At 38.2% G+C, this 72,089-nt stretch overlaps 4 protein-coding genes and 1 long non-coding RNA gene across 5 annotated transcripts in view; all 5 read left to right on the top strand.

Moving 5' to 3' along the window:
• vstm2b (V-set and transmembrane domain containing 2B) overlaps window positions 1-6,749 on the top strand; it is a 13,630-nt gene extending 6,881 nt beyond the window's left edge. Inside the window, exon 5 of the mRNA XM_043243325.1 lies at window positions 6,552-6,749. Within this exon, the coding sequence (XP_043099260.1) occupies window positions 6,552-6,640 (89 nt within the window). The 3' untranslated portion in view covers window positions 6,641-6,749. The remainder of the gene's footprint in view (window positions 1-6,551) is intronic.
• A 24,892-nt stretch (window positions 6,750-31,641) lies between these two features.
• ciao2b (cytosolic iron-sulfur assembly component 2B) lies at window positions 31,642-34,023 on the top strand. The gene is given in 6 exon segments (XM_043245953.1): window positions 31,642-31,887; window positions 32,011-32,046; window positions 32,049-32,089; window positions 32,488-32,613; window positions 32,687-32,732; window positions 33,622-34,023. Coding segments are annotated over 6 exon segments (477 nt in total). The 5' UTR covers window positions 31,642-31,760; the 3' UTR covers window positions 33,723-34,023.
• Window positions 34,024-36,073: 2,050 nt separating this feature from the next.
• Window positions 36,074-38,052, top strand: rrad (Ras-related associated with diabetes). Its single transcript, XM_043245952.1, is given in 6 exon segments — window positions 36,074-36,285; window positions 36,389-36,741; window positions 36,831-36,904; window positions 37,155-37,359; window positions 37,552-37,735; window positions 37,737-38,052. Coding segments are annotated over 6 exon segments (1,104 nt in total). The 5' UTR covers window positions 36,074-36,088; the 3' UTR covers window positions 37,828-38,052.
• Window positions 38,053-38,646: 594 nt separating this feature from the next.
• On the top strand, window positions 38,647-39,723 carry LOC122349787. Its single transcript, XR_006251498.1, has 3 exons — window positions 38,647-38,810; window positions 39,538-39,595; window positions 39,689-39,723. It is a non-coding gene; the product is annotated as an uncharacterized LOC122349787 (long non-coding RNA).
• A 5-nt stretch (window positions 39,724-39,728) lies between these two features.
• cdh16 (cadherin 16, KSP-cadherin) lies at window positions 39,729-64,193 on the top strand (the record flags this gene model as incomplete). Its single annotated transcript, XM_043243191.1, is given in 31 exon segments — window positions 39,729-39,785; window positions 42,847-42,910; window positions 42,913-42,964; window positions 43,343-43,465; window positions 43,467-43,486; window positions 44,453-44,508; window positions 44,510-44,548; window positions 44,550-44,612; window positions 45,969-46,082; window positions 46,084-46,161; window positions 49,643-49,677; window positions 49,679-49,729; window positions 49,731-49,764; window positions 50,782-50,847; window positions 50,850-50,934; window positions 51,027-51,172; window positions 51,174-51,249; window positions 53,007-53,068; window positions 54,566-54,597; window positions 54,599-54,755; window positions 57,157-57,181; window positions 57,184-57,399; window positions 58,141-58,236; window positions 58,239-58,265; window positions 60,334-60,445; window positions 60,447-60,506; window positions 60,508-60,555; window positions 62,809-62,849; window positions 62,852-62,926; window positions 63,818-63,920; window positions 64,027-64,193. Coding segments are annotated over 31 exon segments (2,331 nt in total), but the record flags the coding sequence as incomplete, so codon positions are not given.
• Window positions 64,194-72,089: the final 7,896 nt, after the last annotated feature.

The raw sequence follows: 72,089 nt of genomic DNA, 5'->3' as shown, positions 1-72,089 counted from the left end.
AATTTTAAGATTTACCTCTGCATATGGCTGTTTGCTTCAGAAAGGGGAGCAGGAGAGGGCGAAAAAGGGGAAATGTTTTAAATAAGCAGTAATTTATTCACCCTCGCGTTGCTTGAAAGCAGCAGAACTTACTTTTCTTTTGTGAAACAAACCAAACATTTTTTTGGAACGAGACTAAAAAGAGGGAAAGAAATACAACGGGAATCAAAGCACAAACTGGCTTATGCAATCTCTACCCACAATGCATCATGCCACCTCTGTTGACCTTGGCACCCTTGATAAGTTTATATCACTCCAGCCGCACATCTGTTTTAATCTAGCCTCTGTTTGTGCGTCTGTGTGTTTTCTCAGAACTCGGCGGTCCCCTCTTCATCTAATGCGCTCGAACGTCAATCTGGTTATTTTGCGCGCATTATAATTATGCCGAGCACACGTGTCACACTTTATTCAGTTTTGCTTACCTTTCAAGCACATTTTTGCCTCCCACACATTTTGCAAACTTAAAACACCTGTTATCAAATTGCGTTCCCCCTTGAGAGCGAGCACAGGGGGCTGCGGTGGTGGGCTGATTGCATGCTTGAAGGCAAAAGCCTAGTGTTTAGTGCCGCTGGACAGCTTTCACACTTAACTGATGAGCCTCATCCAGCTGCAGACCCCCCCCACCCGCAGACATTTTTTAACTGGATGTGTTTGTGCATTGTCACTGTGTGGGAAGCACTTCAGCGCTCTTAGGCGAGTGTTAATTGTTTCATCTCTGCTTCTGTCATGTTGGGACACTGTGCTTAGTTGTGTACCTGCTGACTCCACTAGGGAAATCAAGGGGAACGTTGTCTCAATCTAGCTTTTGTTTGGCTACATGACTCACATAGACAGCGAGAGAGCGAAAGGGAGAGAAAGATGAAGGTAAGCCTGAACATAAAACATTAGAGCATGAATAATAGATATGTGATAGCTGGCGAAAATCAGCGTAGAAATAGGTTTAAAAATGGGGGGCGGCAGAAAAAATGGACAATCCGGATAAAAATACGATTTATGCTTCATGACTATTTCAGCTATTTCAGTCGAGGCAGTGTGTCCACAGTTTGAACTTAAACTTGACAGAAATGCGGTTTGTTCATTTATTCATTTCATTATTCACTAGGGACGTCAAATTGAGGGAACAATTAACACCGAAAATGGCAGTGTTTCAAATATAGCAGCCAACCTTGTTGAATAAGAGTGTTTTCACTAACTCTGCCCAACAACTCAGACAATCCCTTAAGTGTGTTACTTCTATTCATGGGTGTATTTGCACATAGCCTAAACAAGATGCCATTTGCTGTAGTTTCTACAACTAATTAATGCTGTAAATACCAGCATCTTACCTTGTTTTACACTTACACCATGCACTAGGTGTAAGACTTGGGTAACACTTTATTTTAAGGTTTCTTGTTACACACGTTAGATGTACTCACTATTATAATAGCAGTAAATTATGCATAATTACATGCAAGAAACCCTAAGCCAAATGCTAATCTTAACCCTAACAATTTAGTAAGTAGTAAGCACTGCGTAGTTCTTGATAGTTCTGGAACTAGTCAGCAGGGTAGTTCCTAGAGGACCAGTTTCTCCACCAGGCCATTTACCTGGTTGTGTTCGCACTGGCAGCAGGAAAAAGAGGAAAAAGTTGGGATAAAAGATTAATGTTTTTATGACAACTCATCAAAGCTGAGAAAAGAACACAACACTGCAGACAACAGGTAAAATATGTTTACATGGCTTTTTAAAAATGCCTGGTAGTTGGTGTTTCGCACGTGTTTGGTCAACCATCACACACTTACATCACTGATTGTTCCTAAAACTATTTTAAACCCCACTCTAATATAGGAGCTATTTTAGTTCCTCCAAACGAAGTTCCTGGAAATAAAACTGTTCCTAGTTCTTATGGTGCGTACAAAATTGGGTAGTTCCACATTTACGAAAGGCCCTAATATCACTCAGTGCTTAAATGCGTACTTGCGCTGTAACAAGGGTGCCTTAAAATAAAGTGTAACCGCCACCGTATTTCTGGATGTGCCACCTTTTTCTACCTAGTACGGAGATTTGTATTACATGATCCAAACACAAGTGATCAACCGAGATGCATTACTGTTTCCATCTGGTCTCCTATAAGCAGTTTAGTCTTCATCGAGACACTCGCCTCTTGTTCCAGCACACTCTGTAATGCTTTCGTTGGAGCTTTGAGTGCTGCAAACATTATTGAATGAACAAACCAGTGTTACATGACTTGTTTTGGCTCACTTGTTTTGGTTGGCTTTGTCACAAAATGTCCCAGCACACTTGTGTTAAGCTGTGGTGAAACTAATGAAATTTCATGGCGAAAAAAAGATCCACTGTCTGTTGCCAATTGTGTAGTGATCTGTAAAGCATAGCTCACACAGAACGTGTTGCATAATTTGCAAAGTGGAATATTTTGCTCTCACACAAAATTTGCAATTGTGTGGATTCCTGTTGATTGGATTTTGGCTACAAAAAAAGCAATACAGCAGTAAACGTGACCGCACTTTTAGGCAATTACCAATGCATCGCTGTGATCTGAGACACATCAGGATGGATTAGCATTTCCACTATAAATGCAATGTGCTTTCAATGATCTGATCGCAAAAGACCCTCTTTTAGAGCCATTTCCTACCTCTATTTAGTGTTGACCACCTGTTATCAGATCATGGCAAATGCTGGAGTTGCCTTGCTTGTTTGTTGCCTTTTCGTACTTCATCTGGTTAAAAGTAAATCATTTAAATAGCTGCTGCCAAAACATGAATCATAAAAAAACATATTGTTTGGATGTCTTTTCGTAAATGTGAAATAGCAAAAATAGGTTAATTATCAGTATGTATACTGAGTGTGTTGGCTTAGTGTGATCAATAATCCCCCTTTTTCAGTCATTCAGGCTTAAATCTTCTTGTTTGCTGAAGCTCTGCTCTTGTCTGGAGGGAATGAGTGTCACCCTCCTTTTCTTTTAAGCTATCTCTATTTTTCATGTTTATAGGCTTACTGTATGTGAAGATATCATAATTGCACAGCCAGTTTGGACCACGGTTTTGATATTATAACTCATTATAGATCCATCAGCATCTTAAGCTCTCGAAATGAAAAATCATTTGCAGGTGTCATTGATTTAGTATATCAGCCTCTGCATTCACAGGCATGCTGGGGCAGCCAAACGTATGCCTGTAGCTTATAAAGCACGGTTTCCACAATCCATAGTCAATCGGATTTTGAGGTGTGCAGAGTGTGCCGCTGAAACTCCATTATCCCTCAGAGGGAGAGGAACACGGCCTCAGCTCAGCAGATATGATCACACAGGAACCCTCTAATCCTTCATCTTTGGAGTCCATTGCTTCTGATCTCCCAGTGGGCCCTCAAGGGCCATTACAGCTCCACGTAAGAACACCTGCTGAGATCAGAAGGGAGTGAAAACAATTGATAAAAGCAAAATGTAACGTGACTTACTTGAAAAAAAATCCGTAATGCAGCAAGAACACTGCAGTTATTACACTGATATCATTACTGATATAAAATTATTCAGAAGTGGGCTGCACGTGGTTCAGGATGGTTTGCCATCATTAAGATTACCATGTACCCTGCATTGCATCAGGAGACGCTAATGGAGAATGTCAGGTCATTTGTGCTTGGCCCGAGGGCTGGACGCAAGTGAATATCACTGGATTCTGCTTCTTACAGTGACTAGTCCACATGAAAATGTAATCTCAAGGTTGTGGCGAGACCTGAGGCAGGATGCTTCATGTAGCATATAGTTAAAAGAGTGAGAAAACGGGCAATGGGAACAAATGACCCAGAAATGAATGTTAGAGACTAAACGTTCTGCATGCAGTCAGTCTACTGAGGATGTGCCTGAATTCGCATATTACTTAAATATCCTTAAAATTAAATTTAGCAGAACTAAATGATTCAGATGAGCATGCCCTTACTGGACCAGCACGGATTATTAAACAAACAACTCGGGTTTTTGCAGGGATGCGATTTACCTTTCCTATTATAATACGTCCGTCTACACACTGTATGAGAACCGTAATCCCTGAAAGGTTATAAAATATTATTAAAAATGGCACTGACCCTGATCACTGGGGTGTGTTCATTAAATATGTTATTAAGCGAACAGACGGATTAACGTCCTTTTCTAGAGGGTTAAATGAGGAAGAGGAGGAGATTACCGATGGCATGTGAGTAATGAGCTGGACACAGAAGCCCTCTGCGTCGATGTTGACTGTAATTATTTCCACAGCAGTCAGGGTCATGACTTTGCCATTTTAGCTGATTTGCACGTCTGTTCGTGTATTCACTTACCCTTGTTTAGTATAATCTTGTGTGTATCTATCGTGTCCCTTGGTAAGAGATTTTCTTTGCGTGCAGAGCGACATTTTGAAGGACGATTTATGGAAGATCCTACGGTTTCATGCCCACTATAGCTTCAGTTTTAAACTCTTTCCCCACCACCGATGTCATTTATTACACAAAGCTTCTCCGCTATTAACAAGTTGTTCAAGCAGTGCATGTTTCTGCTGTTAGATCTGTGTAAAATGAGGACAGAATATGCATACACTTAAGTAGGCTAACATGATATGATTCTGTAAACTCAGTAGGTGTCGATGGTAGCTTTTCAAAACTCTGAATCAACTGCACTGAACGATTCACTGCTTCGAAGTGGTCGAAGATTCACGTTGGTGAAGTTTGTTGCATAGAATGATGGAAATGCAACAAAAAATGAGCCCAAAAATCTAAAAAAAAAAAAAAAAACTAATTGAAATTTGAAAGTGCAGTTTAAAAACATCATCTAATACTATTAAATGTGAAGTGTCTATAATTTGTCTTGTTTTATTAAATTGTAGGGCTTGTTTTGTTTTATGGAGAGCTTGGTTAACCAGGTCAGTTAAAAACATATAACTCCATTCCATTTTGTTATATAAATCTGTCAGTAAAATATCTAAAAGTTCATAGAGCCGATCCCAGATTGGTTCAAAATAATATTGACATTGTTTCATAGGTTCACTGAGACCACTGGAATTTAGAAATGCTTTGAAAATGTTATGATGGAACAAAGCATTGCCTTCTGAAAACTGTGAGTGGCATGTTGATACATGTTCCAAATTATTGGTTCGAAACAAGTTCAAAGGTTTTGAAGCTTCACAAAGCAGTGTTTCAAAAGTGCCCTTCTCCAGCTGATGTACTCTCTGATAATTCACGATTTGATAATAGCTCTGGAATTTTTTTTTTTCCCTTTTGCTTTTCCAAAATTCACTTTTTTAATGGAAATTATAGCCCTGTTCTTTCTTTCGACGTATTCGCCGTTTTCAAAAATCCCGTAAACTTAAAAATAGCACTCTGATGGTGAGAGAGCTAAAATTATGTCTCAGATAGAAATGCTAAAAGAATAAAGAGAGGGGAGATGAATGTTTCTTTGTGTCAAATCAAGCCCTGCTGTAATGTTTGACTTTAGAGAAAGAGCATGAAATTGAACCGCACCGTTTTCCGACCGCCCTGCGCCAACTCAACCAACCATGCACGGGTACAACACCGTCCTCTTCCCTCTGCAATAATGGTGATAGAATAGAGGAGGCCAAAATAAACGTGGCTTCTTAAGACATATGGACACGCTCCGGGAGCCCACTGTAAGACATGCTCCTAGAGCTGGTGTTACGCCGTGCTAGCTAGCTGTTCCTGTCACGAGGCGGCCTGGCACGCCATGCTAATCTGCTCGGGGATGACAGGAGAGAAAGAGTAAAGGAGCGTTGTGAGAAATGGCCATGGGAAAATCTGAACTGCAGAAAACAGACGGCCGTTTCACACTCTAAAAGTCAGCGGCGCTGCAGCCCCGTTAAGCAGTGAATCATTACCAGTGTGTTTACGTCTTGCATACATGTCTATATCGGAGGGATGTGTGATTTAAATGTATCCTTCTGGCATTTCCTTGTGTTTGTTGTGTGTTCGTGTAAGTGCGTTCTTGTCACAATCTGTTTCTGTATTCTGCTGTGCCGCTGTTGGCTAGCGCTCAAAAGGCCCGTGGGCTGCTGTTTTGCTGTCAGTCACAGAGAGGAAATGTCATGTGGGTTCCACACAAGGACATGTAGCTTACATTGTGGCCCCTATAGTGCTCTTCTCTGCATGTGTGCCATTTTTTTTCGCTTCTCCAGCTGAGTTGACTGTGTTTTGCACTTGTAAAGTGAGATTGTCAACTTGCATGGAGGAATGAGGCGATAAGAGCGAAATTGCTGAGCAGTCGTTAAGAAAGAGCCATGTGAAGGGCTTTAATAATATGAAATATGGCCCACATGCTGAATCAGATTTGGATGCAATAAATGTCCTCAGACTAAAAGCAATGAAAATGCTCTGTTTTTCAAATGAATGCTAATATTCTTGGTAAATGAATGTTTGAAAAAAAACTAAAACTGATGATATTGAATGTATTTTAGCATGCACTTTCTCTCTCTCTCTCTCTCTCTCTCTCTCTCTCTCTCTCTCTCTCTCTCTTTCTCTGTCGCTGTCATCTGCAGGTTCCGGAACCATGGCAATCACTGAGCCACTCCTTTACATCACCCTGCTGATCCTGCATAAGCTCCTCCCCTTCCTGTTTGCCTACTAAGAGACCACAGCCAAACAACTGATGATTTCACTTTATGTACCAAACGAACAAAGGGAAAATATAACTACATATATATATATATATATATATATATATATATATATATATATATATATATATATATACATACATATATATATATATATATATATATATATATATATATATATATATATATATATATACATATAAATATATCTATCATTATGGCACATCACAGTGAGGGATGGGAAAATGACTTTGGAGAAAATTTAAATATCAGAATAAAGAGAAGGCCATTTCGTTTTTTGGGACTTGTGTAGAAGATCTGTCCAGATTTGGATGTAAAATGGATTCTATAAGAAGCATGATAAAAAAAAAAAAAAAATAAAATTTAAAGGAGTCTATGTGAATTAGAGCTTCACAACTGTGTCATACACACAAGTGACATCCATCAACGCTGCATTCAGTTTCCATATACTAGTGTTTGCCTTGCTAAATGCATGGCTCTCTTAATTTATAATTATTGTTTATTATTTTTATTTTAATAATTATTTCTGTTCTGTTTTCTAGTTTTGTTTTTTCACTACGGGTTTAATTTTAACATTGTTCTTATTGGAGTATCTGATGCTGACTCATAAACAACTTGGTCTTTTGAGTTTGCGTTGTTGTTGTTTTCTTTTTTTTCCTTCTTTTTTTGCATGAAGTGTTCAGCTGTCTCATTTTCATTTCATTAATGTGAAAGAAGGCGCTCTCTCATGTCAGTTCTTTCTACAAGACTGTGTGTAATACTGTGTATTCAGTTCCCTTCACTTCTGATTCTGAGTTCTCGAGCATTTTTGTCTCATAATGTATAAAAATGCAACCTTATATATTTTGATCAAATAAGGCACATGTTACCATAGTTGTTGTTAGTCACCTCTAATAATGTTTATTTTTATTAAAGGTATGGTGGTCAGATAAGACATTCATTTATAAAATTTAAAAAAAAAAAAAGACATTGGTATGTTGCCAACACAGTTGAAATAAAAGTTGTTTCTTTTTAAAAAAACAGTTGCTTAGATTTTTACATCTCAAAGGCACTTTATTTTTTAATTTTTTACATTTTTTTTCAAGTGCACTAACACCAGGCAGCTGCGTGACGGCGGTGTCTCGGCTAAACACTCCAGCGTCCCACGGGTGTCATGAACTGTAATGTATTCTTCACAATAGGATAGGCCCAATTCCAGCTGAAAAACACATTACTCTCGCTAGCATCACCAACTGAGCACAGCTGGCGTACAACTCACGGTTCATTTCATTAGTCAAATGCACGTCACCCTGTCAAATAACTCTTAACTCTCTGCTGCGGTCTTCGCTGAACCCTGCTCCACTCTCTTCCGCTCTACCTAAACACATCTCCTGATGAATGGCAGAGGCATTGTTCCTTTCTAAAACACTGCATTCTATTGTCTTAATGGAAGCCTGCGAGGCATCGCATAACAAACCAGCCTCTCACTGACTCAGACATTCATTGCGTTTATCGCCTGCAAGTAACTGACTTTCGCTCACTTTGAATTTAACGTGCACAATGAAAAGTCATCTTCCTTTCAATGGAATAAATAACCATTTATACAAACATAAATCGATCCGACGGGTAAAAAAAAAAAACGAGCATCCGGCGAGCGAGTCGACCACAATATTAGCATTTTTCTTTTTTAAAACTAAATGAGCCAGGTGGCTTTTATTCTTCGCGGTGAAGGTCTCTCCTCCAATCAAATTAATAAGTGTTTGACATATACATTTGTATGTGTTACACAACACCAGACGAGGCCCTGAGTGCTTTTCCCTCTGCTGTAAATCATCCCTCATTCAAGTAAACTAACACAGCTCTCTCTTATTTCCTGTCCTTGTTCCTTCTCAAGAAAATATCAGAGATGGGCTGTAAGATCCCATTGAGGGTGGTAGATTCAGTGCACTCTCATGTCAGACACAACAACTCACAATAACAAAGCACATAAAAAATCTTAATGCTAAAGCAAATTGTTGCTTGTATGTTTAGTTGCTCTTTTATACCTCAGGAGAACGTTTCAGGAAAAATATAGCTATACACTGAACATTCACAGCATTAAAACCGCCTGCCTAAAAGGCCTGTTCACGCCAAGAACGATAACTAGAAAGATAACGATATTAGCATTCACATCAGCAACTGATAGTACATATTTATTCTAAGCGCAAGCTCGATATAGCAGGATGGATTCTGATTCATATGGAAAAAATCGTTCTGAAAGTGATTTCAACAATATAATTTCTCACCGTCTTAATCGTTATAATTGTGATACGGACTCTATTCTTAAATAACGAGAAAGATTTTTCTAACTATGTCATTATCTTAATAATTATCATCCTTGGTGAGAACAGGGATTAATAGCATTATTCGTCTGAAAAAGGTCACTGCCATCATTGAAGACTAATGCCATGGAGGAGCAGGGGGCTATTGATGACCCCCACCAATCCCGTCAACAATATATATATCACATTATTTTGTCACCGCACACAAGTCTTTGCCACCACCTTTTGAGATGTTTGAGATGCTTTTCCTTGATTTTGAGAATCAAGATATTTCATATATTTTTTTGGAATACATCAAATAAAAAATATAAATAATAATAATAATGAACCCCAACTGAGCAAAAACAATAGACATCAACCCAAAATTGCAATGCAAACTGTAATGGACCCTGTTGGTCTCTACTGGTAATTGGTTGCTTTCCATTGCTTCCCAAAAACAATAAGTCCTAATGGAATATGTCTCCAAACACATTAGAGGAAAGCATTTTTAATAGTTAAAAGATAAGGGTTTGTAATGTCTGTATGGTATTTTTAGTGGAAAAACTTTATATTTTCTGTGATGGTTTTATTCATTTATTTATTTTTTTAGTGGCCAAGAATGTGGCCAGTCTGCCAGTGCCTCCTAATTATGGCCTAGAACCACTCCTGTGGAGGGGTGTATGTGGTCTGCAACAATTTTTAGGCAGGTGGTAAATACAGCATGTATCAAAGTAACATTTACACCAATGCTAGGTCCCAAGGTTTCCCAGCAGAACAAAGGCCAAGAGCATAACGCTGCCATCACTGGCCTGCGTTTTTTCCCATAGTGCACCCTGCTGCCATGTCTTTTCCTGGTAAACAACCCACACAAACTTGGCTATTCACCTGATCTAAACATGATTGATCAGAACAGGCAAGCTTCTTCATTTTTGACACCCGTGTGCCTACTATAACTGCTGCTGTGCAGCCCCTTGTGCAGTAAACTGCAATGCACAGTGTTCTGACAGCTTTCTGTCCATGTAGCTCTTCTGGATGATCGGACCAGATGGGCTAGCCTTCACTCCACACGTACATTAGTAAGCTTTGGGCATTCATGACCCTGACATTGTCCTTGCATGTACCAGGAATAAAAATACTTCATCGCAGATATTTTTCACTCGCCCAATTTTTGTTTGTTTGTTTTTTAATAATTTGACTTTATATAATAGAAACATTTTGAATTTTCACAGCTATTTATTTAATTATTTATTCACATATGAGATTACAGGATGGTTATCATTAAGATAAATATCTGGAAAGCAGGGGTCTCATTTACCAAAAATGGTGCAGAAACCCTTCTAAATTTGATCCTATGTTTGAACCGCTGATGGCAGGTCATTATTCTGACTATGTGTTTTACACTCTTCCGAATCTTGACAAACCTAAAATCATAAGAGACAAACAAAATGCTGGTATGCCTGGGATTTTGAACATTGTAGATCAAAAAGAAACAGTATGATAAATTGCAAAGAAGATTTTTCTTACATACATGATATATCCACCATTAAAGCATGTTTAATCCAGAGTGGCAAAAGGTCATACATTTGTGGTATAAAAAACCTTGAGCTGATTGCATGCAGTGAAAAGTGATCGAATAATATAAGATTCTTGCTGTTCTGAGAACATTACGTGTGGCTGATGGACAGATGGTGAGATGATAATCTTAGGAGTGGACTAGCCAAGGCAGAAATTTATGTTCCCACACAAGAAATGCTAAGACAATAGATAAAGACTTCAGAGCAAGGTTTACAATGTGTTGAGTTCATAAGCCCTTTCTGTTCATTAATCAGCTGCACAGGACATTAGTCACTCCTTCCTAAGGACACAAAGGAAAGTGTCTGGACTGGTACAGGACACCGGGATCATGACTGTTTCATTTGTTTGTATTTTTCACAGGTGACAGTCAGCACACGTTGAGATGATGCATTATGCGCCAGTGACTTTTGCCCTCAGACTCTCACTTACACTGACGATGATAAATTTCTGATGCAATCTGTACCAGTCTAATAAAGCACAACTCAGAGATAACCAAGTAGCATGCAGAGAGGTGTTACCAGTGAAGTAAGAATAAGCTTAATGCCAAACATCGTGACAATATCAGACACCATCACTAATTAACACAAGCCCTGACCACAGCCATTCAATACTAAAAGATTTCAGAGGACTCATTTCACCTACCTATACCAACTTTTTTGTAAAACTCCAAAAAACATACCTATACTTATTATTGGTGATTGAGATTTATTGTTAATCAAAGAACCAGCTTTACTGACGAGATGCTCATAACTAGAGCGTGCAATGCCCTAATTTTCACACAGATTATGATGATATGATATTACTGATGATATACCTTTTCAGTAACCCACCTGGTACAGCAGCATTCAATGTAAAAAAAAAAAAATCAAGTTGTTTCAACTTAAAATAATGTGTTACCCCTCTGACCTAAGTTTAGTCAACTTGATATTTTAAGTTATTGAATGTTAATTTAGGTGACAACTGGAATATTTAGCTGACTGAAGTCAGCAAGGTAACACATTATTTTGAGTTGAAACAACATTTTTATTTCTTTTTTTTTCACAGCATTGCACTCATAATGCAGAGTGCAGCAAGCTAAAATGCAAAACCACAAGTGACAGGGCATAAATCTCACTGGCCCTCGCATACGAAATCTGAATATGCATAAACTAACAAACTAATAGTTTAATGTAACCATGATATGGTTAATTCACACAGCAGCACTGAATGGGATCTCATGGGGAATTATAGAAGTGTCTGCACAACTGGTATCTACATTGCAGCTGTAATGCACAAACACCGTGGGATGATGCATTGCAGTTAACCATCAGATAATACCAAGAAAACGTTTCTGAATAAAATAAGATAATGCAGCACTGTCAGCTGATTTCTGAAGAAAATAAACATGTGCATCTTCGTGTAACCAGTTATCAGTCATGCCGAAAGCGTGAAGTGAGAATTGATATTGTGAGAAGTGCAAATGTCAAATAATGATCTAAATCAAACTCATATAGACTGGTGTGAACAAACAAATCTAATAACTGCATTGTGTGTTTGTGTGTGCCCACAAAAAGCATTTTTATCTAAGATCTCTTAGTGAGTAGCATGCTGCACTTACAAAAAATGCAAGGACCCTGTGTGAAGAGGAATTCTGGGAAACCAATTTGCACTTGCCGTTACACACATTGCTGGCATCAGGCAGAAGAGATTAACTGGCTTCTCCAGCAAGAATACAGAGCTTGATGCATGGAGGGGCGGGTGTATCACATTTCACGTATCTTTTTAACAGTAAATTTGGATTGAACATTTCATTTCTAAGAGACTAAAACATAGTTGAAATAACGATCGCCGTCTTCATTTTGATATATTTTTTCCATCAGTCCTTGTCCACCATGTATCATACTTGCAGCTGGTTCTGTTTAGCATTGGTCTGACCTTGCCGGTTAGACAATGGCTGAAAAGAACAATGTCTTATAAGACAAAGCCATACGCTTGAGCTTCAATGCCTTTGTTGCTGCGTACTGTCTTTAAATGCAAGCCGGCACACTAACAGGACTCTACGCCCTCGGGCTAATTTTTTCAGTGCTTTAAAAATGTTCGGCCATATGCGAACCCTGCATTTATCATGCTAGAGAGTCTTGATTAAAAGCCATATGCTTCACGAGTCCACATTAAGTGGTTATCAGCAAACGAAAGCAACGGGCTTCCTGACCTGACTCATTATTCCTGGGTGTATGTAATCAGCGAGGATAAATTTCTGGCGCAGCTGGAAAAGGTGTTCGAATAAAGAGCGTTTTGGTTCCTCTCCCTGACACGGGTATCACTCTCTGACTGCTGTTTGGAATGCACAGAGGAGAAACGGTCCCTCTAAAGCTTATTTATAGTCCAGCACTTTAGCAAGCACATTGATCTTTTTTAAAGCATTTCCTCTGTGGTCTGCACTGGCTGTGTTCTTTGAATTTTAAGCTGTGGATGGATGTGAGACGTCTGGCGATGTTCGCGTGATCCTTCCTCGAGAAAAGAGGAGGATCTAACTCAGCCTATAAGTGCTTCAGGTCAATGAGAGTGTATTGTCCGAGGCCGCACGCCATGCCATAAACAGAAAAAAAAATAAATCCAAATGCTTTTGTTCGGTTTGTTCAGTTTTCAGCGTGTGCAGTGGTGTGGGGACAAGAAAAGCGTATCTGTGACGACTTTAGCCCTGAATTGACCTGCGGAGAGAAGATCAAATGGTGTTTGAGAGCTTGATTAAATGTTAAAAAGTGAGAAAGTAGATGTGTCGACTGCAGAGCCTCGGTATAATCCAGTTATGCTTAAATCCTGTGAGAGATTCTGGGTAAGACTCAAAACAATTACCCCCGCCAACAGCCTGTGTCAACTCTGATACTGTTATTGTCTAAGCGGCCAAATCTGAGCGACGCTCACCTCCACGCAGATATTTTCCCTGACAAGGCGTGCAGACAAATGTAAACTCATTAATGAATCCACTTGCCAGCTGTACACTCAGGCACAACAAAACTTCAAAGTATTGCCTGCCAAAATAAGAAGCAATTTAAAAGAAAAATGCACATTTGAAGGGTAAATCAATTTAGATTCAGGCAATGTTTGTTCAGAACATTTTTTTTTATTTCTTTGCTTTTGTTGAAAGCATCACTAAACACCATTTAAGATTATTAAAATTCATGCTACATATGCTATAGCTGACTTACGATTGATTCTGTCTCTAAAATGTAGAGCAATTAAACTGCAGCACTATATATATATATATATATATATATATATATATATATATATATATATATATATATATATATATATATATTTTACATATATGTGTATGTGTGTGTGTTACTTTTATGTATTATGTTTCCCCTATAAATTCTTTTCATTTTTGTTCAACCAGGACAGATGGAGGTGTAGGCGTGAGGCCATGTCAGTCTGCAAATCTGTATTTCTATATCTCAGCTTCACAGCATCACTTCAGTATTGTACTTTTTGGATTTATTTTGTGTTTTACTAAAATCTACTGCAGAAAATCACTGCACTCCAATCAAAATAAGCGTTTAAAGAGAGATTCAGAGCCTAAAGCACATTAATGATTTAGAGCCCAGGCCTCTGTAAAGGATGGGAAACAGTGCAAATAGAAGTCTAGTAGAACAGAGAGCCAGTGAACCTGCACAAAGTTTACACATAAATAATTGATGTCAAATTACAGGGAAATTATGACAGCAGCATACTGCTTTCTCAAGTTACAACGGCTGCTGAAATAGTTTTTGTAAAACTGGGTGTTTTTTTGGCAGTTTTTTTTGCATGTATTTTAGTTGGTAGGCTTATGAATAAATCAAAAGTAAAACTAATGCAAAATATGAACATGCAAGTACTAGAGAAAACTGCCACATAACTCTTGTATGTTTGTATATTATAATTAGGGCCTTTCGCACCCATTTTTACTTTTTTGCGTTTTCATACTGCAAAATCTAGGAAGGATTTTACTTCCAGGAACTATATTTGGAGGAACTAAATGATCTCCTACTTCAGTCTACTTTAGTCTAAAATAGTTCTAGGAATTATCGATATAAGTGTAAGCTAACTGACTAAACGCGTACTAAACACTCTCACTGTAAACATTGTATTAACTTATTTCTTTTATAAACTACATTTACCCGAAGATTTTGTCTACGCCGTTTTCTGCTTCTATCAGCTCACGTCACTTCTTGGTACTCTAGGTGCAAATGCAATCCTTTAAATAGTACTGGGAAATAGTTTGCGCAAAATCATCCCACTACTTATTTGTGTTTTGGCAGTCCATTCCCTGAAGGCTCATACGTGATAGTAGAGAACAGGGTCCAGGGTCCAGTTTATGGTGGGAACTCTATCTGACCAAAACAGTTGATAAAGGTTTGAAACATTTTGATTGGACCTTGGAGGACTAACATAAGCAAACGTTCAATCAGACAAAGATGCTAGGACAGCCAGATAGAGAGCAAGAAAGAGACCTCTGGTACCAAGCCTGGAAAGGACAAGGCTTCTCATTGGTTGAAATGCCTTGCCCTTCACAAAGTTAGAGACTGATTCCTAAGGTTTTGCCCTGTGACTACCATAAAAATACCTTAGGACCTCCAGATGCAGCAGCAGTGAGAGATCAAAAACATATACAGATCACAGAGATCTATCCAAATCTGTTCATAGCTGTTTTCAATTGCAACAAGGTTGCTCAGGCAAGTAAACCTTCACTTCAAGGTACCTTCTACACCTACTCCAGCATCTGCATTCCAGATTTTAGGACCCTTTGGTGAACGGCTTTCTAATTCAGTCTTGCAATTCTCCTCTTATTTTCAGTGAGCTTGATCACCAGATCATACAGAAACATACAGAAATGTCAGAGATTCTTTTTACTGTCATCTGTCTTAGCTTTAATCAGTAAGTGTGACCTATCCACCAAAAAAAGGCGACAATTTCGCAAAAAAAAAAACAGTTGGTGTGAATTCCCAATAAGTGTGACATCGAAGATATGAGATTTGATACAAATTTGATTCTAAGTCCTCTATATTATCTAAATAATTAAAACTTTAATCTACTACATGCCTTTGTCATCTGACTGATAATTTATAATTTCTTTAGCGAGTAAAATAAATTTTTGTTGTATTCTAAAAATGCCCTTCTTCAGGTCATGTTTAGTTTTTATATGAAATCTTTTTAAAGAAGCATTGTAAACATCAGAATAAGTTTTATATTGTTAGTCATATTTGAATATTACTGAAAAAAAGTTGTTGCTACGAGTGGGAAACTCATAACTTTCTTTAAGCTATGAGTTTCCAAGTTTGAAGGGTGTCAGATGCAAAAATATGATTTTAAATTATTAAATGATATTTGATATGTTTTATATTGTTAGTTATACTTGAACATTACTGGACTGTAGGAACTTGGAGGTTGACTTGATTATCTGTGCATCTTTTGTTTTGTTTTCCGTTTTTTAAGAAAAATCATTTTTAAAAGTATCAAATATGATATTACAAGCATTTGAGGATACTTTACGTGTAGGTCTCTCAGTCATCATTGTTATGCATTTCATTAAGCTTTGCCTCTTCCAAAACATTGATTTAAAAACCAAAAAATTACATATAACCTTATTATCATGTTATTATATCACATATTATCGAGAGATACAGAGTGGAAACCCTGATGTGCTATATATATATATATATATGCAAGCTTTAAAAAGATCAATAAACTGTTCCTTTATTATTTTATTTATTTTAATTTTATTCATATTACCACACCCAAGCACTAGTCTACTATTAAGACTGTGTCTGAATACCAGTTATGAAATGTGGTATTGAATACTGAATATGACAGTAATTTATTTTAATGATAACTTTATTAGATTTTTTTTTTATGTACCAAGGATTTTATTTGTTCTATTACCATATTGTAATTTTGTGTTTTTGTGTTTCAGTCTGAAACAGAGCGAGGTGCAGTAAAGCCTTTGTGTTAATGGAAACCCGCAGCTTGAGAGATTTGTCATTTTACAGGGAGGCAAAACATTTTTACCCAAGAAAAAATAAAGCTGTTCAGAGTTGGCTTTAATAATTTGACCTCAGGGGGAACTGACTTGCTGAAAAAGAGTAGTTCAAGTCCTCACTCCCCCACTGTGATTCCTCTGTTTACTATTCACTATTCAGCACAGACTGTTCCCTGTCAAAAAAAAAAACAAGCGCCGTGAAGCTGTCTGCCACTTCTGCATGAAATGTTCAAGTGTAAGGTAAGGTGGAACGGTTACGCTTTACAAAAAAGGTTCATTAGTTAACATGAACTTCTACAGCGTTTATTAACCTCAGTTCATGTTAATTTCAGCATTTACTAATGCATTATTAAAATCACAAGCTGTGTTTGTCAACAGTTCACTGTGAGCTTACATTACCTTACAATGAATGATTGTATCTTTATTAACTAACGTTAACTAAGATGAATAAATACTGTAATAAATGTATTGTTCATTGTTTGTTTGTGTTAGTTAATACGTAACCTAATGTTATTACACGGCTTTGTGGAATACTCGATTCTGATTGGTCAGTCGGCACATTCCAAGGTTTGTTACGGTGCGTTCGAGTCATGTCGGATACATCGTATTTACGATTGAAGTATATATTTTTGGAATGTACAATAAAACTATATCTGTTTCACATACAAAACATTATATTATTGTATAATTATAATAGAATATATAATTTAAAATCACCTTATAAAAACTGAAAAAAATTAGTTTGAACTTGCCGCTTCCTAGCAACGGCTTCTTCACTGAAGCTTTTTCAAATATTTCAACTCAGATCGAGAATTTATGTACAATTATTTACTTTTGTGGCAAGAAGCCGTGTAATAAACGGGATAATGTACATCCAGCAGGTTGTTAGCACAGAATAAAGCCTAACAGGCTTATCAGCAGAACGACGCAAATCCCTTAACAAATGGCACCTTATTGTAAAGTGGTACTGGTGGTATTGAAAAAATGTAGAAGATGCTGCAGCGAAACTGAGAAGCTGCGTTCCCTCCGTCACATGGGCAACATCATTAGGTGATTATGTTGACCATCTGTATCGGTGTCAGCAGTCATGGAACCAGCTTCAGGGGAACTGCAGGACACAGCAGTTAGAGAAGCGTTTGTGCTAGTATGGCACATTCTCATCCAAAACACTGGAATGAAACAAATCCCATTCCCACGATAACGTCTCAAAGCTCCCTGTCAAAGGTCCTCCATTCCGCCAGAGAAGGACATGCACGTCTAACAACGGGGATCTTTTTTATCCAGACCGTTCTCTTTTTAGCTCTGCCCGTTTCAGCACTTTGTTTGCGCAAGATTGCTACATTCATAACGCATCTTCCATCTCGTGAGAGATGACAGCTGCGCATCTGTTTCCACCTCCTTCACTTTCAAAAAATGGATCAGTCGACAGTCTCAGAACGCCAGCTGCGCTTTGTAAAACATGGACCGAAAGCGAACAGCTTCCTGACTTGGACTCGTGATTGAATTAGTTATCGTTCTACTTGTGGTATTGTCAAATGGTTAGCAGATGTTTGAGAACAGCTGGAGTGTAGACTGTTGATCAGTCCGTGAGCATGTGAGTCATTTGTTTATGACTTAAACTGGTAATCTGCGTGCTAACTGAGCTCAGCTCTGTATCTGACATGATGGGTTGCTGAAGAGCCGAATGGAAGCCGGTTACTTTAAACATCACACCATCAAATATGAATATGTTACTCTAAAGAAAACTTTTCAAAGCATTTTTTTTTTCTGTGGCTTGCCCTAATCATTATATAACAACATCATAAAAGCTTCATGCAGGCAATATGACTTTATGAGCGTAGTTGTCAAGCTGTCAGAGGTATTTGGTCTTGTTTTAGAATCTTAAAAGAGAATATATTGCACACGCCATTGACAGGGCCATTTGATCTTCCTGTGGCAGGTTAATGCTGATTTGATGCTTTAGAATTTAGTGCCGATCCATCCGGCCTCTACTGCTCCCTTCTTTCCTCCACCCTGTCTGTTTTTTTAGCAACTGTCTCCATAGTCGCAAATTGTCAGGGGAGCTGTACACCACCCACCTAAGCATTTAATGAGATATTATATTAAGAGGGTATTAATTTGTTTCCATTTTCATATGCTTATTAAAATCCCAGGCTGGCCGCAGGCGCTTAAAAACGGCCCTTTTAATTTCATTTAGACACAGTATACATGTTTTCTGTCTCCATTAAACAGAATTAGGGCTTAGTCTTTAAATGATGAACTGTCATGCACGATTTGTGTGTGTGTGTGCGGGTCCAGTTTGGCTAAAACTGTAGCGATCAAATGTCAATTACATTGTGGAAAGCATCCAACCGGCCCGTGGGAAAACAGCTTAATATAAAGATGTGCCAGAAACAGATTTTTAGGAAAGGACATAAATAACAGAAAAGGAAAACTGTTAAATTAATTAGAGTGATTTTTTTTTTTTATCTAACATGAATTTACAATACTGTGGTTAAGTTAATGTGATTGTAAATTTAGTGCACAAAACTGCAAATTTATGATTGTAAATTTAATGCACAAATGACAAATATATGGTTCTTTCTTAAAATTTAGAATTGAATGGGAAGTTTGATTTCAAATCCTACAAAATATGTCATTTAAATTGTTATAACACAACACCATTAAGTTTATTATTATGAGTATTATCATTATTATGAGCATACTTCGCATTACCACCACATGCATTCATAAAAATCTTCAAGTATTACGTGTTAAATTAAGGGTTAAATCAGTTATAAAACAATGTATTAAGTTTCCATTATAGTTGTTATTAACAGTTTATCAATTGAAAGAAATCTCATGTTATTTAATTATAGCATTCCTATTCATATTTCAAATTCTCATCATTTGTTTGTACTTGCTATATCTATTAAGTGATACAGCAGTCGATGGAGATTTGACAGTGTCTCACTCCTCTGCTAGCGACTTATCCATGACAACTGTGCACGATTAAAAAATGTCCACGTTTATTAATATCAGTTTTGAAATCAATGGACCGCTGCAGTTCCTCTGTTCTTCAGCAGTGCATGAATGCATCTCTGAACAGTCAGAACAGAAATATTTCTTTCTCGAGAGGGCAAACATAATCACTTGCAAAGAAAAAGTAGAGACTGTTGTGCTTTTGCAGCTTTTCACATTATTTCAAATGTCATGCAGTTCTGCTTTAATAAAATAGGGAATAACAATTCAAAGGAACAGACAATGCAAGAGAATAGAGTCACTTATAAAAATAGCCTGTTCGTTTCTCCTTATTGTATTTTCTTGCGCACTTTTGCTTCTATTTAAATACAAATTTTCTTTGCAACGCATACATACTTGATACAGATCGCGACTTTGCTTCTCTGTGATTGAACATACAATGTAAAACTGCATAGAAGCTTGTGTAAGGATTACGTTTTGAGAACATAAAATCATTAGCTTAACGAAAACAGCACGATCCAAAAAAAATGTTACCGTCATTACAGAAATGTGTGTGCGCGCCCAATGTATTAAGTCTTCTGTAAAATAAATATAACATTGGATGACTTTGAAATATTAATAAAACAGGCTCTGAATAAAAGTGTGCCTGTCGGAATCGTAACTTTTCCTCGCCAATTACTCCAGCATCCTGAACAGTGCCTTCCAGTAGCAATAAACAAATGTCATTCATCATAAAAGGGTGGATCAAAGATTCACGCGCGATAAAACAGAATATGTTAGTATAAACAAAGGCACAGCTTAAGCAAGTTTATTCTATCTGTCGCGCAACAAGCTACATTAAAGCTGTCGTCTCTGCAGCGGCAAACCAGCGTGCCATTTAGTAGTCACAGCGATTTTCTCTTCCGTCCGGCCATCGTAAACTTATCAAACGCCATTTCTTCTGCCTACCCTTCACAAGCTGGCTCGTGCCACTTGCTGCTCTATTTAATTGGGAAAATCACCCCAGAGCGCTGGTCCTCTGACAGCCAATCAAAGCTCGTCTTTCGCTAATGCGCTAATAGATGCTGAAGTCGTGCTAAGCTACGGATGTTTCTTCAGCAGACTGTGCATGAGGGATGGAGTGGGCTCTGTCTGCTGCATGCACAGTGCACTAATGATAGAACTGCTTTAATTTAAGACCGCTGTCTCCGGCTGCTCTGGGTAAGTGATATTTCAGTGGGTTATTTCTCTTCATTAGGGCACAGTGTGTACGGCTGCACAGGCACGAAGAGCGCGAGGTGCACAGCCTTTGATGGCATCTTATCTGGTCTCTGTGCTGTGACGGGGATTGGGGCGGCATTAGTGCGACTGTAGCTATCATAGCATTGCACATTCCCAAGTCCATAATTGGTCTGTCAGTCCTGCAAGGAAAAGCCCTCCAAGGACTTTATAGCAGTCATTGATTTTACGATGGCAGAAATTTCCAGTCGTTAAAAAAAGCCTTTTCTTTCCCAAGTCTTATTGCATCAGGCACGAGAGCTTAATTCTCGCTTCAGATGATCCGTCTGGCTGGCAGTGAAGTGTTGCATATAATAACATATACATTTTCACAAAACCTACATAAGGTTTTCACCAACATGCGCGAGTAAGCAATAAAGAGTATAACATCGTAACTTATATTTTACAGCTATGGACAACTCTAATATGAAACATTGAATTAGAGTGCAGCAGAGCCACAGGCAACTTTCAACAAATATGCAAAATGCAAACAGGAAAACGTCCCCGATGGCCATGTTCCGTTGCAAAGGTTCAGGAGGTCTTGTGCCAGTCATTTCGAGTGAAATTGCCGTCTACTTTAAATCATATCCTGGCCCCAGGACTGCTCAGTGAGAGGAAATGAGGAAAATGGCCTTACCTCAACCCCAGATCAACAAAGACAATGGCTTCCGCCAAATGGATGGTAAATTCTCGCCTTCATTACAATCTGAGCCCTGAGATGTATATCTCTGTGTGCAATTTCACAGAAAAGCAATGATTTTAAAATTAAGGGACTGCTTTCGGTCTTATTACACCACTTCAACCGTCAAAGTAGTGCATTTGTTTTTGGAGTTAGTTGCGTAGTTGCAATTATGAATGAACCCAGACTTGTTACGATTCGGTTGGGTATGTAATCAGACACAAACTTGAACTCGATTAATATCTGAAACTGGTTGAGGACTCAACAGGGTAGACTCGCTGTTTTCGCTCGGAACACGTCACAATGTTTCGCAGACGTGAAACAAGTTGTGAACTACTTAAAAAACACATATTCTATCCGCTTTGACATTGTTCTGTGGTAGGTACGTGAACAAAAGTGCTTCATAATTAAAGATCCCCTCCGGTTGTTACATATCCTTTCTGCTGAATATGTTCATGCATTGTGATTTTAAACATGATCTGTGTGAAATAAGTCTAGTGCAATATAATATAAAAGATCAAAACATATTATCTTAGATCATTTATAATTCACTTTTTTTCCCGTGTATCATTTTTCCCATTGAAGTAAACCACCCAGCATGTGGAGAGAACACAGTGAGAAGAGCACTAATCCTATTTTTCCCTCTGTCTCCACTCCTTCGCTTTCTGAAGTTCTAATCCTTTTACATCCTTTTATCAACCTGATCTGTTCTCCAAGGCTAGGAAGCACCCTGATGAACAGCCATCAGCGGGTAATAGATTCACTCAGACAGAGCCACAGGTCTCTGCCAGAACACCTGGTTTACTTTCATTATCCTTAAAACAATAAAATCAATCTGAACCCCCCCTCCGCGCTAAAATTATTAAATTATTATTAAGCTGCCGAGCTGAAAGAATTTAAAGATCAGCTGAACTATCTGCCATAATAAAAAGTTTCAAATCGTAAGTATTTCAAAAGAAACGCGATTAATATTTATTCATATTTTGTGATCAAATATTTAGCATGCTGGTTAAATTAAAATGCTCCAGAAATTGTGGTGTGTTTGTATTTTTGGGGTATTTATTTTGAAAATGAATACATTTTTTCGAGGCTCGTTTGAGCAGAGATTAAGAAGACTAAAACAAAATAAATTCAAACATAAAGATACTATTAAACAAATAATACATTTAGTCCGTGAATGAGTAAACGAAAGATTGCATGTGTACGCAATAACAATGAACAGGAGTGATGTTAACATAAAAATTAACAAGAAGTAAGGGGTTCTTAAGGCATTATTACATAAACACATAAATACACGCACACATGCATAAATGCATGGATAGAACCAGGGAGGAATTAATGGAAAGAAGAGAGGCCTGCATCCACATTATGTTTCATTGCAGCAGTAAGCTGGTGTGAGATTTCCTATTCATTAGTTGTAGTAATACCTAATGAAACGCAATAACTGTGTGTTTATGATTGCAATAATAAATGAAAACTATGTGATAACAAATTCCAGTTTGGAACCACTAAAATAACTGAAAGCAACCGGTGTTAAAAAACGGCCATGTTCGCTATTGCATTATAAGCTAGATGGATGCCGTACCTAATGCACACTGAATCAATATTCTTGTTGTAAAAACATTTTACAATTTAGTTAATATACATTATTGCTTGCATATATTTTGCACTCAGCTTGAAAGAGACCCCAGCACATGAACAGCAATAAAGAAAAGCTCATTTGGCAGACATGAGATATAAAGCGATGACAAAAATGTGGTAGAAGTGGAAATATAGCAAATAAAAATCTTTATTACCTGAACACTCAAGGATGAAAGTCTACTTTGTAAATGTTGTTGATGTTTTGGTTTTTTCCAGTGCATCCATATTCATTTTTCTCGTGCTTTGGATACATTCATTAGTACTTAATGTTCCTTCATTATAATTCCGTGAAAGGCAGCTATGTCACAGTTAGCCATCTCATTAATATTGCAAATATTAATAACAGTTCAAAAACGCACAGTGTTCAATGGATTTCGTTGGACACTATTGAACTGCATCAGAAAAGCATTATGCATCTTTCTTTCTTACATTCGGTGAAATTAGAACTTACAGGGCATTGCATCAAGGGGAAGAAGAAAGAAGGACAGCGAAGATGACAAAATACTTTTAATTTGATCTCAGTAAAAAGACACGCCTCCGCTTTCTTTCCCACCTGACTTTGGAGCCGAATCATTTCCATCACCTCCCTAAAGTGGCCCTCTGAAAATTCATTTAGCCTTCACTATTAGATTGATCTAATCAGCCCGCTCCAATTTTCGTCATGCATTTAACAGCAGCAGAGGAAAATCAGACCCGTAGTCTAGGGGTTTTGAAAGCCCTTTGCTACTAATGATGGCTTTGTTCCATAAAAAGTGATTTCCTGGCTAAAGAAACATTGTGTTTTGTCCCCTGCCGTGCTATATGCAGCGCTCTCCATACTAACTAATATACCCATGATGCAACTGAGGGTCCGCCCAACAATTACTCACTCTCACGCTTTCATTTCTTGGGACCAACTGGCCCATTTTCACCAAAACCGTCAGAGATAGTGGGGCCTAACTAGCACAACCAGTCTTTTTTTCTGGAATACAATAACATTATCCGTGACGAGATCCGATGTGAAGAAGCTCTGCCGGAGTGTTAGGTTAAGAGACTGTGGCGGGTTAATCGACATCACCTGAGCAGTATGAAGTGAACAGGTTCTCAGAGAGGTGCGGGACAGATGGTCTAGCAACCATAGAAAAGCCCTCTGGTTCACGTCGGCTGCGGCATTCTGCGCACGCACCGGTGATAAGATGTTTGCGCCTACACTGCTCTAATCTCTGCTGCTGTCTGAGATATATTTCAATTGGATTTTACAAGAAGAGCACCTGTTATTGTTTTTTTTTTTTTCTCTAAGCAACATCAAAAGAGCAAATGAATACAAAACACACTTAAGGTGAACATTTTTAAATGAGAGAAAATAGGTTCGGTCGTTTGGAAAGAATGAGTTCGCTTGTGATTTTTTCCCGCTTTCAACCATTTTGAGAGCTGTGGCGATGAGACATTGAGAGTGCATTACCTTCCCATGTGAATCTAGGTTTGTCATTAGCCCAACCACCCTTTCATTATTCATCATTAACATCAGAAACTCTTTTTCTATTTGTTTCGGGGGGAAGGGGTTTGTAGCCTGGTGGTTTCGCTCCGAGTTGACAAGTGCCCTTTTTTACTGCTGTGTAATTTTACTGCTAATGAGTTCACCGCTCGTTTTTTCTTTGAAAGGTGAAATTCTATTAAATAAATGAAAATTGTAGGACATTCTTTGATAGGGCAGTTTCTACACTTTTCAAGGTTACTCACCTTTTTCTGGTTTAGAAATGTAGCATTTTAAGCCTTCTTGGTAAGTGCACTAAAATCAAAAGTATAACTTTGTCGCCGAGCCTAATGATGTTTTCATTTACCTGCAATGTTGTCTTTATTGGTTTTTCTCATAATCATCCCAGCTGTCAGTATCATCTTCCTCACAGTCATGCACACCCCGTTAGCATGACCCGCATATGCCTGTCTGAAATCAGGAAATATTTACTGACAACTGTCAAATGAAGTCCGGTGCATCTATCTACGAAGAACCGAAATGAAAATTTCACTATTTAGTATCTGATGAAATAAATAAAAATGACAAATCGGTAACGTGCAATGCTATTTATTTTTACAAAAGCGCACAGCCTGTGTTTTAACAGATTTATTTAGAATAATTAAACTTCAACGACAAAACTAACTTATGAAGAAATATAATTTGGTATGGTAATGATGCCGTGATCAAAAACGTACATTTCTGTATCCATATACTGAGTACTTTTTCATTCATTCTCACAACCAGCAACCACTTTACTTTGGGTATTACTCTCATGAAAATAGAAGGCACTTGAGAAGGATACATTTGTGCTTTTCTCCACCCAGAATGCAAATGTGGAGTGCAATTAAATGCCCATTCTTTATCAAATTTGTTCTATTTGTTTTGTCAATGAAGTCTAATGATTGAGAATAAAAGCATACTTAAATAAAATCAGACTTTTGTTTTGCTTTTATTGCCTCTGGCTTTTGTTCTGTTTAAACCGCATCAATATACGATGCAGTATCGAGTAATATAAAAAAAATAATAAAAAGCAGCGGTGTCCAAACATATGTCTGTTAGTTTAAATACACTGTTTGCGGTGTCCACAGATAGAAATTCAGTCATCTGAGAACTAAAACTTTCTGCAGAAATGACATAATCATTTTCATTTTGTGCAAATGCGAGATTAAAAAAGCTACTCTTTGCTTTTGCGCCTTCCATTTGTGAAATAACATGAAATTTCAATAGGCAAAGTCATTAACTTTTTATTTTTTTTCCCTCCCAAAATGTGTGTGGGTAAGTGAAAATGAAAAGTCTAGTCAGCTCAGCCAAAAGAAAAATGCCTCTTGACAGTCTGTTTATACACAAAAGCAGACTGGCACAAATGCACTGTCATCTCTGTGTGTCCATTTGACCAAATATGTCTCATAACCTATAAAGAGCGAAGGAAAAAGACAGACTCTGGGGAGGAGCAAAGAGATTTTCTGGATCCAGCTGGGATGAAGGCAATCAATGATAGAGTGGTAAAGGAAATTTAAACGAGTCGAGAAAAATTGTTGGGGCTGTATAAATAATATATTTTGCGGAGAAAACATTGGATCTGGGAAACGAAGAGAGTGAAGAGGCACTTAAGAAATGAACACCTCCTCAGTCCAACTGGACACGTTTTATTTGTTCATTGTGCATGTTTTAAATGTTTTTATTTTATTTTAGCTCAGAAACTAACGGACGGAAGTATGTTTTGATATCATGTGATATCTGATGAATCATTGAGTATGGTTAACTACATACGCATGTTAATAATTTGAAGGATAAACAGCATATTCATGTCTCGTGTAATAAAGCTATAACGTCATAATGCGTTTCCATGCTGGCTTATTTATATTCACGATTGTTATAGTTTTTATTAGTGTTTGAGTTTTTATCTGATAAACCTGCAGTTAAAAACCTGAAATTAAATAGACCCTCGTGCTTGCTTTTATCTCCACGAAATAAATTTCGCTCCAAACTATGCATTATTAGTTTCAGACAGAAAAGCTTGTAATTATTGAAATTCAAATTTATTTTAAACTATAAAATTTCTCTTCCAGGACCGAGATAAACAGCCTGTTTGCTCCCTGGTGCTGCTGGCTTTGTACTATCTATGCATGCAGCAGAGCTTTCAGAGTCTTTCTAATTAAACTCGTGCAAATGCACATCTGCATGCATACAAAGCATAATGCGCTTACAATCATTTTGAAGTTATGAAAGTGTTTTCCGTGTTTGTGTTTATCCAGTACGATTCCCCAAGGTAGAATAACCTTCATCCAGCAGAAAGCATCTTAAAAGAAAAGTACCAAACATACCTTCATTGCTGCGTGCTATTTATGGAAGTTACTGCAGAAGCTGGATTTCATATACAGCGTTATATATCAAATACATGCCTACTACCATTTATTATTGATATATCTACACGCCGTATCTACAGAGGACCACATAAAAAATGTGCATCGATACATAGCTTCCTACCTTAATGCCCATTTAAAAATTAAAAGCCGCTGCATGCGTTCAATACAGAAAATTTACCTTTTTATGCCACTTTTTTAATGCTTGTGACAACAATAATTGTAATAGTAATAGTGATGGTAAATATTTCAGTCTGGTCTGACTCGAGACAAAATGAAAGCGGTGACTCGCTCTTCTCTCCCCTCTGTGCCCAGTCAGCTGAACTGCTGAAGAAACTGGCTGCAGCTGCTTCAACCCAGTGATTCAGCCTGTCAACCCTGCTGGAGAAGGAACCAAAAACACTGTGACATCCCCAATGCCAACACCCTCAGCATTTTCAATGTCCCTGAGAACCGCTCAGTCCAAAGTCTGCATAGCTGTCAGCACATTTTGCGCATAACTGTTAAAAAGTGAACAAGTTTTAAGTATTTGTGCTATATTTACGTATGAGTTTAATTGAACGGGGACACGTTTACTTATATTACTTCGCAGATTTTTTTTTTTTTTTTGTTTAATACAAACATAAATGTTGTTGTCTCGGTTATTGATTCTCGGAGGGCTGCTATCATATTAATACAATATTGCTGATATAGTTGCAGCATTTATATTGCTAGGATAACGTTTTGAGAATCTTAGTGAGATTCAAATGAGTTTCATGTCCATATTTATGTATTAGCCTTCAATCTGCATCAGGGTTGTCATCATCCTCCTAAAAATAAAGGCTCTTTATTGGCTTTCATTAATGGTTCCATGGAGAACATTTAAAATTCACAGAACCTTTCCGGTACACAAAAGGTCATTTGAATGGTTTTTGCAATAATGCCATAGAGGAACCATTTTCTGTTGCCTAAACAAGCTTTCAGTAAAACGTTATTAAAAAGACCTATTTTTTTCTAAATGTAAAGATCGCTATAATCTAAAAAACATTTCCACTGAAAAAATATTTTGTGCAAAGGAAAGACACTATAGACGTCAAAGGTTCTTTACTAAACCACCGTTGACTATAAAGAAGCTTTATTTTTAATAGTGCACCGAAAGCTTCATTGGTGAACCGAAAATGGCTCTTCCTTGACATCGCTGTGAAAATCCCTTTTTTGGGACCTTTATTTCACGGGCTTATGTTCCGATAATCACCAGCCACATTATCCGGCACTTAAACTGTTTATTTGTAGTTATTATTGTGTTCTTTAGTCAGCATCATTACCTCCTCAAGCAGAACAGAGAGGCAAGAGTATCAGATGCATAGGCTCAGTGTGCTCCAAAGAGTGTGCATCAAGTTGGCTCTCCACCAGCAATCTGAGTCTTTAATCAGCAGTGTGGCTGAAATCCAGAGTAAACAAATGAATCTACCGCAAGACTGAATATCTGTAATACCCTCAGCAAAAACCTGTGGTTAACCCTGGCACTCTGAGAGAAGTACGGCCCGCCAAATATGGCTTAAAATCTCTGTCAAAGTCATTTGCGAAAACATACACCAGACAAAACTGTGAACTTGTGAACGGCTGTGACTTTGGTTAAGAGGTATTTGACTTTCTGACTAAATGGGAAGGGATCCTACGGAGGAAAGTCATTATGTGCATAGTTATGGCAGCGTTCAGCTAAATGGGTCAGTACTGTTGGGTTAGTATCTGCGTGGCACACATTTCTCCACTAATATACATCCCCCTCATGCTCACCAACCCTGACAATGATATTGTAATCCATGACTTGTTTCCTACCAAGTTATGCCCTCATTTTAAAAATGCATGTGTCCCTCACTCACTCCGTCGGCTATTGTGCCTCATACCTCTTATATCAAACCTGTTCATTTCTTATTCATCACAACCAGCCTCTCAAAGCTTTTTGCAGGATTTTCAAGTCTCTCCCTGTAAAGTTTTGAACAATTTCTGCTATTATAAATGAATGACAGACCTACTTGCACTTAAAATGTCAAAAGCACTCAACAGGCCCAAGACAGGCCCGGATTCGAGTTTTATTCCTGGCTCCTGTGCGAGGGTCGTGACTCTCAGCGGGGTGCAGTCAGGTGACCTTCAAGGTCCTCACACGCGAGTTAAGTCAAGTCATCTGTTGAATGCAGCACAGATTGTTCCAAAGCGGTTTTGCTGTACTTAACAGGCAAAGATACAGAATTAATGATGCAAACTTCGTCAAATATGAGGCAAATCCTAATTATACAGTAAACAGCTCTATCGAGACAAAAATGTTATTGTTCAGCTCCAGTCGGTTTAGTGAAAACAGTAGTGTAGTTATTCAGAGCAAGTCAGTATTGATTCAATTAACTATTCCTATAGTAGCAGTTTGGAGGTTGCAGAACATTTTTCGTGTCACTTTCGGGCTCAGCTCAGTTCAAGTTTTGCTCTCATTTAAAATCAATAATATTACTGAACATTAACTGTCTCTTAAACTACCAACAAGGCAATAAAGAACACGTGGTCACGTGTTTATTTGTTAAATGAAGTTGCATTGAGAGGCGCATCTATCTGTTGAACGTCTGTTAAAAATTAATAGCTATTTCGAGTCAGCAGCTGATTTCTTGCAAATCTCAATACTTGGACGTGGGTCTGATTCTGGCATTGTAGGAAGAAATTGAGTTTGTTTTCACATTACCTTAAATAATCCTCTTATTCGTGTTCAACCAATGAGGGAAGGAAGAAAGAAGGATGTCAGAGATTATCTGCTTTTCCTATCAACTGGCATTAAACCGAGTGCAGATTGCTGCAGTCCTTGTCATAATGAATAAATGGCGGGTGTTGTCGTGTAGTAAGACTGCCCCCCTGTGGCTCGGTCGTTTCTTCTGTCGCTTTGCCCTCAGATAAACCGAGATGCTGAGATGAAATTAAAATCGGCTCAAAGGGCCTCTTTTTTCACATCCTCGCTCAGATATCTCTGAGAATCGGGACGTTTTTGAGAGCGGCTGTGGGGTTTAATCGTTTGCTCTGGAGGAAATGAGTCATTTGCTATTTGGAGACAGCTGAAGATCTTCAGACGCGCCAGCAGACCTTCCACTCTTGAAGCTCTCTGTATGTGTTTGCATGTAGGGCTCATTGTGTTTCATCTCACACAGCTCTTGCGAAGCTTTGCCCGCTCTATCTATCCATCCAACTTCTAGTGAAAGTTTTTCACTTGACGTGAGACTGTATACCAACAGAAAGGTCTGTTCTCACTCCACATGAGAGTTATTAAATAGTGGCAAAAGGACAGCAATGACAGCAATTGGGACATTAATGTAAATTTGTGTGTGTGTGTGTGTGTGTGTGTGTGTGTGTGTGTGTGTGTGTGTGTGTGTAATGATTCAGTAATGTTTTTGAGACAAGTGGGAGCATCTTAGAAAGGCATATGTTGTTATTTTAACTTCTTCTTTATTTGATTGGAATATTTATCATATATTTATATTAGTTTATATATATATATATATATATATATATATATATATATATATATATATATATATATATATATCACATTTATCAGTCAGGTCTTAAAAACTACATGATGTTTATAAATATTGCAAGGGTTATTATTTTGATGTCAGATTATTTGAAGTAGCAACAATAGAAAGTATGTGCAGTTCTAATAAAATATATTCACAGATGTGAACATCATTCAAATATGTTTCAAATAACACTTCACGCTTCACGGCTTTGATCGATACAATATTTTGAAATGTAAAAATGTTTTCCTGGAAAGAAGACAGTGGTTGGAGAGCCTTAATAATATACTTTGTTAATTTTCTCCATATACCGTTAACCTTTAACCTGGACAGATGCTCACAGAAGCTGTCAGCAGGTGAATGAAAATCTCTTTACAGGCCAACGCAGAGCAGCGCAGTCAGATTTATAGCCTCGTCCTTTTGGAAAAGAGCCTGAAATAAAAGAACTTGTCCATTAAATATAGCATGTGACTCTCTTGATAATCTCTTTGTCTATAAATCCTTTGTGTGGATGATTCAGCATCTCAGGAAGAGACTCATTATGAACTGATCAGTGGCCAGATAGTAGTGTGCTGCTTTAAAGTGATCTATAATTTAATAATGTGCGCACTGCTTTCTCAAAATGGCAGATTTTGCTAAAAATAAAGAAAACGTTAGGAATGCTTTGAAACAACAAAATCAAATTAAGAGGCTATAACAAGTAAGAAACACAACAAATATGAAATAGTGACGTATGAGTTCCCTGCTACTGTATGTTATTTTTCAGGGGAAAGAGTCCTGTCCTCAAATCATGAAGTCAAATCATATATATATATATATATATATATATATATATATATATATATATATATATATATATATATATATATATATATATATATATATATATATATACATACATATAAAATGTGCTGTATATGTATCATCTTTATTCCTATTGTTTGGACTAGATCTAAAGGTATTTATTATTGTGTAAGAAAATGCTGGCTGTCTCAAGCATTGGGTCATATAGCATAAAATTGCTATATTGCTATCACCCTCTTAATCATTGTATTTTTTTATTTATTATATAGTTGAGGCTGGTCGTACAATGGCATTTATTATTTTTTGTTGTTGTTATCGTCGCTGCTGGTCTTCTATATGCTGTTTAAATAAAAATCGTTTCGTACTTTTACAAACCTTTATTTTGAAAAAAGGGTATACTGTTTCCGCTCTGTAACTTCCTGCTTGCTTGTTTTCGACTTCGCAGATGCGACTACGTTAATTACGGTCTAGTGTCTTGATATAGTGTGTCGGTTGTGTTATAATCGTGTCGTCGAGGAGGTAATAATGTCAGGGGGAACTCGACTAGAAAACGCCAATCCTCTGATATTTCAGCGATCAGGGGAAAGAGTCCTGACTTCAACTGATGAAGATGAGGATGTAGCGGATCCCATCGATGACAGGGAGATCTTCGATATCCTTTCAAAGCACGACACCGAGTTAACTGCTTTGACGTGCAAATTATTTGCGAAAATGACAGCTGTACAAACTGCGTTATTTCAGAAACCTCATTTACGTTCAATCTTAACATGTTTACATCTGATCAGATCGATCAATGACCCTGAGCACCCGCTTTCCTCGAAGAGCTCAATGTCGTGGAACAAGTGCGCGTCAATGTGAGTCTGATCTATCTATCTATCTATCTATCTATCTATCTATCTATCTATCTATCTGTCTGTCTATCTATCTATCTATCTATCTATCTATCATCTATATATGTATCTATCTATCTGTCTGTCTGTCTGTCTATCTATCTATCATCTATATATGTATCTATCTGTATGTCTATCTATATGTCTATCTGTCTGTCTATCTATCTGTCTATCTATCTGTATGTCTATCTATCTATCTATATGTCTGTATGTCTATCTGTCTATCTATCTATCTGTCTGTCTGTCTGTCTGTCTGTCTATCTATCTTTCTATCTATCTATCTGTCTTTCTATCTATCTATCTGTATATCTATCTATCTGACTGTCTACCTATCTGTCTATGTATCTTTTGTCTGTGAGTAGGTGAATGATGAGGAGAGCACCGTGTCCGTGGAGTTCACTCCGACCATCCCACACTGCAGTATGGCCACACTCATTGGCCTGTCCATCAAAGTAAAGCTCCTGCGCTCCCTTCCTGACAGATTCAAGGTAATTTAATCTTACACATTTTAATCTTACGTAAGGCTTTGGGATTGCCGTCTAATTGTCTTCTTGTTGTCAGATTGATGTTCACATCACGCCTGGCACACATGCCTCTGAGGATGCAGGTAAACGACCGATATACAACACAGAACAAGTTTAAAGAGACACACTTCACCCGTAAATGACAACCCTGTAATCACTTATTGACCCTCCTTTATGAGTTTGTTCCCTCTGAATACAAAATAAAATATTTGAAAGAATGTGGGTAAACAACAGTTGACAAACAGTCCCTGTTGACTTCCACAGTGTGTGGAAAAATACTACGGAGGTCCGTGTACATGATGACAGAATATTTCATTTTTTACCTAAACTATCCCTTTAACCCTGTAAAATAAAAGACATGTAATGTAGTCTGAAAATGGATCAGTATCAGTATGCAAATGTGTTTTCTTTTACATTTGAGACATCACACTTTTTCATGATAATGATGAGCATGTTTTACTTTATACATAAATTAATAATAAACAAGGTTTTTCTAACAAATGATGTACGAGTAATCAAGCGAATCTAAGCTGCTTCAGTCCAATAACTGTTCATCGTGAAATTATTACTTATCATTATGTTATATTTTATATTATTATATTTCCCAGCCTAAATGGGTATGGTTGTAGAATTAAGCCTTTTATACTTACTAATAAAAATATAAGCTATCATTCAAAACTTTGTGCAGGTGGCTTGCCAGCAGCATGTTTTGATCACACTGTTAAATTCACGTGTAAAACATTATACAGTAGGCTTTATATAGTTTAGGTCAGAAATATGTTTTATATTACCCTGTTTTTATTTGATAGTGCCCATATTTCTTTTGAGACACAATAACTTTATTCACGGTGCACAGATTTAAAACTTGGCAGGATGTTTTTAATCACTTGCACACTGCATGAAAGGACATTTTCAAAAATCCTAGATAGGGGCACTTTAAAATAAAAGTTGACTTGTGCTTTTCTTCTTCAGTCAATAAGCAGCTTGCAGACAAAGAGAGAGTGGCAGCAGCTCTGGAAAACTCTCAGCTGCTGGAGGTGGTCAACCAGTGTCTGTCCACCAGAACCATGTGATCCCAAAAATCCTGCGTAGTCCTCACACGGATCAGGATGAACTCCTACAGGCAAGCCAGTAGGTAACACCGCTTCTGATATATATCTAGTGCTCTACTCGACGGACAGCTCCGGATCAGGAGGACTTGTATGTGGACATGCCATATATTTGTGAATATGTTCAAAATGACTTTTCAAAGAAAATGGAGAAAGTGTACAATAGAAATAATTTGCACTGCTATGTTTTGTACATCTTGTTTTTGCCAATAAAAAAGAATATTGTGTTTAATTAAAAATGTTCAATAAACATTCTTAAACATAAGCAAACAGTATTTTTCTACAGCCTTTTGTAGAGCGTAGTGAAGTTTCAGCTGCTTGTGATTAATAGGTAACTTTAAAAAGCTAAAAAAATACATAGAGATGATTTGTATTCTGTGGTATAAATATAAAATTTTTATAGATACAGTGTATCAAATAAATGGCTTTACTTATATATGGATACATAGAAAATCACTACTTTTACACTAAAGCTATTGTTAACCTTCATCAAAGACACACTTACAGCGCACTCTACATTTGGAGAGACAGACATTCAAATCAGACGAGGGTGTGACAAAAATCACATTTTCTTAAGATATTTTTCACAAATGACAGTCTTTAATACATGACCTGTGTTATAAAGTAATGTTTGAAAACTTGTTTGTCTTATAAAAGTCTGAAGGGTAATAGCCTGTCTAAGCCGAATGCAGAAGACCGTGATGATGCACGTACTAAAATAAGCACAATAGTTTTGCGGAGTCTGTTTAGATTACACTTGCTTGGCTTTCAAGTCACAAAAGTGCTTTCACTAGCATGCATTAAAAATGCATGATAGATACTATTTCACGTAATAGAACTCTTATTCAATAGTTTTGTTTTTTTATAAATTACCAGACAAGCTAACGCTGCAAGTCTTTTTTTTTTTTGGCCCAGTCATGAAAATAAACACTGAACTTTGAATATTATTTATATATATATATATATATATATATATATATATATATAGAGAGAGAGAGAGAGAGAGAGAGAGAGAGAGATTTTTTTGTAATTTATGATTATTTACTTTTCACTTGTCATACATCTGCGCTATAAATAGAAAGGATATACATGTCAGGATATATCAGCACAAAAAGAAAAGCTTATATTGTTAGTACATATACATGTTCGTGTGTGTGTGTGTGTGTGTTTGTGCGCGTGTGTATTTGCCACATATACCATATAATTTAGCAGCTAGAGCAGGCTATAAAAATCCCAAGTCATCACAATACATAAATATCTTCATCATAATAAGTTTGAAATCGGTATAGCATAGAAAAAAACTTACGTGTGGTGCCTGCTTTCTAATGATTTCAAGTTAAATATTGAGTGAAAATAAACATAAAAACTCTAATAGAATCGGATCTGATAAAACATGTAGAAATATAAATTGCATGCAATTCATGTATTATACAGTCAGCTGTTAAATGACAGTCGAAAACGTGGAAAACACCTTCTATTATAGTTGTGAAATAATAAAGTTAAATTGTATTGGCTGGGCACAGGTTGATACACCTGCTGGTAAATCCTGTACCTAACAATACTACCATACACCACTAGGTGGCGACATTAAACCACCTACAAATGTACCCCACTAATACGATCAAAGACGATTTTGCCCTTGGGAATTACAGGAAGATGTTGTGAGCACGCAACAAATATAATAAATGATAATCTGACACCGGATACCAATTATGATTCTAATCAGAAAATCTCTTCAAGTGATACCTTTGGGGTTAATTGCTGATACCAGATCATTTTCTGTGACATTTTGGTGATTTCAGTTTATAACTGTGTTTTACAAAATCCTATAACGTTAATGTCTGCCAACCTGTCTGAGCCGTTTAATCGCGTTACTGTACAATACAATTAAAAACAAGATTAAAACAGATTCTGGGGAACGCCGAATACAGCAGCTACACACATAGCCATACCTTTCCTAAATGAATCGAAAGTAAAAAATAATGTCATTGAAATATATTTTCCCATATATGGTTAGGTGCCTGTTCTCCCAACAGCTACGCCAATTAACAGCCTTTTCACACGTTGCCTTTAAAATCGCGGATTTTGCATAAACCATTTAAAACGATCGCGACGAAAAGTAACACCAATAAGTGAGTACGAATGCGCGCGCCCTGTTTTTTTTTCACCCGTGAAACATTTGTCACGCTCGGGCTACACGCCTTTACCTCCGTGCGCCGAAGAGCTGTAGTAAAAGCGGAACATGATTCAGCCCCTCGTCCGCGCGCAGGGGAGGGAAGACCCTCGCAGAATTGTGAATCACACGCGCCGGGGCCCGCTCCTCCCCCAAAATGATGTTACTACTAGAAGAAAGACGCGTGATCCTCCGGGGCGAGCCCTCCCTCGGCCTGACGTCACTCGCCAGCATAAATAAGGGCTCCGTCTCATCACCGATCATAAGAGAAACCCTCGGCGGACGGGTAACGGCGTTAAACGGACTAACTGGAATTGTGACATTTAACGGGAGGCTTTGCGGGAGCAGTCGCACGTGAGTAGCGTTTTGACGCGTTTAACATCTATAGGCAGCTGTGAGTTTACGCCGAAGTGCCGTCGCGCAGTGCACGTGCCGTAATACGCTTTCACACGGACAGGTTTGGAGTCATGACTTTGAACAAAGGAGACAAGTTGAGGAACATGGACAAGAGGAGAGGCAGCATGCCGTTTCCCCTCCACCTGCAGAACCTGCACAGGAGGAGCATGCCCGTGGACGACCGAGAGCTGCGCTCGATGCCCGAGGCTCAGCCCAGCCTCCTGCGCTTCGGTCCGGCGGAGGAGCACAGGAACAGCTGCGTGTCCGACTCCTCCGACTCTGTCATCTCGTCCGGCAGCGACTCCGAGGGACAGGTCTACAAGGTGGTGCTCCTGGGCGAGCACGGCGTCGGGAAGTCGAGTTTGGCCAGGATATTTGGAGGAGTTGAGGACAGCAACGACTGCGAGGAAACAGGTAGATGCCTCGGTTTGTTTAGTGCTTGAATTAAGGAGCTTGTGCAACATTGCAGATGTCTAATTGTGTATTTTGCACCTTCGTGTCAGGAAACACATATGACAGATCCCTTGTGGTCGATGATGAGGAGACGTCAATACTTCTCTATGATATATGGGAACAGGTAAGGAAAGGGCATTGAGAGTAGTATTTATTTTAAATAAATTGTTTTTTTTTAAATACATAGTATAAAATGTTTTAAATATTTAACCAAATTAAAATTAAATAATTTTAACATATACATTTATTTATATGTTTAGACAAATGTAACAAAAAAAAGCTAAAATGCATTACAAACATTAATGTGATTGTCACTAGTCATGATAAACATTATCACTGCAGCGCATAACCATTCTTTTTTCTTTTTCCTACAGGATAACAGCCAGTGGCTGAAAGATCAGTGCATGCGTATGGGAGACGCCTACATCATCGTGTACTCGGTGACAGACAAGTCCAGCTTTGAGAAAGCTTCAGAGCTACGAATCCAGCTTCGCAGAGCTCGGCAGTCTGAAAACATCCCCATCATCCTGGTGGGAAACAAGAGTGACTTGGTGCGGTCCCGAGAAGTTTCTGTAGATGGTAAGATTTCACCCGACTTATTCTGTTTGGTTTTTCTTAATCTGGGAGATAGAAACAGTCTATGGACGGAGTCAGGTTGTAGATGTTTTGAAATAACAGCCAAGAGGCACAATAAAGATGATGATGATGCGTGAGTCGTCGCCTTCCCTCCGGTGATGGAGTTAATGCTCCTTTTTCCCCTCGTCTCTCTAGAGGGCAGTGCCTGTGCCGTTGTGTTCGACTGCAAGTTCATCGAGACCTCAGCCTCCCTGCACCACAACGTGCGCGACCTCTTCGAGGGCATCGTCCGACAAATCCGCCTGCGCAAGGACAGCAAGGAAGAAAACGCCCGCCGCATGGCCAGCTGCAAGCGTCGGGAGAGCATCAGCAAAAAGGCTGCGCTTCCTGGGCCGCATGGTGGCCCGGAAGAACAAGAAGATGGCCTTCAGGCAGAAATCCAAATCCTGTCACGACCTGTCAGTGCTATGAAAAACCGGACTAATGTGCCCTCAGATACCCACGACCAGAAGCTGTGTGTTTTTCATCCTAATATGAGGACTATTTAGTTGTACAGATGAATATGAACTTGTTTTGTAAACTGAGAAGAGATTATATATGAAAGGAAGCTGACAAAATCAAATTGATTATGTTGACCGGCATGAGGCTTTTTATTGTCACGCTACTTTTTTTCTGTGTTTCGCTGCCTTAATATGTATAGCTGTCAAATTCTGCATGTAAATAGGAGGTAAACCCATCGATCACGGTGTTTTTCCCTTTGAAGAGCTGTGGGTGTGTTTGCACAAAGGCGAAAAGAAATAGGTTCTTTTTTTCCTTTATGTGGACTAGAGCTGTGTCAGAAGTCTAAAGGATGAGCACAAGTCATTTTTCTTGTCGAAATATGTGGAATCAAATGTTACTTGAAACTGAGTGCGCAGGTCGAGTACACTCAGCCAAGACACTGAACTCGAAGGTTTGGGGGGCAGGATAGGGCAAGAGGCAATATAAATAGAGTGTTTCGATATAAGAGGTCTGATAGGGTTATTCTGGCATCTATGCTCCATGTGCAAATGAAAGACATAGAAGCAATAAACTATGTGTTGTGGGCCGTTTTTAAAAATGTTTGATTTGCACTTATCGCCATTTAATATTATTGAGTTGTTAATTTTGTTACATGTTTACAACTGGTTTTCTAATAAAAGATCATGCAGAAACGCAACGTCGATTGGCATGGTGTCCCGCAAACACGAAATACACATCGAGACCTGAGGATATCACACCTTGTAATTTATGCCCCCATGCATATGCAAGCGAGGGACTTGCTAGTCAGTCGGGTAATGAAGGAAACAAGGTAGTTAAAAGTTTTCTCAGCCAAATTAAGAAAGCTAATCATTAATCGGTTACAAAGCAGATGCAATGCTCTTCTGGCACTTCAAGCCATTCTCCGTTTCGCTCACTGCAAGTGAGGACTGGAGGTAAGACCTGCTTTTTATTAACACGATATGAGAAAACAAAAAACAAAAAAACGAAGATTTTGTTGCAGTCCACCGTGACGTTAATTTTCAGAGCTGTTGTCGTCGCTTTAAATGATTTGCGTTGCTAGCGTTATCCGGCTTAAAACGACCCCTTCGCTGTTGGCTGCAGTACAGCGGCTTTATTAGTTTTATTTGTGTTTGTTCTTCGTTCACTGATGTAATTGTTGAATAATTGGTTGTTTTTTTGTTTTCATGTGACTTCTGGGTAAGCACAGAATTAAAAAGAAAAAGCTTTTAGCCTAAATCCTGTACCTATCGCTGAAAACGCTGCTGAAGTAACTCGACGCGCGACGTGACATTACATTAATGAGGTGTAAGTACACGAGTTTAACATTAACTGAGGGAGAAGTGGTTTCACGCCACGCTTAATTTTCTCTCTGAGGGACGCTCGTCGTCGTTTAATTTTTACAAAGTTTCACATATAAATAAATGATCGGGCTTGCTGGAGAATGATATTTACATCACACGACGAACTTTGTGGCTTTGAGGAAAAATATGCAGCCTCTAGCCTATATCAACACAAAACACGAAGTGCACCTTTAACGGAAATCCACTGAGTCAGTCTTTTAGAGGAACTTGCTTAAAACTTTCATTTTACATCAAAATAAAAACAGACTGAGCTTTGAAGCAAAGCGTGAATGCTAAAATGATGTTTTTTTGTCTTAAGTATGAAGGCCACTGTTGTCTTGATGGAGTCTCTGAGCGCTTGGTTCATCGCACTGAGTGTAAGTTCTCTTAGATAGACTTTTTCTCTGTGCTATATTAATGTTTATCACTCCACATGATTTACCTTCGCGAGTAATCGCTTTCTGTTTTAGGTCCTGTCTCAGAACATTTTGCTTTCTGAGAGCGCCTCATCTTAAAATTGGTGTTCCAGAAAACTATGATGGTATTTTCCCATGGTACCTCACCAAGGTGAGTTCTTTCATGAGGAGGACAAAATGACTTTGGAAAGTTTACGTGTTAGTAGAAGCTTTGGCCTGGCTTATTTTGCATACGCCTATAGTGTAAATGCAGAATAAATAAAATAACTACTACACCGACTATTATTTCAGTTATACATAAAATGCAACTATTATAACAATTATTATTATTATTATTACGAGCACAGTTGAATCAAGTAATTCATCCAGTAACTGAAATGTGTGTAAACAGATGAAAAGGGGAAGAGCTGAGAAGGTTAAAGGAGTGTTCCACACTTAATACAAGATTATACAGGTTGCCAATTTGCCTAGCTGTGTTTTTGTCGACTAGATTGATGAAAATGGCATTTCAAGTAATGAAGACGATCTTCTCTCTTTCATATTACGCAGGTGTACAGTTATTTAGTCTTGACAGACGAGCTGATGTAATTTTCAAGAGTGTGCGGATGTGACCAAGGCTCTGAACATTTCAGTCCAGCTAAGAATTGTAGGCAGCTCAGACTCTGATTGCTAAAAACCACTGAGTGAAAGAAATATTTGTGTATGGTATTTATAGACTATACATTCAGTGGTTAAAATGGACTGTCCTTGTGCCGTGAATGACTAAAGAGTTCCGCGAATGTATTAATGACGGCTTCTAAAAGCAACATAGAGAAAGGACTTAAAAAGCAGAACATTGAACATGCCATTCAATAAACCCTACACCCCATTTCCCAGAGCACTCAGAACTCAAGGTGTAATTATGAGCAGGCATTCACGCACAAACCAGTCGTCACCAGACTAAATATGGTGCTCCTGTACAATGCCTTACTTCAAACTCCTGTGTCAGACATCTTTACCAGATGTCATTTAGTAATAGCCCGGTTGCTTCCAAAAAGCTTTTCGCTTGACACAGTAATTGGCGGCATTTCTGAAGGACTGTTTGGGTCCTAGTTCTTCTCGCTCATCATTTTCTGCATCTGACGCCATGCTATCAAAACAGTCTCTGTTCAGTGTCCAAATCAAGTATAATGGCCTACATGCGAGTGGGTGGATAATTACGTGCCCCCTGTGTGATCACTGAAAGAACCAAATGATGGCTACATAATATTTGTTTAGGCTAACAAAAATAAGTGACACATTATGCTTTTCTTTTCCTTTTTTTTTTTTCTCTTCTAGCTTGTCTAGTATTGTGTCTCTAGCTGCAGGCGCCACAGATAGAACTGATCAATTTCAGTTAGCTTTTTTACCACAGTCAGTGAAAACAACCAAGCATGGGTTTAAAAGACTCCGCTCCCTGGATGTCCTGCGCAGACGTAGGCAGCATTTCAGATTCAGCGCCCGCACGGGTCATGCTGCGTGCAATTAGCACTTCAATCAATCTTTACCTTTCCTAATAAACACTCAATGGCACGCTGTTCTAAATATGCCAGGCAAGCGTGGAAAAAAAAAACTATTCAGAGAGATACATTCCAGGAACTAGACAGAAGAATTACAATTCTGGCCAGGCAGATGGGAATATTTGGCATGACACTGACTGTTCAGGTTTGTGTGCTATTTAAGATATGCGACCGCATGCACACCGTGCCCTGTATAGGATGTGCCAGTGCTGAACACAAAGCACTTGGAGCCTCATGCCCAGCTTAATTCTGAATCTCTATGTGCATTGGTGTCAACTGCTGAGCCACATAACTTCTGTCAACAGCAGCAGTCACGTTCATTCACAGACGTAGAGAACGGTCAGCCAAACATCATTACCGTCTCACTGACCGCTTCTGCTACTCAACCGGTGTTTACACCAACAGCCATTAATGTGCTCTTCAAGTGCTCTTTTTCGTAAATGTCTTAATTGCGATTTCCGGGCACACAGATGACCGAGCCAAGTTCTATATTTACAAGTGGGAACTTGTATTTACTCGATGGTACACGGTGCTGAGTTGTGACTTGAAGGAGCATGCCGATGTAAAACATGGCGGAAACACTGATGAAACCTATAAAGAGAGCAGTGAACGGAAAGCAAGTCTGTAGGGAATAGTGTTTATTAACTTTGACATATGGTCTTGGTTGTGATACCCTGTACAGTAAGTAAGTGACAGAAATTAATTATATAATTAAGAATTCTGGTGTTGTTGGATTATGACTCACTATATAGTTCATTTGTTTTGTTTAGGGTGCATCCATGTTATGTTTCCAACTTGAATTCCTGTGGTCATTGTAAAGAATGGCTCCGGTTTCCCAGCAAGTGCACTTGAAAGCAGCAAAATGCGATTTAATCAAGCAGCTCGTATCATCAGCCGATTAAAATGTAGCTTGTTCAGCTTGTCCAAATAGCTTCTACATCCAGATAACTGGTTAAATTATGGCTGAGTAATTAATAAAAAAAATGCTGCAATAAAATAACTGTGAAGGGCGTGTGTTTAAATATAGTACCACTGAGGCAAATGTTATTTTCAACAATGTGTTTTTTGCAGAGTGGAACATTGTAACTAATTACAGAACGCATTGACACGGCGGCCGATTCGGATGCATTTAAATGTCATCTGCTCAAAATGCCAGAGTTTTGTTTAGCGCAGACATTTTTATTGTTACCAGCAAAGTACACACATGATGTAAATAAGATATGCTTCCTGTAGAGCAGACAGCTAAATTGACTGTCTGCTGGGGTTTTTTCACTGAAATGATTCTGAAAAGTTCGGTTTTCACTGAAAGTTTTTCATGTTATTAAAAAGACAACCAGCCATCTATACCATGAAAAATATAGGAACTGACAACCGAAGAAACGACGCCAGTGCAGCAATCATGTGAAAAGCTAGTGATTTTTTTTAATAGAAATCAGGTAACTGAGCATATCAGACCTAAGGAGCTTAAAGCCCTTGGTGGAGTGGGTGGGTTTTGTGTTATAAATAAATACTATTCTTTAAATACAGATATGACTGTATCGTTAAGAAGAGTACACTGATATCCAATACAGAAATTGCATTTATGCCACGTGTAAATGCATAGAACATACAGTTTCAGTTTATGGATATTTATAATTTGTGGTTTTATATATTGATCATATTTTGATTTTACAGTTGCCAGATCTCCCCCTGACCTACTCAGATCTGTCTGTAAGTGGTGATGATGAAGGGATTTTTGGGTGGAGTCAGGCTTCCTCTATGCCCTTAAACCTCTGGACAGAGAGAAGCAGCCATTCCTACTTCCTTGCAGGTGCGGAATCATGTTTAATTTCATTTAAGTTAAAAATCAACCGATAAAGTAACCTTCCTTTTTATGTTAGACACATATTTATTAAGTTTGTTTTTTTATGTCACTTGTGTTTGTCATTCATTCTTTTAAAATGAGCCTAAATTCAGCATTGACTGCTACAGCACATGGCGTCTTGAGTGTCTCCTGATGTTTTTATCTAAAACGCACGCCACTCAGTTCAGTTTATGGAAAAACCCACGCCCAATACATCCGTGGCAGCCCAAAATAGCAAATTCTGAAGAAAACCGCAGGCCAATAAACGAACCAAAAAGGGTTGAGTTTCTAATAAGACACGCTGCTCGAGTGATTTGACCCGCAAGTGTGTTTTTTTTCCCAGGTGTCCTTCACAAAATCCATGCACACTCAGAGCTTTACTGTCGAGGTGTGCGTCATTGATAAGAACGACAACGTGCCGGTGTTCTTGGAAGAGAGCATGAGAGGCAGCGCAGCTGGGGCTTCTCAAAGGTGGGTGGGAAGAGAGCGCAGCAGGCCTGCGCTGGAGAACTTCCTTTGCTTGATGCTCATCCTAATTGCCTTGACTTTTTCTTCAGTTCTACAGGCGTGCGATGATGCTAAATGAGATAAACTGTTACTCTGAATGTCATTTCTTATGCCACACCGTAAATTACGAGTAGCGTAGTAGCGTGGAAATAGCTCAGTGTGGCATAATTGAATGGTATTTTGTTTCATTTTCGTTCGATAATGGGATGCACGAAGAGCCTATTGGATGTGAGGACAAGATGTTTTACCTGCGCATCATCATTTTGATGACAGATGAAATGTCCTTGAAGCACTAACCCTCACGTATTCTTCGGGTTTTTGAATGTTTTCTCAGAAACGCTAACAGAGATCAGAATGAATAACAAGACCAAAATGAAAAATGCTTTTGCTCAGTAATGCTCAGAGATTACTCATCTCCTATTTTAAGAACATAACAATAAAGAGACTTATGTACTCGTGACCTCAGAGGGTTCAGGCTAAGAAAGAAAACGAACGTACTTAAGAAGCATTTGTTGATAATGTCAGCCCAGTGAAGTGAGTATATTTCGACGCAGAACATCAGTAACGACTGAATGTCAGCCTAGTTTAGAGATTGTAAGATGTTTCGCGACTGCTTGATTGCAATCAAACATTAAGAACGGGGCTATTAAAGAAAGCAGAATGCGTTCTGGTTTCAACAAACTCTATAGCCAGCTGTCGACTACTTTACTTTGACTCAGTATTGCCAGTCCCGTTCCTGCCTCTTCTTGCTGTCGTTTCCTGTCTCCTTTCACACTGTATACTAATAAAATGATATAATTGTAAGAAAAGGCTATTTTTGAAATTCCGTTCTCTTAACATGTGAATAAGCACCATTTGCTCATCGGTCTAAATGTGTCGGTTCATCGGATCGTGATAAATAATTCCGATATATATGTGTCTTTGTCACAGGAATCCTGCTCATGCAGGTGGAAGCGCTGGACCGAGACGACAGAAACACCGCCCACGAGACCTACGCGCTTCAGTCTTTTGGACCAGATACCTCGTGATCCCTGCCAGCCACATGTTCTCCATCGATTCCATCACTGGAGAAGTGTCCTTACAGAGGATGGTAATAAACTACAGCTGCTTGTGTGTGACTAAGACTGGGATGAATTAATGAATAATGTGCGCAGTGCAGTCAATCGAATCCTGAAAAGTCATAGATTAATACCTACTTTTCTTATAAATTCTCCAAGCGTGAGTTCCCTCATGCTTTTTTAGCCTTGGTGTAAACTGAAAGACAATATCCCTTCTCATTTCCTTTTATCGTCCTTCATTCCTCTCAGCCCAATTTCACCATGAAATCAGCTAATAACACTCTCACCGCTCTCCCTTTCACTGGTCCAATACGCTCTGCTTATTGCATTGTTAAATCAGCTGTTAACAACATTGCCCTTTGGTTTTTTTTTTAACATTGCTGCTAAATTAAAAATGATTTTGAAGCAGTGCCAACCTCACAGAGCTAGAAAAGAAAGATGGCTAATTTGAATGAGTCATCGAGAGCCCGAGCCATCAGGTCAGCTCAGAGGATTCTGGTTCAAATATAACCAAAGCGGCCTGGCATTAGCTCGAGAGATAAAACAGACTTAATACGCTTCAGAGAGTGTTTGTACACTTGTTTTCACGAGGCAGCGCAAACAATAGATGGTTTTGCAATGTAGATATTTACACATGCTGATGTACCTTGGCAGAAACAGATCTTACCTAAGTGCCTGGATCCGCATCTTTGTTGACCCTGGAACATCATTGTGATTAACCAGATTTGAAGAAGCATTTCATGGATTTGGTGAAGTTTAGGCTCACGATCAGTGTTTGTTGCTTGTACAGCAGTGTCATTGACCTAGGTTAGAGATATGAATTAGGTTTGGAGATATGGTCAAGACTAAAACTCATTTTTTAGAAGTTTATAGCAGCTTGTAGAAGTTTTTTTTTAAGAAATTGGTCGTACGTTACAGAAGTACATTAGGTGTTACTTAGTAAAAAAATAATGAATTGTTAGGTACAGTGTACAGTCTCATAAATCATATGATTCATGTTGAACTGCAAAACACCTTTTTTCTGCTTTTGAGGGGGAAACCGTGTCAACAGTGTAATTTTAGATGCAACTACACAAATTAATTATGCATGTAATTACAGGATGGTGTTTTCACATAAGTACAATGTAAAAAACTTGTATGTACACAATAAGTACGTTATATCAAATGTTACATAATACAAGAATATCTAATGAAAAGTGGGCCCATATATTAAAATAGAAAATTTAAGTTTAAAATTGTAATAATATTTCACAATATTACTGTTTTGCTGTATTTATCATCAAATAAATACAGCATTTGTAAGCTTAAGATGTTCTACATATTTTCCCTTTTGATCTTTGTGGTTCAGCTGTTTGTGTTTTTTTTTTTTAATGTGTCCATCTGTCCAGGTGCCTCAACTCGATCCAGAAATGTGTGGCCGCTACAAGCTGTCTGTGATGGTGCAGGATATGGCCGGCAAGGCCAACGCTTTCTCCACTGGAACTGTGTTAGTGGAGGTGACTGGGAAACGCATGGGCCTCACCTGACCCTGTGAGACTGCAGGAGAATCTGCCTGGACCATATCCCATCCCGATCTCACAGGTATGACGAGAGCAGAGGACTCTAGGAGCACTGGCGGCATGAGATATCCTGTATGTGTGTGTATATATATATATTAACATAGGGGAGTCTGTTTTATATTGAATTCATTCACCTCAAAGGAGAGTCTTGCAGCATCCCACAACTGCACATGGCTTTCATCATGACATGACCTTTTGCTTGATGTTCAGAATTTATATTAGTCACGACTCACTGCCATCCTAACACAGTCACTGTCTATGAAACACCTGATGTCATGATAGTGGATGTGGGGAATCTACTTTCTGCCTCTTAGAGCATATTTGTAACTAATTGTGCATCTGTTTCCTCAGCAAAGGTTTCATTTTTGGTAGAAAGTGTTGCAGTTAGAAATGGTGGTAACCAGTTCTCACTATTAAACAGTTGTTTATTACCCTGCCTGTTATTAACATATTGGCTGTTTATTAATGCTTGTAAAGCACATATTCTGAATAACCATATTCTACATCTCGCTCAATACCTAAATTAACATGTACTATTTATAAGAAGCAGATTAGTTTATTGAGTTAAAATAAAGTGTGGCCAAAATGCTTGAGTACAGCCAGTGATATTTAAGTAAAGTTGATCAGTCTGCAGGAAAGTACGATATGATATGCGCTTGCAGAATAATCTTTACAGTTATTTGTGGGTTTGTGGCAAAAGATCCTCCTCTCTCCTTCATGGGCGCCTCCTACACACACCAACGCCTTTCCACCCACTAAAATTCCTAGATCGCACACACACACACAAAAAAAGCTTTCCTTTCCCCAACCAGGGCTATATAGCAGAATAGAAGATTTCTATGTTGCTTTTCATACCTAAATTTTAAGGGACAGATTACGAGAAATTAAAATGAATGTTAGTTTCTTTAAACAACATTTGTAAAAGAATATGTGCTTTTCTGATTTAATTTCTATATTAGTACTACTAGTAGTAGTAGTATTTAACACATGGATACGCTTTCATGCAAAAAAATGTAATGTTGGCGATATGGATGCAGTTTTGCAATTATTGTATTGGTTTTGATATTTGCAACATATTCTTAACTCAGATTTTATTATATTAATCTTAATATGAAACTAACATATTAGAACATCCGATTGATATTGCATTATTGTGTTATATTTAAATTCAGTTAAGTCCTTTTGATACTATTAATATAAAATTAATATAAAAGTGTGTGTGCTGGGTCTGACTTGATGTTTTTTCTTTTTTTTAAATGGGAAAGCTTTTTCCGCCCACTGTGTGTGCTGTGATGTGCATGTGGGTGGCTGGAGTTACACTGGTTATGAAACAGATTAGTGGTCATGAAGAACTCAAGAGTCTGCAGTCGTGGCATTTCTCCTCATAGCAACGCTGCAAGACAGCAGTGCTCTCCTCATTTCATCCTCCATTTTTCTATTTTTAAAACGGATAGAACCTAAACCTAAAAAAAGTTTATCTCAATCCTCTTAACTCCATGTATTCCTACAAAACACTTTTGGTATTTCAGATAAAGAGCTTTATTTGATCATAATGCTTAGTGGATGACTTGGATGTCAGCTTTGTTTGTTTGCTCTCAGTCAAATCCACCAAATACAGGGGTGACACAATTCAGGAGAGCAGCTGAACCCGAGCAGCAACCCATTCTTCATCCCCATTTCATCTTGTGAAACATATTGTGTTTAGCTGATGCCACAATAGTGAAATCACATTTTTCTCTCCTTTTCTGGTTCAAATTGACCTACATGACAAATCACAGCTCGAGAGTCACAAATTGCTGTTTGTGAGCGAGTGTATACGAGAGACAGATAGGCTGACAGCAGAAGCATTTTGAATTGCCGTGTTTAAATTAAAGTCTGTGGAGAATGTTCAGCTTCAGGTTGAAAAACGTGGCATTGTTCCAGTAAGTTTGTGATTCGTGATACTCTGTAGTTTATTTTGCAATATGCTGGAGTGTTTTAAAAAAGCCTTGCTTAAACACGCTCGGGTGCTGGGGTTGCATTTTAGTGAAGTTCGAGAGAAGCTTGATCATTCTGTGCTTCGCACAAGCGCTTGTATGGAACCACCTAATTGTGTCTAGTTAAGTCGCCACTACTGGAGCTCTTTAACGTCAGGTGGATTCTCATTGACTAGCTTATTACCTGAACATAAAAATCAATCTGACAGCGATTACAGTGTTACTGATACTATGGAAGCTTATTTCTGCCTTCTCTCCATATTTCTCTCACAATTCTGTGGATATATCACAATTTCTAGATCCAATGTAAACTCAAAGATGTCAGATATAAACATTTTTTTATTTTTTAACTAAACTGCAAGTTTTAAACTTTTGAACTGCAAAGAAAAAGTCATTTCAAACTTGTATCTTGCGATTCTGAATTTAGGTTGATTATCACCCTTGGTGTTCAGATATCCACAAAAATCGACTTTTTAAAAAAAAAACGTTTATAAGCATAATACATGGCTTCATCATGGATGAGCTGTTTTTTGCACTTTGATCAAAGATTCACTCCTATGACTCAGTGAGCATTTCCAAATCAGTAACGCTTGAAGAAGAGGAGCAGGCGGCTACAACCATCATCATAGACACAGTAGTGAATGAGAACATGTGATTCATGTCTGGGACGCCTGCATGATAATAGAATGATATTTCACAGATGTGATTAAATTATTTAGTCTGATCAGAGAAAGGGTGAGTTTCATTCATGATCATAAGAAAACAAAACAGAACAAAATAATAACGCCTCTAGGGCTCCTCAGAATTGTTATCACAAGAATATATTTTCAACATCCAACTGTTAACACGCTCTCTTTCGCCAGTCCACAGCACTAAACATCAAAGGTATGAACTGACTCGTCCTAAGAGGATTCTATCACTTCTGTCAAAAACAGGCCTTGAAACTAAATAGATGACATCACCTTAGCCGGTGCTCACCATTTTAGAACAGCAGGACGACGCACATTAATCTCTTCAAAGCTCTGTTCTTGACGGTTCATAACAGCGTGGGCAGGTCATCTTTTTGAGAGGCCCGCTGATATATACAAAGTGCTTGAGTTTGAGAGCCATCTCCATAACAAACGGTTGAGGAGCGCAGGTATTGAGGAGATACACATGTCTCCCCCTCTACAGGGTCCTCTCCTTCTTCGGTGCGCTTCACACCCTTTCCAGGAGCGTTTCCACTCCATTTATCGCAGCCCAGTGGAAAATCCTCTCCATCGCGAGGGCAGCTGGTTTGTTTTGGCAGGTGCCGGCTTCACCGCACTTATCAGCAGTGCCTAAACATGCAGGGTTTTCCTCAAACATTGTATCTCATCCTTGTTTAAATCTGATGTCCAAGCCATTTGCATGGTGCTGTCACAGGTGCTGGTGCCCCCATCCTAATTCTAACATCAGCCTTGGGTTTACAAGTTAGCTACAGTGGTTTTGATTGGTAATGTTGTGTTTGTGTGTGTGTGTGTGTGTGTGTGTGTGTATGTGTTTCAGGTGAAGTGGAGTGAAGTCCAGTTGAGTATAGTCTTGAGGAGAGTTTCCAGAAATGCTCTTCACTATCAACAGGAAGGAATCATTTACCAAATGCTCCTCTGGACAGAGAAACACAGGACCAGGTAAAAGATAAATGTTATGATGTTACGAAAGAGAAACTCTAAGATGCAGTAGGCAAAACTCATATGTCATTTTGTTGTTCTGTTTTTGAATATGTAAATGATAAGTGAACAAGAATGAGAGTCACGATGCTCCAACCTAATTTTTACACCCCAGAATCACTTTTTTGATGCTAATTTTGTATCCCTTTATATGTATTTTTTTAATCAAGTAGTCCAGCTAATGCTTGAGGCGAGTCCTGCATTTAAGACGCTTTTTGACAGCGCACCAAATCCCATGTCATGCTTGAGGATTAAGTGAGCTGATAAATAAATATTGCACCTAAATATATACCATTCTAAATCCTCCATCGCTTGTTACTAATCACAGAGTGCTGTTACATGACTTCACTCTCCATCTATGTAACTTATTTATTTATAGTGGCAGCTCCATTTTATAACCAAACTCACACTCAGTAAATTTACAGGACTTATAACCAGCTGTCTGCTGCGTTATACAGTGTAAGAGAGCCCTCTGCGGCATGTTGTGGCTTTTCATGAATGGTTTCGGTAATATTCAGAGATGCAGCTATGAGCTTTATGTAATCTGAAGGTTTAAAACCAGAGTTACTCCAGACTGTCTGTGTATGTCTCAAATCCTTCCTCCTTACTGAGGTATAAAAGTTTTAAACCTTCAGTTGATTAATTCATGTGGAACGCTGTTGTGTCCTTGCAGGATAAGACTTTGTGCTTTTGTATTTACTTTAATCACTGCCGCTATTGTTAAAGGTGATCACAATACAAGCTTGACGTCAGTTGCACATTCATACAAACAGCAGCCTCAATCACGAACAGAACCTTTCAAGACTCGCTCTATAACTACTAACAGTGTAAACGTATCCATATATGTCTTAAGATGTTCCAGTAAAAATATATATGCAGAATTCTTTTCATCCTATACTCCAAACCACAGATGACTATAGCAGATAACATACTGATTCCTTTGCAACTGAAAACTCACAAGAATGCCTTTTCCTTTAGTTTCATATTGACATAGTGGTAGAGAGGCCAGATGGCAGAGAGATTGCCAAGCCTGTGGAGCTGCGAAAGTGATGGTGGGGGATTTGAACACAAGAGTCTTAATGCTCCTACAGATGCAGTACCACACTGTGGTCAAGGAGCTTATGATCAAAGGTTAAACACACATCACTTACAAAGCATATATATGCTATTTAAATACTAAAGCAGGTTTTTATTGAGTGTTTTGACTCTTTCTGTTCAGAGAGGTACAGAGAGATTCTCAGTCCAAGTAGCTGACAAAGGATTACTCTGAAACCAGCAACGTATGGATATTTTATCGGGTTGGTACGCTAGATGCCTGAGGACTCTCTGGAATTTGTTCCGAGTGGACCGGGACTCGGGAGTGATCAGCAGTTCAGGCAGACAGCAGCATGGAGGGCACCGCTCCACAGCACACACTCTCACCATCACGGCAGAGATCGCCAGCTGGCCTAACCATCCCCAACAACACTGCTCAATGCTAAATTAGTCTTAGTAGAATGGCACCAATGAATTCTCTATTCGTGTACAATTTTTCTTCTGATTGGTTTGTGTGATTGTGTGAAATTTCATACTGTGATGCTCAGGCATAATTTCGCTTTAACACTTGAGGTAGTTATCGTAGTTATGCAGTACGATCGTTGGATGCGCAGTATACAATTGATCTCTGTAATTTTATGGATCCAACTAATGGCTACTCTAAATGTCACACATCTTCCGCACACACAATGTGGGACTGTAGCTGTGTCGGCTGACATAATATGCCATGTAGAGTCTGATATACCGTCACGCAGTAAATATTTTAATTTTTCTGTCACTTGATGTTAATGCCAGTTAACAGAATCCAACAATATTGCTATTTATAGATAATTCAATATGTTTTTCTGATTTGTTTCGTGACCAAAACAGCTCCTGCAATTGTCAGTAGCCGGCGTTCTGAAGGAAAACAACAAACCCACCCCATCTTTTCCATCATGAGGTATGAGCTGTGCACCATGGGTACCGCTGTGGTTCCCTGTGACATAGCAATTTCTATTTTGTGGTTTTGAGATCAATTTTCTTTAGACGCTGCTGGTGCTTCTAAGGTCACCTCAGTTTTTTCTCTCTCTCTCTTTATTTCCTCTTTATCTGTTAGTGTGTGTTTGTACAAGACCCGTGGTTCTAGAAAATGTGATTTATAGAGACAGATGAGATAAAGAGCTTTCAGTGGAATCCTTTGCTTAATCTTGTATTTATGGACATGTAATACTTTAGCTGGGAGTGTTTCTTTTTTAGTTTTAAGCACTATAAATGGGCAATGTTTACAGCTGTAATTGGATGACACCACCAAGTTTATTCAGATGAATTCTGATTTTTACCAGTAATGATCTCAGATCTTTCACTGCTTGCCTGTAAGCTGCTTTCTTATTTTTTATTATGTCTTGCGCAGATGAAGAGCAGAGTATTGTTTCTACCTCAAAGAGTTACACATTTATTTTGTAAGATTGGTCTCCACCCTAACATGTATTACATTTAGGAATTAAACAATTTATCAATTATCAGCCAACTTTATACTATAAATTTTACATTTATTCATATCGTCGTTTATGTACTTTCTCGATTTTTATATATAGGTTAGCATTATGGATAAAACGGGTTTGAATGAGACAATAAATCTATTTTTTTAAATTCTTAATAAATGTCCGTACATGGGCAAAAGAAAGTTATGGTTATTTATGTATTTATTAATTTAGCAGTTAACTATCAAATGAACCATTAACTTAAGCACTATTATATCTATATTGGGCAGTTATTATCAGTATACATAATTGCATTGAGTAAACAAAAGAAATATATAATAGTGATTTAATAATGTGAGCATAAGATCAAATTGTTTGCAGAACATATCTGAATCTCCTATTTTTAGAAAAACTTATTTCTTTCCTGAGGTGATGTTCTAAATATGGACCACTTACTAATTTGTAGCACCATCTATTTATGGTAGAAGGAGCGCGTATGCAGAATAGCCTTAAGCTGCTTATCTTATGTCATCATCTTTGTCTACTGATGCAGCTGGAGCTGAATAATAAACAGAAAGATGATCAAGCAGTGACGTAAAGAGATTGAGTAAAATGAGAAACGCGAGAACAGAGGATGGAGGCAGGCAGTGCTCCCCGATTTCTGGAAAATACCCTGTGTGTTTACGCCACGTGTTGTGAATAATACAGGAGATGTACGTGGGTGCAGACAGAGTGCTGGTGTGAAGATGGAGGGCAGCAGCAGTGGAGGGGTAAAAGCAGTGCTGGCTTGAATTCAGCAGGTATATTTAGATCCCTTTGAAAGATGAGGAAGACGTGCCATGTTCTGCATTCTGGAAACATTCATAAAGCTCTCCTCATTGGCTGTGCGCCTTTCATTTGAATTATGTATCACCTAATTTAGTTGACAATGAATTTTAGGCACCACGAGGCAGCCATAACTTCTTAGAGGAATGATGTTTTGATGAATGGCGCTGTACTTACATTAATGAACAGCACTGTTTTCAGAAGTACACACAAAGACACATACTTTCTTAAAGTAAAAACATTTTTAGAAGGTCATGTCTGTTTGTCAAGGGTTTAGTTGTGAAGTGCTGGGGTGTGACAGAGTGACTAGCATCTGAATACAGCTCTTCTAAGACTCTGAAGTTCTCAATGTCAGCAAAACTATGCCAAATGGCCAAGGTTGTCTAGTTTGGTGTTGTTAGAACCTGCTGGTCGATTTTTTATTACTACACCTCTGAATTCAGAAAGCGTCTTCCTCCACTGACAGAGGGATTGAGTACAGGGGGCCCACAATATTTTGCATTATTATCATTGTTGAAAATTGCAGTGCTGCTTAATATTTTGTGCTGACTGTATAATGGGGTGAGGGGGAATATAAATGTCTTTACTGTCACTTTTGATCAATGTATAGATTGTTCATCACCAAAAACAAAAATTCTGTCATTGTTAACTCCAAATTTGTTCCAAATTGATAATCACAGAAGATATTTTGAAAAATAAGTAGGTTGAATAAATATTGAGAGTTATTGATTGACTGAATGAACTATGCCTTTTATGAACTACTCTTTAATTTTCAAAAGGAAATCTTACCGACGCAAATCTTGGAACATTGTTTATGGATAATATTTCATTAGATTTCATGTGACACATTTTATACATTTAAAGACATTTTCATTTTTATTTTTCATTATTTGAATTAATGAGGGTGCAATGATGCACATTAATAGTACATCCAATATGTAAAGTGGGCCACATTTAGCCAACACTGGCTACTTTTTATCTGTAATCCCTTCTGGCAGGTTGATGTTCAACAAAAAAATGAAAATTCTTTCATCATTTATTTATCCTCAAGTAGTTCCAAATCGGGGCCACCATTGACTTCAATGTAGTTTTTGCAATTTTTTCATTTTTGGTGAACTATTCCTTTAATCCATAAAGCTGGTCACTTTTTTTGATGATTTCTTTTTAATTTACAAACAGTATATTAGAAATCTTAATCACACTTAAAATAGGGAACACAATCATAATTACCCTCTAGAAACTTAATTTGCATGCTTATTAATAAGGTAATTAAGGTAAGGTATGGGGTTTGAATTAAGTGATTTAAAAATAGGGTCATGGAGGATGAGGCATTAATATGCGCTTTATAAGTTGTAATAAAATATATGTAAATAAATGCTATAAGCTACTAGTAAAGATGTGGTCCTTAAATTAAATTGTTTTATTTATTTCCGTCTCTCTAGTATGGACCCTTCCACCTGGCTGAGGACTCTCAGTGGCACCACAGTCACTGTAGTGTCAGCATGGGATGCGGATGAGTGGGGTAGAGACAGCTGGCAGGTGGACTACAGACTTGAATCTGGGAACGAGGAGGAGGTTTTCACTCTAGTGACTGACAGACAGAACAATGAAGCTGCCTCATCCTTGATAAAGGTATCATCTCTGCCTGCATATCACTGCCAGTCAAACAGATAAACATCAAACCAAGTTGCACTTGTTGTAAAGAGTCAGCACAAAGCTGCATGCGCATACTCTTTCAATAAAGGCAGGAAAAGCTGAAGAAGAACTCCCAGTGAATATTTCTTTTTCAGTGAATTAGGAACAAAATCTTGAATTATCACTGACACAACGTGATCGTTCTTTGTTATACAACTTTTTTAATCTGCGATCTAGAATTGATGTTCTGCTCCGGAAACTTCTAAGCCACATCCAATCAGCCCACATACAGTTTGTGTTACTTACAGAATAGGACCAGCACATGATACTCATAAATCAAATCGTCAAAATGTGTGATTGTTCCATACTCTTTGAATTACTATAATTATCTCTGTATTTACATTCCCACTGAACAGTTTTGATTTATTCTAGCTAGTATTTTTATAGAGTAATATTAAGTACATGAGTAAGAGGTTTAAGTGTTCGTTGTTCACGCTCAGCCCTCCAGGAGTTCAAACCTTACTAAATTTCAAATAAAATGTTCACAAAGTTTATATACTGTTCAAAGGCAGCACCCTACTGAACTCAAAATATCTGCAAACAATAGCACAGTTAGTCAAAATGGCTAATAATGTAAAATAAATTACCAGAAATGTCTGAAGTATAGTTTGTTTTCAAATGCCGCTGCTGAGGTTTATACATGTATGCTTAGCAAGAAATGCGCAGAGTCATTATGTAAAGTCATTGTTGCTTGAGCCGTTCGTCCAGGGCTCAAGGCCTGATCCACACCGTGACCCACATTCCCTTCAGGTGATGCAGTTTATTCCACTGATTCATTGTCACTGGTTCCTTTGATCTTGACTCTGTCGGAAACCTTATGTGATGTCACGTAGTTTTGATCCATTTCAGCATCTTTTATTCATGTTTGGTCAGAATGTGACTGTAGGCTGATGACTTATTTCAACAAAGGATTCTTGAATCCTTATATTTATTGTTATGATTTGTTTCTCACCATGTGTTCATGGTGTTCTTATGGACTCTACACAACCTCTCTATTGTTGTTCTAGGACCCAGAGAAATTAAGTAGATCGTATTATTAATTGTAAGCACTAATTACAGTATGTCATGTTGCAGCATGGCTCTCAAGACAACAAATATCTTGTATTTCTTAGTAGAAGAACTGTTTTTAGATAAGCAGCAGTAATAAATGGAATTTGCTATCGCCTTGAAGCGTATTTTGGTAGAGTTTTGCAGTTGTCAGGAGTTAGTATGAACTATTTTTTTGTGTTTGTTTTAAGCATGGATGGAGGGCTGAAGATTTGAGAACCTGTGTTCTGAGTGGAGCAAAGAATAGGAGTTTTCAGTAACATATTAGAAATGTATTGAATTAGAAAGAGATGTCAGTAACGTGACAGAGCAGTCCTGCGTTATCCTGGCGTCATGAGTTGAACCTGCAAGGTTGGCCAAATTGGAGAAGTCTTAACTGGTCTTCTGGTTGCCCGTTTTGGTTGTAGATCCTAGTTGTACAGGACACTTTTATTTGCTTGGCTGACTGATTGGATTAGCTTAGATAACATCTGGAATAAGAGCAAAGAATGGCAGAACATCAGGGTCTGAATCAGGAATGCTATCTGCTCTTTTAAAATGCAAATGAATTAAGTGACTTATTAGATTAAATTAAATGATTTGGATGTAATATTACTAGTGAAAAAATGAGTAGTATATTTCATTTCCAGTCAGTAGCATTAATCTTTTTCTCTCTCTGTCTCTGTTTTCTCATTTCTGGGAACATAAACACAGATTCAGCATTTGCACCATCACTGTATGTTATAATTTGTTTCTCAATTATAGTCTAGATGATTTTTCTACAAACCACCTTCCAAAGGTGAAACCTTTAGAATTAAGTTAAATGAAAAGAAAAATGTAAAGACAGCTGACTAGAGGTATGGACAAACACAGGAGTGTTTTGGCATTTAATAGCAGCGTGTCTTACGCCCTCCACGTCAACGTTTATCTGCATTTTGTACCTTTGTATTTACTAACCCTGTTTTCCTGGAAGGCAGCCCAGTGTATGACTTACAGAGTGATGTCAGCAGGTTATGGCATCCACAGAAATATCTGACCTTCAGTTTTGATGGGCCAAAACATCAGAGGCGTACAATGGAGTCATTCAGAGACCTGATTTGAACACATTTCACCTTCAGAAATGCATTTTGACACACTGTGATGACCAGTCAGACTATCTCAGTGATTTTATCCTGCCCTTTTAAAAAACACAACATATACTGCAGTTAGGTATATAACATGTTCATAATTGCAAGAGTGGCTTTTTGTCTCAAAAGTCATCTTCCAGGCATAAAAGAAACCATACTGTACTAGGCGTCTTCATTTTGTGCAGGTGCTAGACTTTGAGCGGGAGAATGAGGCATGCTGGTACTGGCGCTCAAGAACCCGGTGGCTCTGGTCAGGGCGAATCTGGATGGCATCCACAACAACTGCTGCTCCTGAATTTTGCCGATATCAATGAAGAGGCCAGTTTTGTCCTCGAGAAGCCATTATGAAGTCACGGTCAGAGGAGAGCCAGGACGATATCATTGCACCACAATCCAGAGGTTATGACCTGACTCCCATTCCAATCAGAGTAAGCCGATATTTCCTTATTACATTAGTACAACTACCTATCTTACAATGCCAGCTGTATCTTTACACCGATTCCTGCTCAATTTCCAGCTGTCACTCCTTTTCGTAAACTAGGGATTCCTCATATTATCACGTCTCAAGTCGACACAAAACCACAATCTCATGGAGAAATCACTATTTTCTTAAAAACTAAGACTCTTAATCCAGAGTGTAGTACCTAAATGTAAACACAAAGAAGCATAATTTAACATATCAGAAAGTGTCTTAATGTGTTGTATTTACTGTGGTGTATTCAGGTTGTATGTTGTACCGATGTACAAGCAGGATCTATCCTGCGTTCAGATCTTCGCCCATTATTTCATGTACCTGACATTTCTGTTTCCTTAGCTAAACAGCAGGGGAAGTGCATAAAATGGCTGCATCTGGAGTGATTTGAGAGGACTGCCTCAAGAGTGATTGTTAGTTTATACAGGTTTCAATCACACATTTTGCAATGGAAGGTGGAAAGAATCTGAAATACATAAAAACAGTCATATTAGCAAAATGTTGTACATTAACTTTGGATTTGTTTTAAAATGTAAAAACTGATTTTCATCCAGTGCCAATGCATGATCTTTCAGAAATGTTTCAATATGCTGAAAGCCTATTATCTTTGCAGATGAGTATTTGAACCCGATATCTTTTGTTTGTTGCTGTGTTATAATCCATAATGTATAATAGACCCTCAACGTTGTTTCCACAGGTATTCGCTGAGGAACACTAAAATGTTTCTCCATTGGGAAGTACTCAGGGAGGCTCAAGACGGTCCAGGCTTTGGACAGAGAGGAGAACAGCACCTACACATGGAGGTGGTGGCTGAAGATGAGCGTAAGAGATATTTACCCTCCTCAGGTACTTGTACCGCATTCACTGCGGAGGCTGTCAATTCATGTTGTTTATTTGAATAAACATATCCCATCAAACTGAAGTTATTATACAGAGCAAGTACAAGAAGAAGATGCTATCAATCTTATGTGAAGGACATCTGGGAAAATCAAGCATCCCTCAAACTTTCTCTCTTTCCAAAATCATCAGTGCTGCCGAGACTCTTGACATTTCAAAATGCTGCTTGCAGGCTCTATTCAGTATCAAATCTCATTTAAAATTCTAGGCTACATCCACATGCAGTAGGAGAAATCTCAGACATTGTAACTAGCAGTAGATGAGTCACCAGCTGAGATATTTGCAGTGTGTGTGTGTGTGAATACAGGATGTACATTATTCCTCCACACACACACACAGATGTGGGGCGCGGATCAAAGATCTGGGGTGTGAAGGTCACCTGATTCACCTTCAATTGCATGCCTCATCAGCGCTCTCAGATGAGAAATAAGTCAGTCCTGAATGCTCCAGTCACAGAGTATTTTACGGGGAGAAAAAGGAGAGGAAATGAGGCAGAACAGATATGACTCACAGCTGCCTGTCTTACGTGGTCTCGGAGTCTTTGAAGCAGGTAGAGAGCGAGAGGAGGGTATAAGGAGGAGAAATAAAAACTATAGATGATAGACCAGAAATAATACGCCCCAGTATCCTGAGGCTTCTGACCTTCAGGAATTGTATTTACTCTGGGCTGCAGAGAAAAAGATGCATTAAAATAGACAGTAAGGGTTAAAAAGCTGTAAGAAGAGGTGTCAGCGTTACACCTGTTTTTATGAATATTTAGATATGCTAAATATAAATGTGTGTACACAACTCTTTCAGCGTGATCTTTTATAGATTGTGTCATAAACTGTAGATTGTGGCGAAAGCAGTTTCTGCACTGCCACACTGTCACTAGTGTAATTAAAAAAAAAAAAAGAAATAAAAGTAAGAAGATTATTCAAATCTTTAAATACTATATCATAGGATTGATAGTACACAGCTAAAAGTGACAAATTTTGGTTAGCTTACCTTTCCAAGTTCTGCATTTGATTGAATCAAACATTCCATTTAAAATAGATCACATCTTTAAAAGCACCATCAAATGTTTAGAGTGATTGTTATCACAAGTTATTGTGCCAATTGTTTAATCTCAGAGCTATTCCCGTGGAAAGTCTATTTAAAGTGAAGTAATAAAGTGTGACCAAAATTTGAATAAAACCAACGTTACGAGATAACTTTACTAATTCTATAGTTAAGAGGCTAGAAGTCAGTCTCTTTACTATATACTTAGTTTCACAATATATTTACTACATAAAAATATGAAAAAATGCATGCTTTTTTAAAACAAGTTAAATACAAGCATTCATCGATATGCTGGGGTTTGTATGAGTTTTATGATTCTGGCTGTTGTACAGATAAATATGAAGTTGGACATTTCTTCAAATCACTTTTTGACTGATGCCATTGAGCTTTGTAGCACTAATCTCAACCTCTTTGTACTTTGATACAGCTCAAGGCCAATGTGGGCATCAGATTGATGTCTGTTTTAAGAAACATCTCCTGCAGTGAAGAGAGCAAAGGCAATTCTGGGAGCAGCGGCAATCTAACAATTTGAAATCCATGAACAATGGCTGAGTTGCATATTTTTATGAACAGTATGGTAATGGTTGTGGCCAGTCCTGAACGCGGTATGAGCTTTTGGCATGGCATACAGTCCGTTTCTCACGTAATGTGCACTTAAAGCATAGTTCAAGCAAAAAAAAAAATTTGTTTTGTCACCATTTACTCACCCTTATACAGCGGTCCAAGCTGAAAGTGAAGATATTCGGCTTGTTCCTCAGTCTCTTGAGTCAGCGCTCACCAAAACTGTTTGAATTTACTAATATTCTTCATTTTGGAGTGTAAGCGATATATATATATATATATATATATAAGAACAGCAGCCATTTCCAAGAAAGCAGGAACATGTTCAAATACAGTAAATGCCTCAATGCAAACAAATTATTTTGTTCTGCCACCTCTTCTCTCCTTCCAGGTAATTCCTCTTTTAACCGGCCTCCCACGCTGGTAGCGGTGCACATTCTGGATATGATAATATTGGCCCAGTTCTGGTGGGCGTTCTCCTGGAAGTGTTGCTCTCGCTGGGAGGTCGAGTCTGGTTCTGGCCTCTCGGGACAATGATAGGCCCCAGCATGGAGGAAGGCTCAACCTCCCCTCATGGCAGCACCACTGTCACTTGAAACTGGAAGCTCACTCCATCAATGGTTTGTCTCTTTTTATTGCCCAACCCCTCTGCATGTGATTACATTGCATTTAAAGTGACCAAAATCCCTATCAACCCCAAGAACTACTTTTATCCCTCTTTACAAAGATCTATTTGTCTATCAGTCATTTTAAAAAAAAAATGTATCTGATGATCTTCATGCCTTAAACCGTCTATTGTATCACAGGCGCTGACATGCCCGATTACGTTGGCCTCCTCCAGCAGCCCGACGTCAATGCTGGATAAAATTAGAGGATTTGAAAAGAAAAAGACATTTGGCTATAACATCCATGCAGTCAAATTGAGGCGTCATCAGGAGCTAGGTGTAATGCGCACCACCTGCTGAATCACACACACAGTGCAGGTCTACAGAGAGAAAGAGCGTGCTGACAAGGGAATTGCCTCCATGTCTAGGTAATGTAGACAGATCTGTGTTGGATGTAATAAGCGTAATAGCTGTCTTCCTGATAGCTTCAGGCATCATTAATGTACCAAGCTCCTTGCAGTAGGCAGGTTGGCTCCAGTTGCAGCATCTGAGTCAGGACTGGAAGTCTAATGAATTTTGATTCCGTTGTTCCTCATTTTTTCTCTTGTGTCGATTTTTCTTTGATTTTTGTCTAAAGTATTCTGAGTTTTTTCACTTGACTAATGAATAAAAAGGCCCCTCTAGTGACATGGGGATAATTATATTTTGCCTTTAATTTATGATCTCACAGCTGGGGCCGGTTGGTTAAGAGACTAAAAGTGTACTTCCATTGACTTGTCATCTAATTGATCTTTGGGCATCCCACAGTAGGTTTCTTTCCTCACCTCTCTCTTCCTTTCTTACTCATCCAGCTTTACATTCTCCATCATGGCGTGCCGAGAATGTTGGTGAAGATGGCGTAGTCTGGCGTCTGTAAGTCTCAATTTATGTTTATTGACTTTACCGTCTTTGCTCACGTGACGTTGGTGTCTACTCGTGACACAAACACATCCTCTTCAACATCATCTCTCCATCATCTCTGATGGTGTTCGATTCTACTAAGATTCAGTCTGAATTTGATTAAGATTCAAGATGGCAAAAGTCAATAAGCTTGCCAGGGCCATCGTGATAAGGTGTACATGCAAATTTGATCGTTTAAAGGAACAAACACTTTTTGAAAATAGGCTAATTTTCCAGCTCCTAATAGCTGCAGTTTGGCATAGATCAGGGAATCTGGTTGAACTATTATCCGCGCTCAAAAAATGACTAAAGAGTTTTGATGTTTTGTTATTTAAAACTTAACTCAACTCAACATTTTTTTAAATGCTTGAACAGCAAATGACGTGCCCATGGTGATTGAAATACTGATAGGTGATGTATATGGACTACACGTACCCAGAATATGAAGTCTGATCACATATAGTTGTTTTTCTTCATTTGAAAGATTATATAAATGACTAAGATTGAAATAGATAGTAAAACCACTTGTACTAGAAGTTTCCGAGGTCTCCATGGCAGTTGCATGAATGACTTAAATATGAACAGGCCCAATGTAGATGGTTGTGTAAATTGTACTGTTTTTATATTATGTGAAATAAATTTCTGTGCTTCACCCAGAGAGGCTGGAGGCCATGGGCAACATAATGGTCACCTCCCAGCAAGTGATACTTGAAAGAGAGATAATCCGTACCTAGTTTTTAGTACTTTGGTGACCCCTTTAGTCCCCTTACAGCTAGCACATTAAGGACTCTAGTGTCCAAAGGACAGTAGTGGGAGCTTCTTGGACCACTGATGAGAGTGAGTAGAGACTGATAACAGCCCGCCTTATTTACGGACTGAGTTCTTACTTTTCGTCACCGTTGCCAAAACCTGAATTAGAGCCCAGTGAGGTTTTTCATAAGCATTGCTTGACTTAGCTTAATAATTACATCACCTAATTATTTTTGTTAATGTCCGAGAATTAAACATTATAACCTTTGAAACAAACTTTAAACTGCAAACAGCATCAAATAAAGTTCAAAAGGTTTGAAGTGTTGTATGTCATACAACAAGATTTAGTATGCCTGCTTGCATGCGTCTTAGTATATTGCTAACAGATTGCCAACACATTACTGGAGTGTTATAGCACACTGTTTAGCTGTTTTTACTTTTATATAGGGATCACTAACTTGATGCTAGGATTTTTATTGCATTGCTAATATTTAAATTGCCAAGCCAACAGACCAGCCAACATTGTTATTATAACTAATCTTTCATAGAAATGTAAGCTGGGATCTCGTTTTTGTTCACAATACTCACACCAACCTGTCTTTGAATGTCCCATACCTGCCTCAGAGGTTTGCATGGTACCCTTTACCATCTCAGACAGCAGCTCCCCACCCAAGCACTTTGTCAATCTGCAGGTAACGCACGCAGACCAGCACGAACTAAATGAATGAAAAGGGAGCATGTTTACGTAAAGAACTCAACCATGTCGTCATTTCATTACATTCATGCACTGCATTCACTAGCTGTCTGAACACGATGTTAAATGGACTCGCTGTAGACAGTAATGTTCACTTTAGGTCATAAATGACATTTTTAAATTTAGATCTCTTACAGTGTTCCCCACGCATAAACAGCGCAATTAAGCCAAATTTCCATGATAAAACAAGCAGGCTTCGTCATTCCCATTATTAAAAATGTACAAATAAGCTTAATGACTGTTCAGTATGAGGATATTTGTGAAACAATTTAGCACTAATGTAGCCATGTTTTCTCATGAAGCTTACTGATATGAGCTTGTGAGAAAAGGTGAGAATGTTTTCATGTTAAATCAATGTTTATTTAGTTTTTGCCTTCTTTTCCATATTCTCTGGGAGGTACGTTTGAAAAAGTGGATTCGTGCGGTCGAAGTTTAATTCATTAATTACACTACTAGTTAATTAGAAAAGTTTATAAAACAAGCAGTGGTGTTGTACTTAAAGCGGAAACAATATCCTTGAGTCAAAATGGTTGAGAACCAATGCTGTGTGTATTTGTGTCTGCTTGGTCACGCATTCACGTTCATTGGTTTAATAGATTCTCTCTTGAAACATCCTGTTCACAGTCTCCAGTGATGCATGACATGGCCACAGGTGCATGGCTCCTCTCTCTCTTTCCCTGTCACGGTCTCATCTTGTATGACCCTCGTGCTAGTTTCCCACGAGACCTCACCGATGCAATCACCCTCACCTAGTGCTCCATAAATATATCCTTTTTCTCACCCCTCTAATGCATTTAAAACAAGCTCAATGGTGGCTGTTTCTCTCGCAGTGACGGTTTGCCCATGCAATGTGAGGGGGAACTGTAGAACAGCACCAAAACAGCTTCAGGGCATGCCTACTATCCAGTCAACAGTGGGCATCCTGCTCGAACACTGGGAGTTATAGGTGAGAGAACGTGCAAAGCTCACACAGAACATCCTGAAATTATTGCAAGCGGAAGAGGATAACGCGATTTGCAGCTCCATAATCACATCTTGTGTTCTTGTTTACAGGCGTCATACTCATTGTTATATTTGTGAGACTGTCCTACCAGAATTCAACACCACCAACCAAAGGCTGCCAGGAACGAGTGCCACTTAAAGTCTCTCTCTAACTTCTGAGAGCTTTTAGATCATTCGGTCACTACAGTTTTAGCATCAACTCTGAGGATTTCTGTTTTCTAGTTTGCTAACTTTTGATACCATACGATTCGGGTTTTAGTGAACATTATTAGACAATATATAGATTAGCACCACTTCAAAACTTCTCTCTACATGTGATATTTCTATGTTATTTATTTGTTTTTAAGCTTTGTAGTACAGTAGTTTAGGGGTGATTTAAAAATGCGGGATCACTATATAAATAGGTTAATTAATTTTTCCTCTCTGGGTTGCGTGATCGGTGAACTGAAATAAAGAAATAAATCAGAAAACGAGCCCTGTTTGATCACTCATATACACTCATCAGGTGAGAAAAGAGTTCATTAACTTTATGAAACCTTAAGAAATTATGGTCATTATATTTCTGTTATTTGTTTGAGTGCAATCTACTCTAATCAGAATGTCTTGTTTACAATCATGCATGCAAGTAGTGGCAATTAAATCGTTTGGAATGATAATTACATAATTTTTCCCTCTGGTGTATGATTGGTTTAGCTCAAATGTAATGAACAAGCTCTATTTGGTCACTCGTATTAATAGAGAAGAAAATAGACTGACATTGAGAAAGCAAGAGAGAGCTTAACCTCATTCATGTTTTTTCAGGCCATCTTCAGGCCAAGCTGTTTTAGAGATGGAGAATAATAATCCCATCCCCGGATAATAACCAGGCTGAAACGGTTTCACATTTAGTGAGACAGGAAAGATTACCCACAATCCTCCCTTTTAGCCAGCCATCTCCTGCTTATGTTGAGATGACACTGGCGAACGTGACCCAGATGACCTTACAAGTATGCTATATATAGACATTCGGTATGCCAAAAATAGCCACATGCTGCGTGACGCCAAACAGCAGCCTTCCCGCTACGACTGTAAACGAAAGCTTGTTTGGCATCGAGCGTATAGCAGTCGCTGTTACGTTCGCTCGCGTTCCCAGCCTCAGGTGCTCTTTTAAATAATTAAAAGTGTGTCACATTGCCTCGTGCTCCTTCTGTCGTGTTTCTGCTAAATCTTGCCGTAAGGACATCGTTCACATGCAACAGATGAACAGTGTAATCTCTGAGGATCTCGTTCACGAGTATTCTGCTGTTAAAGCATAGAATCGTAACATCACATCCAGGGCTGCTCATTCCGCCGGGCGTTAGGAGAGGGTCGCGATGTCAAAAACAACATGCTGATTATTTACCTTCCAGCAGAGTTCCCGATACAGACGTTATGAGGACGTTCCTAATGCAAGCTTAAAAATACAACGTGTACGCAAATACTAGAAAATATGAATTGCTTTGGAACTGTCAGCACATTGTTTGCTACGAACAGTCCCGAGGGTTATGAATGATTCTGGTTCGTATTTTTGAAGGGCAGCAGCCCAAGAATGTTTACTAAAGCCCAGTCATTCATAGGTCAAGCCTAATAATACAGCGAAAGCAGAGTCTATATTTAGATTCTCTGGCCTTGTTTTAGTTCTCTTGGGGTCCAGTGGTACATCTGGCAGATTAAACTGTAACTAGATGAAACTGCCCAGGCTTTTAACTATCTGTATGGCCATTTATGTACAATTTATGACCACAGAGTAAAACAGATTAATAATGACATTATTTTTGTTTTGTTCTTATATATATATATATGTATAGAAACGATACTATGTTATGACCTGGAAACACAGGTTTATCATAGTGCCTATCATATCTGATCATAACTGACCCCTCACGAAGCCCGCCTCCTCCATTGCTGTTGCTTCATTACGACAAGCCATGGTGGTCCCCGCATCACGCATTATGTTCTCACACCGTGAAAAAACATCATATGAGCAAAGATGAAACTGACAACACATCAACAGACAAGAGAGCAGGTTACTTTAGGTAGGAAAAAAAGTCTTACGTTTTCCAAATGTGGTCCCTTTTTCAGTAATTCAGACAAATACGTTTTTGTTACTTTTTTAAAGTGTCAAAACAGATCAAGCTGTATTGCCTCAGTTCAAGCAGCACATGGACCAATCATCTCTTTTTTTTTTTTCTACAGTAGGAAATAAACATCAGAAGGTATCCTGTTTCAACTGTGAAAAGATCTCAATACACATAATCTGAGATTTGGTGAGAAAAACTTATTTGTTGAAAGAGTTTGCAAACCAGATCTCACAGTATGGCATTTTCTTCATACAGCAGTACTTTTAATGAAAAAGTGCACAATACCACGACTTTTGAATTCATTGTTGAATTTTGTGCATAATGTGATAATAGAAGACCGTGTGAATGACCATGATTAAAAAATGTAACCGCAACAAAAGAAAAGAAAAAAAAAAAAACTCTTAAAGGCATTGTAAATGCAAGCTAAACTAGCATGGATGTTTTAGGAAATGTGTATTGATTTAACGATCACTTTTGTAAAGACTATCGGTAGGGTTTTAGGAGAAACATTATTTTCAGACACGATAGAAGTATTAACCTTTTAGCACCACCCAACAGACATTTCATTTCCAAATTGCCAATTTCTGATTCTGAGACACACACACACATATATATATATGTGATGTGTGTGTGTAATGTGTATCTTTTCAGTCCTGCAGTGATTTCTCCAGTCATCTGTAAGTCCTGTTTCTATTCTTGGCCAGAAGAGAGTGCAGCTGTGATGTCTACGTGAGGCGTTATAAACACGTTTCAGGGTGATGAAGTACCCATGATGCTGTTGGTCTGTGGAAATGACTTTGAAAATATTTGTCATTTCCAGAGCTGGACAGTGTCCCCTATTCCTCCATTTCTCGCGCTGCCGAGAGCGTAAGGTTCACAGCGCGCATCGCTCTTATCGTTGGCTGTTTACACATGTGGAGGCTGAGGCCGCTGACCTGAAAGCGATACCACAGTGAGCAGGCCAGCATGAAGCCAGCTTCAGCGACACACCTTTCACGCAGTCCACGTGATCACGCTTTGGGCAGGATTCAACATCAGCAGTGCACTGCATCTTTCTATTTATAATCCTTTTTAATCTATCCAAATGAGCCAAGTGTTCGCCTGCCTGATTAATTTAATAGGGCCTCGGCCACTTAGCCTCTCTCCACTTTTCCCTGTCGACCCATCTTGTTTACCGCAGCTCAGATTGGAAAAGGCGAGCGAAGGTTAGCCCGTCTAAATCGGAGAGGCCTCCTTCAACCAGAAAAACCTGTAATTGTCTTGATCTAATGCATATTTAATCTCGCCACGTTGAGTGATGCAATCTCCAGTGGAGCTTTGTGAAGAGGGACAAGCATGAAATCCAATTTAGTCTGTGATTCAGATTCGGTTCACCCTGTCGCGCCTCTGCAGCTCATCCTAATGGGTGTATTCATCTAGTTGTCCTCTTCAGCATTTACATTTTCATCACACAATGATAGCGTGCTTACAAACCTGAGACTTAATGGCACATTTTTAGCGCTGTTGTGCTGTGGCAAGGTATGCATAGATAAAAAAAGTTACCTTAAGGTGAATTGACCAGTGATATAATGACTTTTAAGCAGTGAGCGTTACATTTTAAAAAACAAGTTTAAACAATTGATAAGGAAAAAACACTAAATAAGATAACTGCTGGTATGAAAAAGAAAGCGGTCATGGTAGATGAACGACAACAGCACAAATAGTGATCGGTGCCCTCTGTCGGTCACCAAACAGGTACAGATTTTGACTCGGTAGTTATCATGATCCTAATTGGGTGTTCCTGTCAAAATAACCAGCCTTTTAAAACCGCAAGTATGCCAGAGTTATGCTCATCGTGCTATATTATTACCGAATCTTGGATTCAGTCTCTTTGGAAATGTCTGGTCATAGGCCTCACTGATCTCAGGGCACCTACGCTTTGAGCGAACGCTGCTAAAATTATACAAAAAGTAATGTTTTATAGGTGGAAAAAATGTGATACCTTGTATGAGTAAAAATGCAACGCTGTTCAGAAGAGAATGGCATCCTCTGTTCTGCGCCCGTTAGCACCAGTCAGGCACATGAGATATTTACTCTGCCGTGACGCTGTGAGGCATGTACTTCTGAGTTTCCGTACTGTTAGACTTTGCAACTACGTGAATGCCAGATCTAAATTTAACCACCTCACTGGACAGCACCCGATAACAGAAGTAGTGCTTACTGGCACTGGCGGCGCTGCAGGGGTTGTGCTGGGTCCTAATCACAGATGCAGATCACAAGAATAACGCCAGATCTTCTCCATTCATTTCAACCAATGCAAAAAATGTTTGAGATTCAGGAACCTCGCTGATTTGTGTCTCTCATCGGGTCCCACTTCCAGCAGGTCATAATAATGCCTCGGATAACGGTTTTTAACATTAAATAAAAGGACTGTACTGATAAAACATATACTATATATATGAGTTTGGGCAGTTTTCAGTACCAATACGCTCCAGTTCGTATTCTCATATCTGAAATCACATACTTTCTGAGTATAGTCACTAAAATTGAATTTGAACCTTTATGAATATGAATAGTATTAATGATGAAGTTGTACTTGCACATGGACCATTACTTACCATTACTGTAACATAACTTGCATCACTTGCTTCGCATTATTGACAAATTTTCTTTATCTGTAAATAGTTAGAGAGATGAACATAAGATTTGTTTTGTTTTAAGGTTAAGATTTGCTTTTCTAAAGCATTGTGAATATATACTTTTTACTATTTCCATTAAATAGAAATACTATGTCCGAATGTACAGACATTACATTTACAGAAATCAGCTAATACGATCAGCTAATGAGATTAGGTTTTCCTTTTCAGCAAAACTCAATTTAAAACCAAGAGGCAAATTAGGTTGTGGCGATATGTTATAATTTTCCGTTGGGACAGGATTAGGGGATATAGGCAATAAATTAAATAGAAATACTTAAAAAGAGTAAATCGTTAAAAGAACGTAATCTATACCTTTTTTAGAAACACCGTCCTGAAGCTGCAACCTTGAATGAATGGATCGTGGTTTCTCGCTTTAGTATGAAATCTGCCTGAGGAACTGAACATACAAATAACTTTCCTAATGAGGTATAATACACATTGAGTCGTTAACACATTAACCGATTAACTCAAAATGATTTGTTCAAGAACGTACACCACTACCGTGTTTTTGTTTGAAGAATCGCTGTGGATCCACTGTTTGACTGAAAAACACTCAATTGTTTTTGTTCCAGCCAGAATCCAGAAGCAAAAGGCACAAAGGCGCTGTCAGTTGGGTCTAAAAACTAGAGTCTAGGGTGCCTGAAATCTTGTTATTGCTTATTCTTGTAAGAAGCAATTGTGCTGTTGGCTTTCAGCACAGCTGTGATTGCTTGTGTGATATTACTGGAATGATGCTATTTGTTATTCCAGAACATGCCAAGGCTCGCTCCCAAACTTGAAGCTGTTTAAAAGTGTTTTGAATATAATATGAGCCTTTGATTTGGCAAATAGCCTACTATGATATTATGTACATATATATATATATATATATATATATATATATATATATATATATATATATATATATATATATATATATGTGTATATACATATATATATATATATATATATATATATATATATATATATATATATATGTATGTATATATATATATATATATATATATATATATATATATATATATATATATATATATATATATATATATATATGTATATATATATATATATATATATATATATATATATATATATATATGTCTCTGTCTTTTGGACTCTTTTGTTGTCGTTTTTGTCTTGTGTCATGTGCTCTGTGTGCTCTACCTTCCCTTCCTGTTAATTGTATCATTGTCGCCAGCTGTTTCTTGTTAATTTAGTCAATTACGTTGTATATTTAAGTCCTGTTTTTGAGTTCAGTTTGTCCGATTACTGAGGCCCATATGTGTGGTTTATGTTCTGCCTCATGCGTGCCTGTATATTTATTATTTTGCCTGTTTAAGAGGATTAAATCTGTTTAAGATTTATTTTATTTGTTGAGTGCACCTTGCGCTAAACCACACTTCCTTGTCTATATATATATATATATATATTTATATATATATATTTTTAGAGATTGATGAATTGTTCTTCTCTGCATAAATGTCAAGCAGATTAATATTGCAGCTATGGGGTGTTGACTATAGGGGTCCTTATCAGCAGCTATTAATGTGCTACAGTTAAAAAGGGTCACTTCAGAGCCACTTCAACCATTATTTGTTAGGCTGCACGTGCAAGTGCTTGAATAGACGGAGGGTTATTGTGGCATTATAGGATAAAAGCCATGACCGTTAACCTCCACATTGGTTTGTAATTTCCTTTTTCCTATTTTTAAAACAAAATTTACGTTTTCTTGTCTTGTCAGCCTGATGCTCAATATGTGGACCCTTATTATTATTTGTGCCATAAAGACGCTGCCGTCTTTATAGTTAAAATGATGAGATTGTAGATGGCATTTACTATGATTTAGGCGGCCGCGTGATTTGCTATTTTCAGAAAGAGGTCCTGTTGCTTAAAAATGCCTGCCAGCTAATGGCTCTAGTTATCGCTCAAAGAAAGCTACAGAGTTGGGGCTAATAGAATAGACCTTTCTGTTATTGCATTACGATGTCGGCTAGTTGCTGCTCAGTGAAAATGCTGCCTGGCCATGTTAACTGCATTAAAGTGAGTTTACACTGTGGAGAACGCAACATGCTTTACATATCAGATGGTCTGTCTTTGTCAAGATCTCTAAATGCCAGCATGTTGAACAGAAGGGTTGACTGTACAACAGTACCGCCTATGCAGTAACAGTACCTATTTCATAACGTTCATGCAATCTTTGCTAGTTGCGGTTTACGTTTTATTACAAAGGTCTCTGAAATACTTGATTTTATTTGGTCAGTTGTGGCACTGAGCAGTCAGATGTTTCTTGATATTCACTCTTGTCCACGGCAATGACTTTTTATACTGGCTTTTTCCTCACGGTTGTAAGACTTTTTTATTTCAGAAAAAAATGTAGATATCAACTTGTTAAAAAAAGTTTTGTTGATGTATATCCTACGTTTCTGGACCCGGGAACATTTAGGTTTTTGTTGCCTTCTGGAGGGTCAGAAAGCTGTCCGGTTTAATCAAAAATATCTTAATTTCTGTTTAATTTGTCCCCTTACGGGTTTGGTATGTCATGAGGGAGAGCAATTAATGAACGTTTTTTTCAACGAGAGAGATGTTGAATAAAGTTTTCTTTTTTTGTAGTTTCATAACATTAGGTCGAACCACCGTTGTCAAATTGACTATTTTATCGATGTCTTTCTAGACTACGTTTTCTGGGCCTTGAACACGGTGTCCTGTCTGTATAATATCAAAGTATTATCAAAGAGTTTTACTCTTTAATGCATAGTCAGACGGAAAATCTTTCACTCAACAAAACGTCTTTTGATCTGTTATTCTGTCTTAGTCGAATTCAGCTTTAGTTAAAAGCACACCGCTTATTCTCTTCCATTGAGACGGGTGACATAACGCCATACGCAGCGTGGCTGTTGTGATTGGCTTGATTCTACTGTAACATAAAGGCGTGATCACACGGCTGGAGAAATAGTTTGGCGTGATTCATAGACCGGCTGAAAGCAGTGAATCAAATATACAGCCTATGAGAGAGCACAACACTACCCAAACATAATAGCCTCATTACTTGTTGTATTCCACATTAGTAGGCAGACATTAGTTTTGTTTGAACTTTTTCTAGGCAGCGCTGCATAGTGAATACCCTTACTCAGGGGGTGATCTTAAATGTTAAAAAAGCCAAATGATGCTATTCATCTGTACCTTGAATAGGAAGTTTGATTTTTCTGTGGGCACATCCGCTGCATTGTCTCGGTTGTCATAGAAACAGCTCAACTCCGGGGCTTTAATTCAGATTGATTCTCTTTCTTTTCTCTTTTCAACGACGCGCTGTTTTGTATGCC

This window comes from Puntigrus tetrazona, chromosome 7 (assembly GCF_018831695.1).
Source record: "Puntigrus tetrazona isolate hp1 chromosome 7, ASM1883169v1, whole genome shotgun sequence".
NCBI lineage: Eukaryota > Metazoa > Chordata > Actinopteri > Cypriniformes > Cyprinidae > Puntigrus > Puntigrus tetrazona.
The sequence above is the reverse complement of the archived record's forward strand: the minus strand, read 5'-3'. Positions and strand labels throughout refer to the sequence as shown.